Source organism: Ovis canadensis, chromosome 16 (assembly GCF_042477335.2).
Source record: "Ovis canadensis isolate MfBH-ARS-UI-01 breed Bighorn chromosome 16, ARS-UI_OviCan_v2, whole genome shotgun sequence".
Taxonomy (NCBI): Eukaryota; Metazoa; Chordata; class Mammalia; order Artiodactyla; family Bovidae; genus Ovis; species Ovis canadensis.
In genome coordinates this window covers 53030962-53099060 of record NC_091260.1, presented here as the reverse complement: position 1 = coordinate 53099060, position 68099 = coordinate 53030962, and the positions used below count along the sequence as shown (strand labels likewise).

Below are 68099 nucleotides of genomic sequence, written 5' to 3'. Positions count from 1 at the left end.
GTAAGTCATAAAGATAAAAATACCATGTGATATCACTTATATGTGGAATCTAAATATAACACAAATGAACTTCTGTACAGTGGCGGTAGTGGTAAAGAAACCGCCTGCAATGCAGGAGACTAAGAGACACAGTCTGATCCCTGAGTTGGGAAGTTCCCCTGGAGAAGGGCATGGCAATCCGCTCCAGTATGCTTGCCTAGAGAATCCTATGGACAGAGGATTCTGGAGTGGCTACAATCTATGGGGTCACAAAGAGTTGGACATGACTGAAGTGACTTAGCACATGCATGAAATAGAAAGAGACAGAGAACAGACTTGTGGTTTCCAAGGTGAGGACTGGGAGAGGGGTGACTAGGAGTTTGCCCATGGACTCCAGCCACCACACATCACTTTGCTGCACAGCTGAAATTAACACAGTTAACTGAAATTTAAAAAGTTAACTGTACACTTACCAGATGATCCAGCTGTCCCATTATGGTATTTACCCTCAGAAAATGAAAATATATGTCCACATAAATATTTATAGATGAATGATTATAGCAGTTTCATTTGTAATAGCTGAAAACTGGCAACAATCTAAATCTATCAACATTTGAAAGGATTTAAAAATTGTGGTATATCCATACTGGGAATAATAGTCTTAAAAGGGAGCAAGCTACAGTCAGCAACATGGATAAATCCCAAAATACTTAGGCTGAGTGAAAGAAAAGCAGACTAAACAAATAAACATGGATACATACTGTATGGTTTACATAAAATCCTATAAAGGCAAATCAGCTGTAGTGACAGAAAACCAATCGGAATGAGTGACTATGAAAGGAGGATAGATAATGATATTCAAGAGGAAACTTTTGGGCATGATAGGATAAAATTTTATATTTTAAGTATATACAGTTTATTATATGTCAGTTATATCATAAACATCACTTTTCAAACATGTTTTGAAATTAGAAAATAATCCATCTTGATAAATGACATCACTGCCCAGATCGATGAACAGATTTACCTCTGGTCTCTGATGATTATTAGTTTGATTCACAAAAGAGTCAGACACAACTGAGTGAACAACAGCATCCTCTACTCATTAGTCATATCCTGAATGTTCTTCAGGTGAACACTTTACCCTACATGCTGGCTGGATGCGCTGGGCCTATGAAAGGGTTGTATGTCTTTGCTTTACAAATAAATCTGTGTGGCACAATGTGGACTGAGATAAGCTTATTTGACATCTGGTAAAGAGGTGGTGGGGCAGAGACCACAATCATGCCTTACCCACCTCTAACCCTAGGTGACTGTTGATTTTTAGCAAAAGAAAACAAGAAGCTATATAGGAAAAGTCAGCTGAAGTTCATTTATGATGCTGGGAGTGAGAAAAGCATAGGAGCTGATATTTAAAAGCATTCCTCACTGACGTTGTAATTGTTAGACCTATATGTTAATGCCAAAAGCAAGAAAAAGAACAGAAGTGTCCACGCTTGACTGAATAGGAGGCAACTGGGAGAACCTAGGATTGAAGGTTTCCATTCCATCCCAAATTGAGTTACAAGCAAGCCTAGAAGATAGTTAAAATACCTGTGTCATCCTTAAACAAACAAACAATAGGGCTTCCAGGGCAATGATTTTCAGCCTTGGCTGCACAGAAGAATAACCTGGGAAACTTTGCAGAAATAACATCTGGATCTCACTGCAGACCTATTTAATCAGAATTCCTAACGGGAGGAACCCAGGGTTTGGAATGTTTCTAAGCTCCTCAAGAGAGTCTAAGACAACTCAAGAAACAGACACCAATAGGTCATTCTGCCAAAGAAATCTTGTTGTGTTTAATTTTTTCCTCTGACTGGCTTTCATAGCCTTAGAAGGAAAAGACAGTCAGTCCCCATACTGTCCCTCCTTCCTTCCTATCACATCTTTGTTGTCTTGTTATCAGGTTTCTTTGGGGGAAAGAGGGGTTAACAGCCTTTTTAAAAAATGAGCTTCAGAGTAGGAGTTGGGGAAAAGCTACTTCTTTGTTTTAGAATTTGGTTCTCAAATCTTAGCACATCAAAATCATTCAGAGGGCTTTCTGACCCCTGATAGCTGGACCCCATCCCCATGGTTTCTGATTCAGTAGGTATCACATGGGGTCCGAAAATTTGTATGATGCTGCTGCTGGCTGGAATCTCATTTGGAGAACCATTATTTCAGAGGTCACAGGGTGATTAGGTTGAGTGTTTTCTCAACTGTGAAAGAAATGGAATTTCAACAAACTACCAAAGGAAGTGCTCAACTTAGAAGATAGCAAACCTTAGAAACTGCGATAGGAGGAAGGTTGGAGATTTCAGAAGTGTTCAGAACCTGCCTCAATGCAGCATCCCAGAGCAAGATATGACTATAGTGGATGACTCATGGCATTAGGGTCATAACTTTGAGGCATCCAACACAGGGTCCACTTTAAAAATAGTCAAAATCTAAAAGTTGAGAGTTAATATTTTACTCAGTGGGAATTTTTAGAACTTCAAGCCTGGTAGATAGAATCTCAAGTAACCATGAGAGAACCACTCAGAGGAGGGGAGGGGAGGAGCCAGATTATATAGGAGTTTTACAACAAAGGGCAGGTAATCTTAATATCAAAAGACTATTGTTATTTAAAGAAAACCACACTTTCCAAGTTAAGGAATTTAGTGCTGTTCTTTGTATGGAAAGATGCAAAGAGTCTGGGCTCACTGAAATCACTCCTTTCATATGCATCTCTGCTATTTGAAGCCAGCATCCTGTGTTTTTCACATCCTGAACTCCCTTGGGGCTTACCATAGGGAGAAGTTGCAATTCTGATGGCTGCCGGTATTCTCCTTCCTGACTGCCCTTGTTGTTCAGTGGCTCAGTCATGTCCAACTCTTTGGGACCCCATGAACTGCAGCACTCTAGGCTTCTCTGTCCTTCACCATCTCCCAGAGCTTGCTCAAACTCATGTCCATTGAGTCAGTGACACCATCCAACCATCTCATCCTCTGTCGTCCCCTTCTCCTGCCTTCAATCTTCCCCAGCATCAAGGTCTTTTCTAATGAGTCAGCTCTTCACATCAGGTGACCAAAGTATTGAAGCTTCAGCTTCAGCATCAGTCCTTCCAATGAATATTAAAGGGTTGATTTCCTTTAAGAAACTGCCCTTAGGGCTCAGGAATTCATGTAGGAGGGCTGCAAGTACTGATGACTATGACATCCTTGTTTACTGATATAGTAGGAAATACTCCAGGGTTTCCCTGGTGGCTCAGATGGTAAAGAATCTGCCTGCAGTGCAGAAGACCTGGGTTCAATCCCTAGGTCGAGAAGATCCCCTAGAGAAGGGAACGGCTACCCACTCCAGTATTCTTGCTTGGAGAATCCCATGACAGAGGAGCCTGGAGGGCTACTCACTCACTCTTGAGAAATGAGTGGTAATCTATATGGGGGAAAGACCTTAAAGAATAGACATATGGATATGTATAATTGAATCACTCTGCTGTACACTTGGAACTAACACAACATTGTAAATCAACTATGCTCCAATGTGTATATATGTATATAAAGTTATTTCAATGGCAAAGAGTATAGAAAGACTGAGTATCAGAAGCTTAGCTCTGGGGACTTTCCTTGTGATCCAGGGCAGGGGGCCTGGGTTTGATCCCTGGTCAGGGAACTAGATCCCACCTTCCACAACTAAACTTTGAATGTTGCAACTAAAGATATCACGTGCCACAACTGAGACCTGCTGCAACCAAATAAGTAAATAAATAAATATAAAAATTTTTAAAGAAGCCTAGCTCTGACTATTGTACATGTATCTAGAAAAAGTTATCTCAACCTCAGCACTATTGGCATATTCTTTGCTGTGGAGAAGTCTATGCATCATGGACTGGTTAGCAGCATCGTTGGCCTTTACTCATTAAATGCCACAAGAAACTCCTCCCCCTGAAACATAACAGCCAAAAATGTTAAATATTCCCTAGAGGGCAAGATAACTTCCTTGTTAAGAACTGATCAGTTCATACCTACTTAGTGTTGTGTCAATCACTAATCAATTTGTGAGCCTGTGGACTGCAGCCCTCGAGGTTCCTCTGTCCATGAAATTCTCCAGGCAAGAATACTGGAATAAATAATCTAACTCTACATCTAAAGCAACTTTAAAAGGAAGAAATTATGAACCCCAGGGTTAGTAGAAGGAAAGAAATCTTAAAAATTAGGGCAGAAATAAATGCAAAAGAAACTAAAGAGACCATAGCAAAAATCAACAAAGCCAAAAGCTGGTTCTCTGAGAGGATAAATAAAATTGACAAACCATTAGCCAGACTCATCAAGAAACAAAGGGAGAAAAATCAAATCAATAAAATTAGAAATGAAAATGGAGAGATCACAACAGACAACACAGAAATACAAAGGATCATAAGAGACTACTATCAGCAATTATATGCCAATAAAATGGACAATGTGGAAGAAATGGACAAATTCTTAGAAAAGTACAACTTTCCAAAACTGAACCAGGAAGAAATAGAAAATCTTAACAGACCCATCACGAGCACAGAAATTGAAACTGTAATCAGAAAGCTTCCAGCAAACAAAAGCCCAGGTCCAGATGGCTTCACAGCTTAATTCTACCAAAATTTTAGAGAAGAGCTAACACCTATCCTACTCAAACTCTTCCAGAAAATTGCAGAGGAAGATAAACTTCCAAATTCATTCTACGAGGCCACCATCACCCTAATACCAAAACCTGACAAAGATGCCACAAAAAAAGAAAACTACAGGCCAAGATCACTGATGAACATAGATGCAAAAATCCTTAACAAAATTCTAGCAACCAGAATCTAACAACACATTAAAAAGATCATACATCATGACCAAGTGGGCTTTATCCCAGGGATGCAAGGATTCTTCAATATCTGCAAATCAATCAGTGTAATACACCACATTAACAAATTGAAAAATAAAAGCCATATGATTACCTCAATAGATGCAGAGAAAGCCTTTGACAAAATTCAACATCTACTTATGATAAAAACTCTCCAGAAAGCAGGGATAGAAGGATCATACCTCAACATAATAAAATCTATATATGACAAACTCACAGCAAACATTATTCTCAATGGTGAAAAATTGAAAGCATTTCCCCTAAAGTCAGGAACAAGACAAGGGTGCCCACTTTCACCACTACTATTTAACATAGTTTTGGAAGTTTTGGCCACAGCAATCAGAGCATAAAAAGAAATAAAAGGAATCCAAATTGGAAAAGAAGAAGTAAAACTCTCACTGTTTGCAGATGACAAGATCCTGTACATAAAAACCCTAAAGATTCCACCAGAAAATTACTAGAGCTAATCAATGAGTATAGTAAAGTTGCAGGATATAAAATCAACACATGACCCTGTATGCAAGACAGGAAAAAAGACACAGATGTGTATAATGGACTTTTGGACTCAGAGGGAGAGGGAGAGGGAGAGGGTGGGATGATTTGGGAGAATGGCATTCTAACATGTATACTATCATGTAAAAAAAATAAAAATAAAAATAAAAATAAAATCAACACACAGAAATCCCTTGCATTCCTATACACTAATAATGAGAAAACAGAGAAATTAAGGAAACAATTCCATTCACCATTGCAACGAAAAGAATAAAATACTTAGGAATAAATCTACCTAAAGAAACAAAATCTATATATAGAAAACTATAAAACACTGGTGAAAGAAATCAAAGAGGACACTAATAGATGGAGAAATATACCATGTTCATGGAAGAATCAATATAGTGAAAATGAGTACACTATCCAAAACAATCTATAGATTCAATACAATCCATATCAAGCTACCAATGGTATTTTTCAGAGAGCTAGAACAAATAATTTCACAATTTGTATGGTAATACAGAAAACCTCTAATAGCCAAAACAATCTTGAGAAAGAAGAATGGAACTGGAAGAATCAACCTGCCTGACTTCAGGCTATGCTACAAAGCCACAGTCATCAAGACAGTATGGTACTGGCACAAAGACAGAAATATAGATCAATGGAACAAAATAGAAAGCCCAGAGATAAATCCATACACCTATGGACACCTTATCTTCGACAAAGGAGGCAAGAATATACAATGGATTAAAGACAGTCTCTTTAACAAGTGGTGCTGGGAAAACTGGTCAACCACTTGTAAAAGAATGAAACTAGAACACTTTCTAACACTACACACAAAAATAAACTCAAAATGGATTAAAGATCTAAATGTAAGACCAAAAACTGTAAAACTCCTAGAGGAGAACATAAGCAAAACACTCTCCAACATAAATCACAGAAGAATCCTCTATGACCCACCTCCTAGAATACTGGAAATAAAAGCAAAAATAAACAAATGGGACCTAATTAAAATTAAAAGCTTCTGCACAACAAAGACCCACTCCAGTGTTCTTGCCTGGAGAATCCCAGGGACGGGGAAGCCTGGTATGCTGCCGTCTATGGGGTCGTACAGAGTTGGACATGACTGAAGTGACTTAGCAGCAGCAGCAGCAGCACAACAAAGGAAACTATAAGCAAGGTGAAAAGACAGCCTTCTGAATGGGAGAAAATAATAGCAAACGAAGCAACGGACAAACAACTAATCTCAAAAATATACAAGCAACTCCTGCAGCTCAATTCCAGAAAAATAAACGACCCAATCAAAAAATGGGCCAAAGAACTAAACAGACATTTCTCCAAAGAAGACATACAGATGGCTAACAAACACATGAAAAGATGCTCAACATCACTCATTATAAGAGAAATGCAAATCAAAACCACAATGAGGTACCATTTCACGCCAGTCAGAATGGCTGCGATCCAAAAGTCTACAAGCAATAAATGCAGGAGAGGGTGTGGAGAAAAGGGAACCCTCTTACACTGTTGGTGGGAATGCAAACTAGTACAGCCACTATGGAGAACAGTGTGGAGATTCCTTAAACAACTGGAAATAGAACTGCCATATGACCCAGAAATCCCACTGTTGGGCATACACACTGAGGAAACCAGAATTGAAAGAGACACATGTACCCCAATGTTCATCGCAGCACTGTTTATAATAGCCAGGACATGGAAACAACCTAGATGTTGATCAGCAGACAAATGGATAAGAAAGCTGTGGTACATATACACAATGGAGTATTACTCAGCCATTAAAAAGAATACATTTGAATCAATTCTGATGAGGTGGATGCAACTGGAGCCTATTATACAGAGTGAAGTATGCCAGAAAGAAAAACACCAATACAGTATACTAATGCATATATATGGAATTTAGAAAGATGGTAATGATAATCCTGTCTGTGACACAGCAAAGGAGACACAGATGTCTAGAACAGTCTTTTGGACTCTATGGGAGAGGAAGAGGGTGGGATGATTTGGGAGAATGGCATTGAAACATATATAATGTCATATGTGAAATGAATCACCAGTCTAGGTTTGAAGCAAGATACAGGATGCTCAGGGCTGGTGCACTGGAATGACCCAGAGGGATGGTATGGGGAGGGAGTTGGAGGTGGGAGGAGGGTTCAGGATGGGGAACACATGTGCACCCTTGGCGGATTCATGTTGATGTATGGCAAAACCAATACAATATTGTAAAGTAAAATAAATAAATAAATAAATAAATAAATAAATAAAATGATTGCTATAGAAAAAATAAAATAAAAGTTGAAAAAAAATATGGATAGTGTAGTGGGTAGCCACTTTCTTCTCCAGGGCATCCTCCTGACCTGGGGCTCAAACCTGAGTATCCTGTATTGGAAGCCAATTCTTTACCATCTGAGCCACTGGGGAAGCTCCCTACTTAGGATGGCTATAATTTTTTTAAAAAGAAAATACCAAGTGTTGACAAGAATGTTAAGAAATTCGAACTCTCATGCAATATTGGTGGGAATGTGAAATAGTGTAGTAGCCATGATGAGAACAGTTTGACAGTTTCTCAAAAAGTTAAATATAGAATAACTATGTGCTCTGGCAATTCTGCTTTCAGGTATTTATCCAAAATAACTCAAAGCAAGGACTCAAATATTGGTACACAATGTTCCAGAAATATGATTCATAATAGCCAGAGTGCAAACAACATATATGCCCATCAACAGATGAGTAAACAAAATGTGATATACATATGCATGTATGTATATATATATGTGTGTATATATATATGTGTGTATATATATATATGTGTGTATATATATATGTGTGTATATATATGTGTGTGTGTGTGTGTGTGTGTGTGTGTATAGGAAAAGGAGTACATCAATGCTGTATATTGTCACCCTGCTTGTTTAACTTCTATGCAGAGTACATCATGAGAAATGCTGGACTGGAAGAAACACAAGCTGGAATCAAGATTGCCGGGAGAAATATCAATAACCTCAGATATGCAGATGATACCATCCTTATGGCAGAAAGTGAAGAGGAACTAAAAAGCCTCTTGATGAAAGTGAAAGAGGAGAGTGAAAAAGTTAGCTTAAAGCTCAACATTCAGAAAACGAAGATCAGGGCATCCGGTCCCATCACTTCATGGGAAATAGATGGGGAAACAGTGGAAACAGTGTCAGACTTTATTTTGGGGGGCTCCAAAATCATTGCGGATGGTGATTGCAACCATGAAATTAAAAGACGCTTACTCCTTGGAAGAAAAGTTATGACCAACCTAGATAGTATATTCAAAACTAGAGACATTACTTTGCTGACTAAGGTCCATCTAGTCAAGGCTATGGTTCTTCCAGTGGTCATGTATGGATGTGAGAGTTGGACTGTGAAGAAGGCTGAGTGCTGAAGAATTGATGCTTTTGAACTGTGGTGTTGGAGAAGACTCTTGAGAGTCCCTTGGACTGCAAGGAGATCCAACCAGTCCATTCTGAAGGAGATCAGCTCTGGGATTTCTTTGGAAGGAATGATGCTAAAGCTGAAACTCCAGTACTTTGGCCACCTCATGCGAAGAGTTGACTCATTGGAAAAGACTCTGATGCTGGGCAGGATTGGGGGCAGGAGGAGAAGGGGATGACAGAGGTTGAGATGGCTGGATGGCATCACTGACTTGATGGACGTGAGTCTGAGTGGACTCCAGGAGTTGGTGATGGAGAGGGAGGCCTGGCATGCTGTGATTCATGGAGTTGCAAAGAGTCGGACACGACTGAGCAACTGAACTGAACTGAACTGATATATATATAAAGTGGTTTGGTATTTCCTTCTCCAGGGGATCTTCCTGACCCAGGGATTGAACCAGGGTTGAACCCAGGCAGATTCTTTACCACTAGCATCACCTGGGAAAACTTCCAGTGCAGCTGTCCCCAAATGTTAGGTCCCGTCTGGACAGGCTACCACAGCATGTGTGTTGGCATGGCATGAGGACCAAGATTCCCCTTTCTTCTCCAGACTGCATGAACCCTGTGATAGAATCCCCATGAAGAACAAGAAGTCACTAAATTTGACCTGTCTTGATTTCCCTCCAACTTAGTCAGGGGGAAACTTAAGCCATGTTTAAGTTGACTCAGAAAAATATTGAAATGTGACATTTTTTGCCCACAGAATGCTGTGAAGGGATTCAGATTTGTTTTAATATCTTCTGACGAAACAAGTCCCCACTAACCATTTGACTAAGAGCTGTATTGAGATTAGTCGATGTAAACTATTATACACAGGATGGATAAACAACAAGGTCCTACTGTATAGCACAGGGAACTATATTCAATAACCTATGATAAACCATAATGGCAAAGAATTTTTAAAAAGAATGTCTGTATGTGTATAACTGGATCACTTCATTGCACAGCAGGGATTGGCACAACATTGTAAATCAACTGCACTTCAATTTTTTAAAATGGAAAAAAAATGGCATTGTTTCCCTAATTTGAGAAGTCCTTGAGGACAAAGATCAGGGGAAACATCATTTTCTGTGCATAGAGAATGGCAATTGCCAAGTTGTGAGTGTGTAGAACGTGGTGAGAAAGACTGGAGAAGCCTTTGGCATGGACTTTACAGATTGGATAGTCCAACTGGGAGTTGCTTTTTTATTGTTGAATGAAATCTTTGTGATTAGTAAAAGAAATGGGATTAATGACTCACCCATGGGTTCAAACTGCATGCATTTTCCCAGGCACTATGGTACAAAGATGGATTAGATATGGGCTATAGTTCTCAAGAGGCTTTCAGTTTAGAGGGGAACTAGTTTATTTTGTGTCTGAGACAGTAATAAGCACTAAAATCAATGTTTATACAAAGTCCTAGGAGAGCACAGAAAGAGTGACTAATTCTCTCTAGGAAATATCGGGAATAGTAAAATCCTTCAAAGAGGAAATAAGGTGTGAGTTGAACCTTGAAGAACAATTGGTAGGTCAACAGTAAGGCCACAGGGATAAGAGAGAAATGTCCATTTAGACAAAGAGAGCTGTGTGGGCAAAGAAATGGACTAGGAGGTTGCCTACTAAAATATGGCAAATGATCTGTGGGGTAGTAGCAATGCAAATCAGCAAGTGTTAGGGATGTGGTAGCTCATGGGGAAAAGTTGACAAGAAAATAGAAGGTCAAATAGGAGCTGGGGCCATAATGAGAAAACCTCATATTCAAGTGGTATGAGCAAATATAATAGTTACTGCTTTATTATTATTATTATTATTTGGTTATGCCAGGTCTTAGTTGAGGCGTCCAGGATCTAGTTCCTGGACCAGGGAGCAAACCTAGTTCTCCTGATTGGAAGGGGCAGAGTCTTAACCACTGGACCACCAAGGAAGTTTCAACAGTAATGGTTTTTAAGAATGTTTATATTCTTTGATTGTTGTCGTTCAGTTGCTAATTCATGTCTGACTCTTTGTGAGCCCATGGACCACAGTTTGCCAGGTTTCTCTGTCCATGAGATTTCTGAGACAAGAATCCTGGAGTGGGTTGCTGTTTCCTTTCTAGGGGATCTTCCCAGATCAGGGATTGAACCCCTGTCTCCTGCACTGGCAGGCAGATTGAGCCTCCAGGAAAGCCCATATACTTCCATATCTAATGCTTCACCTCTGCCCCAAACCCCTGAGTAACCCCACCTGGGGGTGCTCTGGTCCTCTTTTGAGACCCCTCCACCTGTCTCTCTAGGATCCAGTAACTAGAAGGTTAATCTCTGACATACCATGGGCTTGCCTGTATCTCTGCTCTTATCTTTAACATTTCCATATACTTCTTTCTTTGGATTTAATTTTTTACATCTAGTATCTTGAGTTAAAAGCTTAGATCGTAGATGTTTAACATTGCTTCTTTTTAAAGGTGTGTACTTACACTTGCATTGCATCTCACAAAATTTGATGTGCCCTACTTTATTATGATTAACTTTAAAACATCTTATAACTTATTTTATGTATTAGTTCTTTAGTCATGGGGTTGTTCAAAGTATTGCTTAATTTTGAAACATGTGAGGGCTTCTCCATCTCCCTTCTGATGTCTATGTCAGAAGCTTTCTCTGTCTTTTGTCACTGTAATAAAACTTCTGCCACACAAAAGCTCTGAGTGATCAAGTCTGGTGCCTGATCCCAAAGCTAAATCTTCTTCTTCGGAAATCACAAGTCCAACATTGTTCACCATAAGCTATCATCTTGGGGGCTCGTCCAGGATCTTTACGACAAGGCAAGAACACTTAAAGCTCTAGCCCCTCTGCTTTCTCAGTATACACATTTTCTCCTTTGTTTTACTAATTCTACCTGTGTGTGAGGGTGGTTGAAAGCCTATGGGCAAAGCATGTGGACAAAATTTTCCTTTCTCACTCAGCTTTTCCTGGTCTCTTTAACCATTCCATAACTGCCTGGGGAATTAGAACTAGAAACCTAGTCTTTCAGACCATAGACTTTCAAAGGACTTGCCATTACTGTGTACTTCTATTTAGACTTCCCGTCCACCCCACCCCTCCTCCCCAAGCTTGGGCTTCCCTGGTGACTCAGAGGGGAAAGAAACTGCCTGCAATGCCAGAGACCTTGGTTCAGTCCATGGGTCAGGAAGATACCCTGGAGGAGGAAATGGAAAGCCACTCAAGTATTCTTGCCTAGAGAATCCCATGGACAGAGGAGCCTGGCGGGCTAAAATCCATGGGGTCACAAAGAGTTGGACACAACTGAGCAACTAACAACAGTTATTTCTTCATTGATTGATTTCTAGCTTGATTCCACTATGCTCAAAACACATGTTCTATAGGCAAACTCTCTGATGTAATGGGACCCAATCAGACTTATAAGCTTTTGTTTTATTTATTTGACTTAGTTGTGACATGCAGGATCTTTTTTGCGGCACTTGGGATCTTGCATTGCAGCATATGGACTTTTTAGTTTTGGCTCTCAGGCTAAGTTGCTCCCCAGCATTTGGGATCTTAGTTCCCCCACCAGCAATCGAATCCACATTCCCCACATTGCAAGATGAATTTTTAACCATTGGACCACCAGAAAGTACCCTGGTAATTTCTTACAGAAACAAATTTGTTACCTAGGAAAGTGTGTGTATGTGTTAGTCGCTCAGTCGTGTCTTCACAGCCCCAGAGACTATAGCTAGCCAGGCTCCTCTGTGCATGGGATTCTCCAGGCAAGAATACTGGAGTGGGTTCCCAGGCCCTTAGGAAAATCTTGGAGGAGTCCCAGGCCTCTCTTGATCTGTAAAGGGTCTCAGTAGATGGTATGTTTTCTGTATTTAGTTGAAATAGGTATCATATTATTCAAGGTCTCAAGTCTAGTAAACATACGCTCAACTTCCCTTTTCAAGATTTTCTATTTGTCTCTATCACCTGCATTCAGCTTGGTGGAGACACTTCTAGTTTTCTCCCAAGAAGCAATTTTTCAGAATAGATGATAAAATTAAAAGGCTCATTGTGATAACTTCCTCCCCCAAAAAAGTCATAGAAACCTCATCTTCAGAAACTGATGTTTCCTGAACTACCCATGATGGTTTGGGCTTTCTTTCCTATGCTCTCTCCTTGAGTGATTTCATCTGTTCTTATAACTTTAAAGACCATCCAGCCCTAACTTGCAAGATCCATATAACCATGCTTCCACCTGCCTGTTTGAACTCTCCAACTGCATATCAAAAAAAGGCAATATGTCCATAAGAAATCTGTTTGTCTTTTATCAAAATATTTTGTTTTCTAGCCTTTCCATCACAGCAGATTCCTGTTAACCACACCTAGGATGAGATCATATTGGAAACTACTCCTTGTCTCACCTCAAACATCATGTAATCCATTACCATCACCACACCCTGGTGATTCTATTAGGTTGCTGAAAAAGTAATTGTGGTTTCAAACCATGAATTTTAACTCATGATAACTTGGTTCAAACACATTGTTATTAATCAAAATAGGAACCATTACAATCAACACATTTTTGCCAACAAGAAATAAGTTTGTTTATTCCAGTAGCATAAAAATCCATGCTTCTGTATTCGATGAACTCTTGGAAAGCATTTTCTGCTTCCTGCTTGTTGTGGAAGCATATTCCCTGCAAAATGTTATCAAGATGCTTGAAGAAGTGGTCGTCAGTTGGTGAGAGGTCAGGTGAACATGGCAGATGAGGCAAAACCTCATAGGCCAATTCATTCAACTTTTGAAATGTTGGTTATGAGACGACATATGGTTGGGCATTGTTGCAGAGAAGAATTTGGCCTTTTCTGTTGACCAGTGCCAGCTGCAGGCATTGCCGTTTTGGGTGCATCTCATTGATTTGCTGAGGGTACTTCTCAGATATAACGGGTTTTGGGGGGGATTCAGAAAGCTGTAGTGGATCAGAGGGGCAGCAGACCACCTGCAGTGACCGTGACTTTTCTTTGGTGCAAGTTTGGCTTTGGGAAGTGCTTTGTAGCTTCTTCTTGGTCCAACCATGGACCTATTGATAAAATTCAAATTAGGAATTCTCTCCATCCTCACCATCTCCACCTTTAAAAAAAATTTTTATTTATTTATTTCTGGATGGTCTGTGTCTTCATTTCCAGGAAGGCTTTTCTCTAGTTGCAGCAAGTGGAGGCTACTTTCTAGTTGTGATGTGCTGGCTTCTTATGGCAATTACTTCTCTTGTTGCAGAGCACAGGCTCTAGGGCTCTCAGACGTCAGTAGCCGCAACATGTGGGCTCAATAGTTGTGGCTCTTGGGCTCAGAAGCACAGGCTCAATATTTTGGTGAAGAGGCTTATTTGCTCCTCAGTATGTGAGATTTTCCTGGATCAGGAATCAAACCCTTATCACCTGCATTGGCAGGCAGATTCTTTATGACTGAGCCACAGGGAAGTTCCATCCTCACCTTTAAGCTGTATAATGGACTGAATGTTTATGTCTCACCAAAATTCATAGGTTGTAATCCTAACCCTCACTGCAATAGTATTAGGAGGTGGGACCTCTGAGGCATGATTAGGTCATGAAGGTAGAGCCTTCATGACTGGGGGGTGTCCTTATGAAAGAGACCCCAGAAAATTCTCTTGCCCTTCCTGCCATGAGAAGACTCAGCACAGAAGAATAGAAGATGGCCCTCTATGAACCAGGCTCTCACCAAACACCAAATCTGCCAGTGCCTTAATCTTGGATGTCCCAGCATCTAGAACTATAAGAAATAAATTGTTTCATCCACCCGATCTCCAGTGTTTTTGTTACAGAAGCCTGAATGGACTAAGACAGCCTGCCACCATCTTCCACCCAGACTTCTGCACTAGTCTTTTTCCAGGCTCCCAGTTTGCACCCTTCATGCCTTAGAACTGTTTCATCAATCAGTATGATCTTTATAACATGTGAACTGGACTGCATAATTTCCCTCCTGTCTTGACTTGGACTCCTCCCAAAATAGATCAGGAGCCAGAAGTTCTACTGAAAGTAATTCATTTGTGAGGAGACCCCAGAAAGCACTGGAAGTGAAGTGATAGGGAAGAGAAGAGATGATGTAATAAACATGGTAAACAAGCTACCACTCTGCCAACTGAAGCTTATCTCTGAACTCTGGGGAATAAGTTAAAATGCACACCCAGAATTATCTTCCAAAGGGGCAAGGAAACTGGGGTATTTATACACCATTTCCTGATGGTCATTGGTTGTAGGCTCCTCTCCTCTGGGGTGAGGTGAGGTGGGTGAGGTGAGGTGAAGTCGCTCAGTTGTGTCCGACTCTTTGCGACCCCGTGGACTGTAGCCCACCAGGCTTCTCCCTCCATGGGATTCTCCAGGCAAGAATACTGGAGTGGGTTACCATTGAGATTGAGTCCCTACTACTGTAGGTTGCCCCACAAACAAGCAAAGCAGCTTCAAAGAAAGGCCACTAGGGAAATCACAGGAGCTGATACTTTCAAGTACTTGTCAAGTTGGCAAATAGGGAACTGGTATGTGCCAAGGGGAGATGGGCAGGGCACTGGCAACATCCACTACACCTACGCAAATCCCTCCAGTAACTTCGTGTTGAGTTTGGAATGAAATCTGGACTCTCAGTCATGGTATCTCAGACTGATCTGACTCTTGCCTACCCTGGTCTCAGGTGCCATTCCTGCCAGCATGGTCTCCCACCCAGAGGCAACTTTTGACTTTTTGCTCTTTACCTGCTGGAACAATCTGCCTAAATCTGTTGGCCAACCCTTCTTTAGAGTTGGAGTAAGAGAACTTCCAACCACGGGCAGACATATTATCCTGGTGTTTTCCTTTTAAAGAATATTCTTCTGCTGGAACCCATGTAGACAAACTTGAATCGACATCTGTCTCTGCCTCCAAGGCAGAGGATGTAGGAGAATATTGATGACTTTTGGCATGGGGCTGCATACTTGCCTGACCTGGAACTCAAACAAGCAGAAGGAAGAGATCTCGTGGGCAGTACAGGAGCCGTGACCCCAGCTGCTGACCAAGGGCAACAGGATGAGCCAGTAGGTCACTGAAAATGTGGGCAAGACACAGCAGTGGCTATTGTACTATATGGGAACGGCTGCTGCTTCACTTCAAACTCTTGGAATTCCTGAGAATGCTAATTTCTACAAGATTTCTTTAGGTTGGTAGCACGACTTTGGTTTAGCATTTTGGTAGGTAGAAGCAGTTCTAGTAGCTTTGACTTGGTCTTTCCTACCAAAGTAACAAAGATAATTATTAATTCCATTGGAGACAGAAAGCTATGGAAGGAAAGAATAGCTCTCATATACTCTATGGCTCAGTTGTTAATGTTTGCATGGTCATTGCAGTGTAAATGCTGGGGACGGATCTTTCAAAAGTATAATACAACAAAATTGGAAGGTGTCAGAAGGCTGGCAGAACTACAAGGACAGTGTGTGTCAGAAAAAAAGCTAAACTTTCACTGTCCATGGTAATGAGTAAAAAATGCATGCCTAAAATGAAAAAATAAAGTAGCAATACAAGCATGTCGATCAGAATTATGCAGTACATAGCAAATGAATCAAAAGATTTGAATGTGCTTCTGGGCAGAAGAAATATGGAGGGCCCAGCTGCAAGGGAGCTGCAATTTTTTTATAATAAGCCCTGTAGAACTACAGATCTTGCTCTTAACAAATGATTCCCATTTTATTGGTGTAAGGGCAGCACTCAGCATCAATATTTTGTAATTAATTTTATTTTTTGGCTGCTTTAGGTCTCCAGTGCTGTGTGCAGGCTTTCTCTAGTCGTGGCAAATGGGGCTACTCTCTGCTGTGGTGCAAGGGCTTCCCATTGCATTGGCTTCTCTTGCTGTGCCCCACGGGCTCCAGGCGGAAGGGTTTCAGTAATTGTGGCACGTAGTCTCAGTAGCTGTGAACCTAAGCGTGGGCTTAGTTGCTCCAGGGCATGTGGAATCTTCCCAGACTGGGGACTGAACCCATGTCCCCTGCATTGGCAGGTGGATTCTTAACCACTGGACCACCAGGGAAGTCCTCAGCATCAGTATTTTTAAGTGGCTTTAGTATGCAGGTGGCTTTATAGATGGAGGTATAGCTTAGGCTTCCCCAGTGGCTCAGCAGGTAAAGAATCTGCCTGCAGTGCAGGAGACACAGGAGACATGGGTTCAGTCCCTGAGTTGAGAAGATCCCTCGGAGAAGGAAATGGCAACCTGCTCCAGTATTCTTGCTTGAAAAATTCCATGGATAGAGGAGCCTGATGGGCTACAGTCCATGGGGGGCCGAAAGAGTCGGACACAACTGAGCACACACACATGCACCTCATTGACAACACATTCATTAATACTCTTAAGATAGAGAAAATTTGGGGATATATTCATACTCACATCTCCTCTCCCTGGTGGCTCAGATGGTAAAGCGCCTGTCTACAATGCAGGAGACCCGGGTTCGATCCCTGGGTTGGGAAGATCCCCTGGAGAAGGAAATGGCAATCCACTCCAGTACTATTGCCTGGAAAATCCCATGGACAGGGGAGCCTGGTAGGCTACAGTCCATGGGGTCAGAAAGAGTCAGACACGACTGAGTGACTTCACTTTTCACACTCACATAGCGTAGGAAAAAATGAAACATGTTTTAAATAAATCAATTATCCTGGAGTTAGACTTGGATATTCTATAGGAGTGGATAGTTAAGAAAAACTTCTAAGTTATCTTTTAAAGGCACCGCCTTAGTAGGAAGATTGCATCTGAATGCAGAGTCCAGTCTATAAATGTGTCCTGTGCTCATACCTGTGAAAAGCCTGGGCTCAGCACTAAGGGCAAACAGCAACGATACACATCCTGCTCTGCAAGACTGACACTTGAAATATTCAGAAAGAGTCACAGCACTCCTTGATCGGAGGCATGCCTTAAGAGATGTGCTGATAGAGGGCTCAAAGATACTCGAGAGGGGAAAGGATCAATACCTAGTTTTCAGAGAATTCAGAAAGCTTCCCAAAAAACAGTAATCTTTTACTAGTAATATTAAGCAGTACAAGTAACATCGAAATACGTTGAATTTGGGGAAAAGAGAGAAGAGACTAGAGGAAGAACTTTCATAAGAACATTTTTAAGCAAAGACACTGACTTGTGGATTCATAGCAATAAAACTTAACAATTAGACTCATGGGGCAAGGGAAGGAAGCATAGCTAGTTTATTAAAAACAGACAACTACAAAAGCTTCTCTTTTAATTTTTCCACAGGGTTGATCCTTATAAATCTATGTACACTTTGAAAATTTGTCAGTTTTCCAAATTTTCCATTAGGAATTTTTATGGGAAGATTTTGGTAATATTTTAACAGTAAAACTAAATGATATTTGGCCATAACTGATTTGCCTCTCTCTTTGAACATATTAGATGCTGTCTGAGGAAAACATGGCCCATGATTTTAAGAAATACGGTCTAAAATATCTTAAGGTCATATTGAAAAAGAACTTATTTGAAAAGAGACTGTCTTGCTTCCATAACACAGACTTACTTAAGTGATACTATAAATTCCTGCACACAACCTGTACTTTATTTTCAGAGAACACAGATTTGGAAATGAAGAGCATTTTAGGCTCAGAAGCACTCCAGCAGCGTTCTCTGGGAGTCGCACTTGGGAGTAGCCTCTCCTGGGGCCTCAGTCTGTCTTGCCGGCCAAGTACTTAAGGCCTGGCAGATCTCAGGAGCACCTGGTCCCCCCATCCTACAATGAAGGAAATGTCATTGTTGGGTCTAAATGTGATTATTAAGGAATTCAGCAAGACCTCCTTTTCTTTCTTTGCTTCCAATCCTAGTGTGTGATCAACCAACATTGAAAATTAAGATTTCTTTGGGACTTAAATGTTTTCACATGGAGAGCTTAGAGAATGAATAAAAATTAATCCAAATATTCCCAAATTTGGGGGAAAATCAGTATCAAACCTGGAAGAATGTTTTAACGTATAGACAGTTGGGCCCCTTTCCAACTCCAATTCGGAGAATAAGAATCTCTGTGACCACATGGGGCTGGGAGGAGAGCTGCAACTTATATTTTAGGAAGCTCCCCCTCCCCACCCAACCCCCTCACCCCCGACTCAGATGTCACCTGCTCAGTACTTATCCTCAGAATATTTGAAAACCACAATTCCTCCATGTACACAGGAGGAAACTGAGGCAAAGGGCTCTCAGGGTATACCCTAGGCTTCCTTGTTTTTCAACAGCACCTTGAATTATTTTTAAACTTTTTTAACTAAAGGAGAAAGAAAAATTTGATGGCGAAAAAGCTAGCAAAAATTGGAGTGAGAACTGAGCTTGAACAAGAGGCTACTTACACAGGGATAAAGAGGTGTACACAGAGGCAACTTGTGCGTCTTATTGGTTCAGAGAAGGGCTGAGCTTCTTCAGATTACAGCTTCTCAAAGGAAGTGGTTTGCCTTGGTTCAGTTTTCCCTGGTGGCTCAGTGGTAAAGAATCCGGCCGCAATGTAGGAGCTGCAAGAGATTGAGGTTCGATCCCTGGTTCGAAAAGATCCCCTGGAGAAGGGAATGGCAGCCCTCTCCAGTAGTTTTGGCTGGGAAATCCCCTGGACAGAGGAGCCTGGTGGGCTACAGTCCACGGAGTTGCTACAGTCCATGCAGTTGCTGAGTCAGACACAACCGAACTAACACTTGTTTTTATTAAAACTCTCGCGCCCCCTAGCGGGTAAACGGAGCAATACCGAGACTATAGTGAAGGTGTTCTCTGGAACTGTGTTCTGGTTTTGGAATCAAGATGTTTCCTTTTCTCTCCGTTTGTTTTGCATGAAGTGAAGTGCAAGTCCCTCAGTCGTCTTCGACTCTTTGCGACCCCATGAACCAAACAATCCATGGAATTCTCCAGGCCAGAATGCTGGAGTGGGTAGCCTTTCCCTTCTCCAGGGGAGCTTCCCGACACAGGAATCGAACCGGAATCTCCTGCACTGCAGGCAGATTCATTACCAACTGAGCTATACCATGTTCCCTTTTCAGTATGCTTTTCTGTCTCCTCTGCTTTAAAGTCGCAACCTTTTTATCTCTGTAAGTAAAGTCAGGCGCTCTGCAAGAGTGAGGACAATTACGTTTAATAAACTTTTGTTTCTGTTTAGTCCAGCACAATGAGAAAAACATTTCAAATTTCTTAAGTGTTTCCTAAGAAGCGTACATTTTACACCAGAGCAGTTGATCTGGCACTTAAACTGCAACTTAAGAAGTGACTCAAATGGTTTATATTGATTCCCTTTGCCCAAAGGAACTTAGAAGAGTCCTTCAAATTTACTTCCATTGGTCTGAAGCAAACAAACAAGCAAACAACACCTGGTTAAGAGTTCTGATTATAATAGTAGTATGGGTACTGGTGCCAAAAACAGCCCTATGAAAACCTCTTTTCCAACTGCATCAGAGTAAAGAGAGTGTGGTTGAATGTGAGTAAACAATCTGTTAAAGAGCTGTGGGCTGAGAGCTAAGCATCTAGTGCCTGTGAGGTTAGCGCACCAGTTACATGTTTTGCTTAGCTTCAGTTCTCAGAATACACCAAAGCAGATACCAACACCTGAACCCAGAGTTCTGTTACGTGAAGACGCTTTGAAAATCCTGACAACCACAGACGCCAATTACAGTGGTCATCTATTACTAAGGGGAAGTGGAGCTGGCGTTTGGGTATTCAGTAAGAGCCCACCATCTGATTTAATGTATGGGCATGAAAAGAGACAAATATTGTTGCTTTTAAAAAAGAAAAATGGGCAGAAGACTGTGCATTTGGAAGTGAGAAAGAAAAAAATTCTCCTAATTATGTTGGGGGATGAGGAAGGAAAAGCGATCGCAAATCAAAGCCGACTTTCTCCAGCAACAGAGGGAAATAAAGGGCTTTACGACCTTTTGAAACTGAAAAGGGAGACTGGCCCCGCGGCGCGGCGCGTGCGACGAAGTTCAGCACCTCGGAAAGCGCCCCCTCTCCTGGCGCTGGTGTTACGCATGCTCTTCGGAAGCCCGCAGCCTCGGCTGTGCGGGTGGAAATACAACTCGCGGCAACGCGGCTGGCAACTCACTGCGAGTCGACAGCAGCGGAGAGACGGAGATGCGAGGCAGTGAGGCCGGCATCGAAAGCCCTCCAGAGAGTTTCAGCGAGGTAGACAGAACTCTCTTCAGAAACCTCGTCGGAGCAGCTGCGGAGGAAACCTACAAAGGTATTTGAAAGGGAAAGAGCGGGCCCCCAGGAGCGGTCTGGATCTGCAGGGAGGGAACGCGCTAGTGCCCAAGCGACAGCAGGAAACGCTGGGGTCAAAAAAATCTGAGTCTTTACAGTAGAGACCCGCAGACGCCAGCCTTGGCCGGACAACCTTTCGACGCCGTTCGCTCGCCTTGGGAGCTGTGCGTCTCTACTCTAGAATACCCCTCCAGAACCGACGCTCGGCGCCCATTTTCACGCCCAAGGCCAAGCTCCGCGCGCCGGGGACGCGCCTGGCGCCCTGTTCCTAGGCGCTCTCTTCCACAGCTACTTTGAAAGCCCCCGCGCGCGCCGGAACCCCGGAAGAGCCGGACTCCCCTTAGGAGCTATCTCCCGAAACATGACCTAGAGGCGCCAGCGCGGGCAGGTGGCCGCGGCAGCCGCGCCAGCCACCATGAATAAGGCAACTGGCGGGGACGAGCTCACAGAACTCATCGGTCGGGTCCCGGACCTTCTGCAGGCGGCTAACTTCAGCGGCAACGCGTCGCTGCAGCTCCAGGACTTGTGGTGGGAGCTGGGGCTGGAGTTGCCTGACGGCGCGGCGCCGGGGCACCCCCCGAGCGGCGGCGGGGCAGAAAGCGCGGACCCCGAGGCCCGGGTGCGCATCCTCGTCAGCGTGGTGTACTGGGTGGTTTGCGCACTGGGGCTGACCGGCAACCTGCTGGTGCTCTATCTGATGAAGAGCAAGCAGGGCTGGCGCAAGTCCTCCATCAACCTCTTCGTCACCAACCTGGCGCTGACGGACTTCCAGTTCGTGCTCACTCTGCCCTTCTGGGCCGTGGAAAACGCCCTTGACTTCAAATGGCCCTTCGGCAAGGCCATGTGTAAGATCGTATCCATAGTGACGTCCATGAACATGTATGCCAGCGTTTTCTTTCTCACCTCCATGAGCGTGGCGCGCTACCACTCGGTGGCCTCGGCTCTTAAGAGCCACCAGACCCGAGGGTACGGCCGGGGCGACTGCTGCGGCCGGAGCCTGGGGGACAGCTGCTGCTTCTCCGTCAAAGCACTGTGCGCGATGATCTGGGCCTCCGCCGCGCTGGCCTCGCTGCCCAACGCCGTCTTCTCCACCACGGTCAAGGTGATGGGGGAGGAGCTGTGCCTGGTGCGCTTCCCCGACAGGTTGCTGGGCCGCGACAGGCAGTTCTGGCTGGGCCTCTACCACTTGCAGAAGGTGCTGCTGGGCTTCGTGCTGCCGCTAGGCATCATCAGCCTGTGCTACCTGCTACTGCTGCGCTTCATCTCGGACCACCGCGTGGCAGGGACCGAAGGAGGAGCCTCAGCGGCCGGGGGAGGCCTGGCCGGAGCCAGCGCTCGGAGACGCTCCAAGGTCACCAAATCAGTGACCATCGTGGTCCTGTCCTTCTTCTTGTGTTGGCTGCCCAACCAGGCGCTCACCACCTGGAGCATCCTCATCAAGTTCAACGCGGTGCCCTTCAGCCAAGAGTACTTCCTGTGCCAGGTGTACGCTTTCCCCGTGAGCGTGTGCCTGGCGCACTCGAACAGCTGTCTCAATCCCATCCTCTACTGCCTCGTACGCCGCGAGTTCCGCAAAGCGCTCAAGAACCTACTGTGGCGCATCGCGTCGCCTTCTCTCACCAGCATGCGCCCTTTCACCGCCACCACCAAGCCTGAGCCGGAGGACCAGGGACTGCAGGCCCTGGCGCCTCTCCACCAAGCCGCGGAGCCCGACCTGCTCTACTACCCGCCTGGCGTGGTGGTCTACAGCGGCGGGCGCTACGACCTGCTGCCCAGCAGCTCGGTCTACTGACGCGGGCCGAAGTCCAGGGTGCGCGCAAACTGCAAAGCTGTTTTTCCTGGAGGGAAAAGAGCAGAGCGGGTGAAGGGATGCGAGGGGGACCTCCGGATCGAGAGTTTAGGAGGGAGGAGGATGGAGAGGAGCACAAAGGAGCAGCCTAAGAAGAGGTTGGGGACCTCCTCCGGAGAGGGGAGGCTGCGAACCCAGGTGGAGAGACAAGCTGGCAAAGGGGCCGAGCTCAGCCTTACAGGCCCAAGCCATCAGCCTCCGTTCCCCTTCTCTCTACACGCACTCCCTTCCTCCTCTTAGGCTACGTAGTGTAGGCTGGGCAGTGTAGGGCGCCCAGAAGGAGGAGAAAGGCATCCGGAATGTAGAGTAATTCGGGGGCGAGGAAGTGGCCTCAGCCAAATGGTGCGCACAGTTGAGCACATGTATTACAGAAACTTTTTTTTGGCAGCTCTTGAAAAACTCCTCAAGGTGCACGCAGCCGGGGGAGCCACCCTCAAAACCTTTGCGCCCTGGTTCTGGGACAGCCGGGGCGCGAAGGTCTGATCTGCTGCTTGGCTGCGGGCAGGCCTAAAGTATGGGACCCGGAAACTTCTTCGGAGTTGAAAGAAAGAAGTGACAATCTTGTTCCGCCCGCAGGAGAAATGCACCGAGAAAGAGCCACCTCCCATGAGGCGTATGCTTTATCTTTTGGGTCGGGGAGAGTGCGCACACCCGGAGCCGGACTGGGACTCTGCACCGCTCAAGGGTCGCCGGAACCAAAACGCTCGCGTGTACTAGAACAGCTCTTTGCCGGGAGTGGCTTCCCTGCGAGAGCGAGCGGACTCAGGGAGATTACAGAGGCTGAAGAGAGCGACTTCTTCAGGCTGCTGCTGCTGCTAAGTCGCTTCAGTCGTGTCCGACTCTGCTGCTGCTAAGTCGCTTCAGTCGTGTCCGACTCTAGGCGACCCCATAGCAGGAAGCCCACCAGGCTCCCCCGTCCCTGGGATTCTCAAAGAGAAGTGGGGGCGGGGCACGTGCTCTCTGGGTACTCCAACAGCAAGTGAGTGCGCCCTGCGCTGGAAGCAGCGAGTCTGGATTCCCTTGAGAGCCCTGCGGGTGCCGGGAGACACTGTGTCCGCTCGGGTCCATGCACTGCAGGTGAGCTGTGCCCTGAAGCAATTTGAACAGGTCTAAGGAGACACGCCACGGGGAGTAGAGACTTTTCTGCAGCCTCACCCTCTCACTCTTTGGGAATCGGAATGCGTGTTTGATTGAGGCTCTAGACCAGCAAGCAGAGGAATGACTCAGCCGCGTTTTTTGCAGGCTTAGAAGATTGAGAGATGCTGTAGAAACGTGGTTCCTAAAAACCAAACTCCCTGAAGCTGGAGTCTAATCATTCCAGAGGAGTTGTGGGGTAGGAAGGGGAATGGGAGACTCAAGTAAACTCTGTGCTGAAGGGGAAAGAGTAGGGAGAGTCTGTTCTGGGTGAATTACCAGGATTTCAGGTGTGGGGTTTCTTATTGCTCATAACACTGAGGAGAGAAGGCAAGAATCAGAATTCCCACGGGACTCTACCTTAACCAAGTTCCATTCATTCTAAAGACTGCTCAGCACGTTGACACACATGATGAATTTTTCCGTAACCCCCAGTCTAACAGGACCTTCTGAAGGGTGACATATTTCGCATGACAATTCTGTTCTGGTCACAGCAGTATAGTCCTTTCTTGAGGCTGCTCAGAGGGTGGGATGGAATGATCTACCCATCCAGCTGCCAGTTTTGACAGAGGTGCTGCTGTTTTTCTCTTTGGCAACCTAGTTTGAGATCACAAACAGGCACCTACTGGTGTGCTTATTTTCATAGCATAAATCATCACTATACAAGCGTGTCTGCTTCTATAGCCTCTTGAACCATAAATTACTTTGTGATTTTGTTGGAAATTTCCAGGACTGTCTGAGATTTCAGGTTCAAAATGTGAACGCCACAGCTCCAGCATTCCTGTCTCGCTTTCTGTAATACACACAGTATAAAAATTAAGACCCTGCCACAAACACAAAAGCTGCTTGACCTCCCCATTCCTGAGCAGCCTTGAAGAAGGTAGCTTTTTTTAGAAAACAGAATAATGCTTTTGTTTCAAAGTAGTCAAATTAGCCTCTCTTTGCCATTTAGGGTGAAAACTTATTGATACTGATATTGAGAAGCAATGGGCTAATAAACATTGAACTATAATCCCAAGTCTCCAAAATATAAAGTAAATGAACAGGTAAACACCTACAAAGAACAAATAGTAGCATGGTAGTGTATCTCTGTTACACAGATATTAGACACTTACTGAGATATTCTCTTTATTAAGCAAATTGCTGTTTTGAATTTGACAATAAACAATGTGTGAGTTGCCCAAGGTTTTTAGGAAAGTATGTTGAAGTGTGTACTTCTGTTATAATGGGCACCAGAAAAACAGAAGGGGTGGGGGCAAGGGCTTCAGGAAAGAACGCTATGAAAGGAGTCACCTTGTCCCCCTCACCCACATCTGTGGACTTCTAAGAACATGGCTAGAGGGAGCCAAGACCAAAACTATCTATACAAGGACAAAAGCATCAACAAGGAAACGGTCAAATCCAGTTGAGATCATCAAATTATTATTATTTTTTGAATGCTTGTTGTGTGCCTAGCTCTGTGTTGAGTGTTGGGGTTATGTACACATTCCTGACATTTAGAAGGGGACAGTACCATGTACATGAGGCAAATGAGTCATGGGATAGTGAGTTAAATGCCATGTTGTTGCTGTTCAGTCACTAAGTTGTGTCAGACTTTTTTTGATCCCATGAACTGCAGCACTCCAGGCCTCCGTGACCTTCACTATCTCCCTAAGTTTGCTCAAACTTATGTCCATTGAGTCAGCGATGCCATCCAACCATCTCATCCTCTGTCAACCACTTCTCCTCCTGCCCTCAATCTTTCCCAGCATCAGGGTCTTTTCCAATGAGTCAGCTCTTCACATCAGGTGGCCAAAGTATTGGAGCTTCAGCATCAGTCCTTACAATGGATATGCAAGGTTGATTTCCTTTAGGACTGATTGGTTTGATCTTCTTGTTTTTGAATATCATAGTAAGGGCTAAAAGGAAGTGCTGTTTATAGGAATACAGGGATGGAGAACTTGATTCTGTTGGGGAATCAGAGACTTCCTGGGCAAAGCAGTATTTGAGATGGACCTACGAATATGGGCTTCTCTTGTGGCTCAGCTGGTAAAGAATCTTCCTGCAATGTGGGAGACCTAGGTTTGATCCCTGGGTTGGGAAGATCCCCTGGAGAAGGGAAAGGCTACCCACTCCAGTATTCTAGCCTGGAGAATTCCATGGACTGTATATAGTCCGTGGGGTGGCAAAGACATGACTGAGCAACATTCACTTTCACTTCACTTTCTTAGGAATATGAGTACAATTTAGATGGGCAATCTGGCAATTGAGACAGAGAGTAGGTGCATAGCTAGGGCATTTGAAGCTGGGGAAATTTAGTGATCAAAGGCTTTGAGGTTGGAGGGCAAGGTGCATGGAGGGAGAAGCAAAGCACTGTGGCCTCCCTTTCTCTTACAGGATTTACTGGGATTTCTAGGAAGAATGTAAATGTCCCTGCACTTGCTTTATTTGTCTGGGAACAGGACAGCTTTGTCCCAGAGCGGATATGTCACTGGTATACTAAGAACAAGTACTTAAGTTCCCAAAGGTGGTTAACAGAGTGTGAAAGTCGCTCAGTTGTGTCCAACTCTTTGCGACCCCATGGACTATACAGTCCATGGAATGCTCCAGGACAGAACACTGGAGTGAGAACCTTTCCCTTCTCCAAGAGGTTTCCCAACCCAGGGATCGAACCCGTGTCTCCCACCTTGCAGGTGGATTCTTCACCAGCTGAGCTACAGGGAAGCCCTGGTAGATTAAAAGCCTTTAAGGTGGTTGAGTTCAAGGAGTAAAGTGTTACTTAAGTGTGAGTGTGAGTGTGTGTGTGTGAGAGAGAGAGAGAGTCTGTGTGCTCTAGCTCCCTTTTCCATCCCATAGCCCACCCAGTGTTCCATCTGAAAAGAGCTTCACTTGTAATGAAGACCATGCCCTGTGGTTGGCCACAGATGACTACTCTTGACTTCCTTGGGGGTCCAGGGAAGACGACTCTCAGTTGCAGCTCACCCTTCCAGCCCACCCAGTCATTCATTTCAAAATCTTTAATCAGCAGAGAAGTGCTTGGAGAAATGATCGGAAGATACACATTGAACTCAGCAAATGATTCCATTTCCAAATGTTGCAGAGGTCAAGAACAGGCAGGTGAGGCAGGAGAGATGGCTGGATGCTGATTCTTTCTTAAGGCTGCGTGCTATCATGTGGAAAAAGCTTCCCTGGTGGCTCAGATGGTAAGGCATCTGCCTGCAATATGGGAGGATCAGGTTTGATCCCTGGGTTGGGAAGATCCCCTGGGGAAGGAAATGGCAACCCACTCCAATACGCTTGCCTGGCCAATCCCATGGACAGAGGAGCCTGGTAAGCTACAGCCCACCGGGTCTCAGAGTCGGGCACGACTGAGCGGCTTCACTTTCCTTTCCTTTCCTGTGTCATGTGGGCCCCTGAGAGCACTGGCTCATTCTCGGCCTAGGCCCAGGGCAGGGGTCCTGTGTGGGATTGGGAGCAGGTGTCCTCCCTGGGTCCTCTTCTAAGTCAGTCATGACCTTGCTGCTCTTGGATGGATAACGTGAAGGGGAGAAGGGGGAAGGAAGACTGGGGAAGATGGAATCTTTTTGCTGGTGAATGCAATAATTTCATTTGCGAGTGTATATTCCAATAGTGGGCGTCCGTGGTGGCTCAGATGGTAAAGAGTCTGCCTGCGGTGCTTGAGACCAGGGTTCGATCCCTGGGTCGGGAAGATCCCCTGGGGAAGGAAATGGCAACCAACTCCGGTATTCTTCCCTGGAAAATCTCATGGGCGGAGGAGTCTGGCAAGATACAGTCCGTGGGGTCGCAAAGAATCTGACACCACTGAGCGACTTCACTTTCACTTTTCTTTTCACTTTAATTCCAGTAGGTGGCGCTAGTGGTAAAGAATCCGCCTGCCAATCCGGGAGACGCAAAAGACATGGGGTTCGATCCCTGGGTGCGGAATATCCCCTGGAGCAATGCATGGCAACCACTCCAGTATCCTTGCCTAGAGAATCCCATGGACAGAGGAGCCTGGTGGGCTACAGTCCATGGGGTCACAAACAGTTGGATATGACTGAAGCAACAGCACACACACACACACACACACACACACACACTGATAGAAGGCAGGGGGCCTGGACTGGACAGAAAATAAGTGCCAATGTGCACAGGAGGGAGGCAAGGCTCAGAGGCTGATCAGTGGAGCCACAGTACACTGAGGTCTGAGGAGAAAGCTCAGCTCAGTCTGGAAAAATTAATCTGGAGAAAATGGGATAAACTGTGGGAACCCAGAGAACCTGGTGCTGAATAAGGAAGCTGTGTGTGTTCTGCAGGTGGCAAGTGTGGGCGGCAAAAGGAAGGATTGACCACTTTGGTGTAAGGCTTGCCCTCCTTCCCCTTCTGCCCCACTCTACACAACCAGAAGAGCTCAGATCCACAGGTGTACCCCAGAAATACCACCCCACGCCCTAGCACTGCCCCTGCCACAACCCAAGAGCAGCAGAGATCAGGCTCTTAAAAGGGAGGCAGCCAAGAGAACTGCAGCCTGGAGCCATCAGACCTGGGCAGCCAGGACCCCTACCCCGGGTCTGATACTGGAGAGTGCTGCTCAATCCTCCACTCCCACCTGTACCCCTTCCCACATAGCGAGGAATCCACGGAGCTGCCTGGAGCCTGAGCCCTGCTCCTCCACCCACTAGACTATGCTTCGGTATGCAAGACGTCAAATTCCCCATCTAAATGGCTCTGAGGCTCTAAGGGCTTCGTGGGTCCTTTCCTCTTGAAGGTGGAAGACACCGCTGAGTCTGTGCACCCTTAGGTGTGAAGGGAGGCTGAGGGTGACTGTTTGCAGGTGTGGTAAAGGGCGGGGAGTTGGGAAGGCTATGGACGTGCAGGTGTCAAGGTCCCCACAGGAGCCCTCACAGTGCTGGACTGGGATAAGGGTGGGAAAAGGGGGGATGGGCCTTCATCAGCGGTCTCTCCCCCAGGCCCTGCAAATGCAAACGGTAGGAGTGGACCTGCACCCCTCATTCCCCAAGAGGTTTTGTGAAAGGGAACCCAAAGAACCCCCGAGCACAGTTCTCCTTTGCAGTACCCCTTCCCCAAATGAGCCTACACTGCAGGCTCCTGGCCATGCTACTGAACCTTCCATTCTGCTATGCACCAGGAAGCCAGAAGACAGCCTGAATCCCTGTGTCCTTGTTCTCAAAGCAGCTCATTTCATGTCTCCAAATTCCCTTCCAGCATGGGAGGCCTCCATCATCTAGAAATTCACCTGAGGCAGTGATTACACAACCAGCTCTAAGATAAGGCAGGAGGAGGAACCACATAACATGTTTTAACTTGGAGAAACAAGTGGGCAAATCATTCTGCACCACTCAGGCACATCTGGAATTATATAGAAAACACTCATGAAGGACAGGTGATGGGGAGATCTAGACCTGAGGAAGCAGGATGGTAAGCCTTTAAAAAATAATTAATGATGGCTGTCATGTATCAAGTGCAGACCAGTGGCCAGCCTCCAGGCTGAGTGCTGCTCTTATAGGGAACAACAGAGCCCAAGTGCCTGCATTCAAAGCCCAGCTCTGCCACTTCGGAGCTGTGTAGCTTCAGATGAGAACTGAAATCTCTCTGCCTCTGTTTCCTCATCTAGAAAATGGAGATCAGTAGCAGCAGCTTCTCCTAAGATTGCTGTATTAACATGGGTAAAATGCTGAGAATGGTGGTAAGCACTCTGTAAGGCTTAGGTATTACAAATGGTCACCACTCTCTGGGGTAGGAAGTATTGGGTGGGTCATAAAGTTCCCTTGGCTTTTTCCATAAGATGTTACAGAAATCTTGAATGAACTTTTTGGCTAACTCAATCTTACCCCAAATGTACAGAAGAACAAGTGCAGCTTTTGAGGTTCTGTAGTTTGCTGGGGAGCAGCAAAGCCAGGATCCCAAACCAGCCTGGCTCTAAAGCTCACGGTCTTTCTGTTAAACCATGCTGCCATCATGAACTTCAAGGGGTACAGCTGAGAAATGCTGCTTCACTTGGAGAAGAGAGGATCACAGGAGAAATGGGAGGCAGTTATTTGAAAGGTTTCCAGTGAGACTCCAGGGACTGGAACAAAAGTGCAGGCTAGAGAGAAAGATTTTTACTGCATCAATAAGATGAGCTGTTTCCAAGTGGGAAATCCTCTAGCATGAGATGTTCAAGCAGACTTGTAGGGATAGTATAAATTAACATGAATGAATCATGAGCGAGTTAAATATGAATTGAATATGAATGAATTAATATCTCAAATCACCAGCCTTATTTTGCGTAATGATGCATTGGATGAAAAATGGAACCTTCCTGACTATATACGGACCCCTAGTTAAAAAATAAAAATTAAAAAATCACATCACAGGATAAATTCCAGCATCACAAGTGTGTGTTAGTCAGCGGCTCAGGTTTTATCAAGGCCTAAAATGCCCTGTGGAAAACAGACCCTGCCTCCCTATTCCACTGCAGTGACTCAGGGAGAAAGTTGCAAGGAGGTGCTGTCATCCATACTTGCCCTTTGCCACCAGTGAATGGGGGCATGGCCCAGTCTCTCCTAAGACAAGTCATGCTTGAAATACTGAGACTGATGTGGACAGAGCTGGCTGGGAATAAGGGGTAGCAATGCACAGAGTCGGACACAATTGAAGTGACTTAGCAACAGCGGCAGCAGCAACTGCAGTTGAAATCAAAACACGTGGCATCCAAAGGGCAGACACAAAAAACGCAGAGCTAGATAAAGATTGATTTCGTGCTGCGTGCACCACGGTGTCTGAGGTTAGGGACCGTGTCTCTTTATTGACCTAATCCACATATCTAACAAAGAGAGCCACAAAGCAACAGCCAATCAGTGCCACCGCAGAGGCTGTGATCACCACGACGACGACGCTGCCAGCTGTGTTGACCAGAAGGCCCAGGCCACTTCCGACCAGGATCTGAGCCAGCTGCACCATGCATGTGAGGGCGGCGCAGTCCAGGCCCTGCCCTCTGCTGCTGCCATCCAGGCCCCCACCCAGGGCCCGTTGCTTCTGCAAGACAAGAACAGGGACAGCATTTGATCTATGCCAGCTGTTCCATAGGGCAGAGTCAGCAAGCAAACTTTTTCTTTAGAAAGCCAGATAACAGATACTTGCAGCTGTGGTTCCAAACACACAACTCTGCCGTTGCAGTGCCAAAGTAGTCACGGCACACAAACAAGTTCCAACACAACCTTAAGACACTGCTATTTGATTCAAGCTCCACTCCCTGCCTTTTCCCCCTACCTGCCACAAAATCTTGAATATTAACTATGGGAGTTAAATAATGAAGAACACAAAATTCTCTCTTCCTAAGCATTCAATAAATACAGTGGATTCGAAACAATAAATATCCCTTTTCATCCCTTCCTTAGAGTTGAAAGTTCAAACACTTTCAGGAGGATATTGAATCACAGATATATGTTAGGAGAGGCAACATAAAAAGGCAATTAAACCTTTTAAAATAGGGTTGTTGTTTGGTGAGTAGATTAATGTTTGCTTACTATTTGACATTTGGTCTGAATTGGCTGATAGCATTGTCATTTATCAGGTATCATATACGTGCTAGGGCTTGAGCAAGGCTCTTTCACTTACATTATTTCATTCATGCTTACCACCTTTCCAGAGGCGCATGGAAGGGAAGCCCCAAAGTGTTAGCCCCTCAGTCACATCCGGTTCTTTGTGACCCCATGGACTGCAGCCGTCCAGGCTCCTCTGTCCATGAGGATTCTCCAGGCAAGAATATTGGAGTGGGTAGCCATTCCTTTCTCCAGGGGATCTTCCTGACTCAGGGATTGAACCCCAGTAACCTTCATTGCAGGTAGGCCTTTTTTTTCTTTTACCATCTGAGCCATCAGGGAGGCCTATATTATTATCATTAACCTCATAATAACAATAATACAATACTACTGCCTACCATTTTTTGAGTCTTTGCAAGGTGCCAGGTAGGCATTATGCTAAGCAGATTACCTATACTATCTCATTTCTTTTTTATTTTTACTTTATTTTACTTTACAATACTATATTGGTTTTGCCATACATTGACATGAATCCACCACGGGTGTACATATCTCATTTCATTCAATTTTCCAACAATTCTATAAGGTGGGTGTATCATTCCCATTCGATTAGAAAACTAAAGCTCTATGAGTCTGAAAGATAATTCCTACACTATTAAATTTTAAAAAATCATTGTACAGGAAAATGCATAGTATCCTTTGAATAAGAAAAGGAAAATGAGAAAATGCAATTCGTAATCGCTAGATTTTCATTCAAAAATACTAGAAAGATAGACAAAAATCTAAAGAAAGTTGTTACATGTAGGGGCCTGGGGTAGGAGGAAGGGGGAATAGGGAAAGAGTGAAGGGAGAGGGAGGCAGGTGCCATTTGATTCACACTTGCATATCATTGTGGCTGCTGAACCATGTCATTGTATTTCCCATCTAAAAATGAACTCATTTTGAGTAACATTTAGTAAATAAATGGACAAGATCTCTGGGCTTCCCTGGTGACGAAGACGGCAAAGAATCTGCCTATGATGCAAGAGACCCAGGTTCGATCCCTGAGTCAGGAAGATCCACTGGAAAAGGGAATGGCAACCCACTCCAGTATTCCTGCCTGGAGAATTCCATGGACAGAGAAGCCTGGTGGGCTACAGTTCATGGGGTCACAAAGAATTGGATACAACTGAGTGACTATTTTTTCCACTTTATGATTCCCCAGTGTCCCATAGCTCCCAAATGGGGGAGGCACGATTTGAATCCAGGTTCTTCTGCTTCCATAGCCTCTGTGTTTGGGGCCTAGTATCATACAGCTCTGTCTTGGAGGGGACAGCTGTATCTCTAGCAGCTAAGTGCCTGCCATGCATTGAAACATTAGTGATGATGTCTGCCAGGAGTAAGGACAGCTGCAACTCTTGTTTAAAGGTTTTAAAGCCTAGTGCAACCCTGCCGCACTGAGCTTGCCAGATCAAATGATGAAAAAGAAGGCCAGTGTTCTAGTCACATGGACATGTGTTCAGGGTTTTTGCAGTTTCCTGCTGGGATGGATAAGCTAATAGTTCTCTTTAGCTTTTACAGTTGAGGAAATGTAAGCCTATTTTCAGGGGGAAAGGTGCATATTTTGATAAGAAAAGGTGGTAATTTTAGAGCAGAAATACCCAACCTAATGCTTTTTTTAAAAAACCCAACCCAAACTCCCAGCCACATGGAGTCTTGCCCTCTGGCTTGAATTTCCAGATGGAAATGGAGATGGGCCGGGCCTCCCTTGAGGCGGCTAGAGAGTTAACCAGCTGCCACCAGCTTTCCTCCCTGCACACCGTGCATGACTTACTAAAACCCCATTTCCAAGGAAAATATTGCTCAACCAGTAACTCCCAGAAATGGCACCGGACCTCTGCCGTGGTTGAGGGCCGGGGCCCTCACTGTGGCACCTAGAAATGGCTGCAGGGGCATGGCAGGTGTCATAAGCCTAGAGTTTCCCCTGCTTTGTCTCTGTGTGATTGTGGGCTGGCTTCTCAGCATTACCAACCCTCCCTTTTCCAATGTGACAAATGGGAGTAATGGCGCCTGTCTGACTGCTCCCAAGTACACTGGGCTTCAGAGTAAGGAGGAGAGGGTGGGCTGGGAACGTGGTCATGCCCTGGCCAGGCCATCGTAGCATCTGGCTGGACATTTTAGTGCTGCAGTTTCGAGAACCCCTATTTTCCAGCTCTGCTCTACACTTTCCCACCAAGTCCCTCCGCCTTCAGGTGGCTCCAGACGTCACTCGGCAGTGAGGTTCGATCACGCACCTGCTCCTCACGGTGATACACAGCGATGAGGGTAAAGGGTACCGTGTACAGGGTGCTGGACATCACACCAAATAAGGTGCACATGGCCAGAGTGGAGTAGACATTCGGGAAGAGCCCGATGAATCCTGTGCCCAGGCCAAACAGCAAATACCCCATAAAGTAAAGACCCTTTAATCCGATGCAGGGAACCAAAATTTTCTGAAAGTCTGTGGGGAGAAGAGAGGGAGAAATTATAGCTGGCAGTGCCTCACAACATCTCATAATTTCAGACAACCTTTGCTTTTGAAGATTCACTTTTGTTTTTTTAAATCTTTCCTTTGATATTGAGTCAGGAACAAAAGAACCCCCTTATCTATGCTTGAAGACAGCTGGTTTTGGGAATCAGCTTTGAATCCTTTGCCTAAAGGAGAGCTGGAGATTGCCTTCCTGGGTTGATTTTCTTTCCTGCAGGGAAGGACCAGGGACTGTGTAGTGGGCAGCTGTATATAGCAACAAGACGCAGAAAAGATGACTGAAAAGCCCACCTTTGTTTTGGGACCCTGGGGCTGCAGGACATGCAAGAAAAGTGCAGTTCTTTCTAATTCACAGGGATCTATCCCAGCAGGACCAAAATGACAATCCAGGTCTATCTTGACCCAAAGTCAGGTTGGAGGAAATGAACATAACCAGAGTTTATGGAATAAGCTGAGTCATTCAGTTTTTCCACCCCACCCAAATGCTGTCTCCACAACCTGAGAAGCAGGTAAAGAAGGTACTTCACCTGCAGACACTGGCCCTGACATACCAGCCCTTCCCAGTCGGGTCAGGGGACCCTGCTGTGCCAGGCACCTCCCCATCGCTGGCACCCTCATACTCTGGACAAGCTCTATAACTTCTCCAAAACCTCAGCTTCTTGATCAGAAAAATGGAATTAGTAAAATCCTTGCTGGCGGTTGTTACTAGGATCAAATGAAGTAAAATAGCTGTGAAATCCCCCAGCCGAATGCCAAGCACACGGAAGACATCAAGTTAACACTGGCTATCATAATTCCAAAAACACAGACTTTGCTGAATATGGTTGACTTTCCACTGGGGTCTCCTCGAAGCAGGTAAACTTGGCTTGCTCATAAAAGACTCATGGTAGAGCTCATTCTTTAAAACTGAAAATTTTGCTTTAAAATATTTTCCTATGTTTTTCACCACAGTAGGGAAAATCCCTAAGAGTGTTTTATCTTCCTTTTTTAATCATTTATTTTAATCCATAGTTTTATCTTTCCTCTGCCCCATGCTGCTAGACGTACCCAGGAGATAGATAAATGATAGAAACTAGAAATGTGCCTACTCAAGAGTGAAATTTCCCATATCTTTTCAAATAATTATTGGATTTACACTGCATAGACAAGAAACCTCATCTGTATTCCATTTGTATTATTGTTATATCAATTATGCATTAAATATGTGAAGAGAAAGTCGCTCAGTAATGTCTGACTCTTTGCGACCCCATGGACTATACAGTCCATGGAATTCTCCAGGCCAGAATACTAGAGTGGGTGGCCTTTCCCTTCTCCAGGGGATCTTCCCAATCCAGGAATCAAACCCAGGTCTCCCTCATTGCAGGTGGATTCTTTACCAGCTGAGCCACAACAGATGCCCAAGAATACTTGAGTGGTAGGCCATCCCTTCTCCAGGGGATCTTCCCGACCAAGGAATTGAACCAGGGTCTCCTGCACTGCAGGTGAATTAAATTTGTATCTATTATGTATTACATTGGTATCAATTTGGAATTCTGAAAATGTTAAAGGAACAACATTGCTTCCTCTATTAAATTTATGCCATGCTTGGAGGGGTGTTGTCAAGGCTGAGAATAAAAGCAGTATAAATCTAGTTTGCTTAATCATTGTGCAGAAAATGGAATATAAGTTGTCTTAGTACCTGAAAGATACCATTAATATTCATTAGATAAATGCTCTCACCAAGTAGATGGGCCAACCAGGAAGAAGGCAAAAGATGATAAAAAGATTTTTGGAAACATAACTAACTTCACTACAAAGCCTGAAAATCTGGCAAAGAATGCTTTATTTATGAAGCGAAATTAATAACTGTCAGCCAAGTTGACTTGCCCTGTGCTGTTTCTGATACTAAATAACATCATGCCTCTCCTTAGGGTTGGAGAGAAATGATTGATTTAGGCCCCAGCTTTGAATAGTAGTCTATGCTATGAACAATTGGCTATATTTCAGTACTCAGTGTGGCTATACTCATCGATCTAAGTGTACCTGCTGTGTAAAAGGAGCTTGAAAACAGTCTTTTATCACCATCCCCCATCTCTTACCTCAGCAGTCAGAGTGCCCTACCAAAGTCCCTCTGGATAGACATTCTGGGTCGTCAACCTGGTGTTATGTGATGAGTCCAAAATCCAGGGTTATCTAGTGTACTCTGGAATTGCGGCAAGTGACTGATTCTGCCCAGAGTGGGTTGGAGTGCAGAGGGAAAGACTTGAGAGATGGCACAAACAGGGGCATACTGGAGTTGGGTCTGGCTGGGTAGGGAGGGAGAAACAGCAGCTCAGGCGGAAGAAACCAAATATAAACACACAGACATGAGACCGGCTGGGAAGCGGGTCATTGGGAGAGTTCCTGTTTGGGAGTGACTGAGGTCCAAGGATGAGCCAGGCCAGACTCTGAGTCCTGGAGCACCAAGGTCAGGGCCTCCACTCTATCTTATGGGAGCCCCTGAAGATCTTTAGGCAGTGCTGGTTGGTATTTTATAAAGAACATTTTAGTTCTAACTCACCATCTTAGGAATATCACAGGTTTATACATTAATACAACTTTCAAAAACTATTAAAATAGGAGGGATTCTTGTATAGAGAGATTTTAAGTAGAAAGGTCCTAAAAAATAACATGCTGTTGAATTTTCAAAAGCCATGACATTTATGTAGGAACTCAACCTAGATAATGGAAGGGTCCCTGGGAGGGATTCTTTGAGGAAAACAAGTTAAAATTGACATAAAATTAAAAGGCTAACGACTTTTAGAAAAATATTTTCCTCTTCAAAGAATAAGCATGGTAGTAATTAGCTGCCCTACATCTTGAAAGCACAAAGTGAGATGGATAAGTTATTAAATCCTTTCAGTCTAATGCTCCCTGATTCTAGGTATTTGAAATTGTCCTCCTGCAAGTTTTCTCTTCTTCTTCTTCTTAATCTGTACCCTCTGGAGCCAAGGATCAAACCTGCGTCTCTTACTTTTCCAGCACGCGCAGGTGGGTTCGTTACCGTTAGCGCCATCCGGGAAGCCCAAGGTGGGCAAAGGGCTTCCCTGGCGACTCAGTGGCAAAGAACCTGCCTGACAAGGCCGGAGACGCAGGTTCAATCCCTGGGTTGGGAAGATCCCCCGGAGAAGGAAACGGCAACCCACTCCAGTTTTCTTGGCCTGGGAAATCCCATGGGCAGAGGAACCTGGATGCAGTCCAAGGAGTTGTAGAGTCAGACGTGGCTCAGCAACAAGGGGGGAAAAGGGTTTTGCTAAGGAAATGTAAGCTTCAAGCCACCACTATTTGGTTACCATAAATTTTAAAATAATGAATTCTATGGTTTTATGATTATGGGGTTCATGGATAGGCTTATATTAGGTCCCCTTTCCCCAGTTGTGCTATACTTTAAAGAGATTTTCTTGATCTCAAAACAGGTTTTCAGCTGTGTTTTAGCTGGGCAAAGGGCTAAATGCCAGGCTAGGGGACAATGTGCACATTCACTTTCCTCCCCAACAAGAAGCACACTTCAGTGCATGATGCCCCAGGGGATGGTGCCACGGACTGTCCTCCACTGCCTCCCCTGCTTCTACCTGGGCCTTAACCCTGCTGTCCCCTGGGGCTGTCCAAAGCCTGGACCTCTGCCCTGCGGGTCAGCTATTTTTCCCACAATACGGAAGAAGCTTCCAAATTTCCACTCCAAGCGAGGGACCTGCATACATTTTAAAGGCCTGAGTTTTCATTTAACTCAATGTGTCCAGCACTTGGAGATTTCCATACAAATTAGCTAGCACAAAATGAGCCTGTGTGATGCCCTAAAATTAGAGGACATCCATTTGGACATAGTTAAATCCAATCCCAGAAATCCCTTTGAATACACTCTCCCCATAGATAAATTTAGCCAAGGTTGGAGGTGGGGGGTGAAGTTAATAGATCCCATGGAAAGCTGATGCCTGAGAAGAAAAGCTGTCCTTCTCAATCTAGAACAGGGCTCCTATAACATACCACCCTACTGATCGGACCTAAAGTTATTTTATATGTTACTTTTGTCACTTATCATATTAACCATCCCTCCTATTTTCTGTCTAGATTGATAAGTGTATCTATGAAACCCCATGGTGATCTCACTGCAGCAGAACACAGACCTGCTGTTAATCAGTCATCTTGGCTGTGATGATCCCGCATGCATCCAATATTTTACCATGTTGTTTCCAAGGTTTCCTCTTATTTCCCAAAGTATCTCGATCAGGAGCCCCCTGATCCCAAGTACAAAGTAATTGCTGTGGAGAATGGTACCCAGGATTCATTGGGAAAAGGCTACTTGATGTGGTCTCTTCTAAGGGAAAAGGTTTTTCCTGATCTCCATATATCCACCAAAAATAAAATCCAAGATTCTGCTAGACCAGAACCCTTAGAAGACACCCTCAAGAGGAGGAGGCTTACTTACAAGAATAAAGTGAGGAGAACATAGAGTTGATGCACAAGCCCCAGCATCCAACCTCAACCCCTCTTTGGTAGATGAGGAACTCTGTGGAGTTGTGGGCACCGTAGGGATCCCCGTGGTACACGATCTGCAAGAAAGATTTGGGGCCGCTGAGTTCCCAGTGCGGGTTGGTAAGGACCCCTTCTCATGTGCTCTGTGTCTCTTCCCCTTGCTAGGGGCACAGACCTCATTCCCCCATGACTGTGGCACCCTTTCATCCTTTCACACCTCCACTCAAGGACCCTCAGGAGGACTTAATGCCTACTGCCTCCAATCTAAACAACATCCTTCAAATGTTGAACATCGCTCCTCCTGTCTAACATCTGGCTCCACCCTGTCACCTCTATTCTGATACAGCCAACAGGCTTCAGACTCATCTCCACACATGCCAGTCCTCTCTCCAACTGGAATGTTTCCTCCCCGTCCCCTCCCTCTCCAATTCCTACTCACCCTTCAAGACCCAAATCACACTGCCCCTCCTTTATTAAGCCTGCTGTGACCACTACAGCTCACCTCAAATTGTCCTTATTTGTTGTATTTGATCGAGCACTGGTCCCATAGTGTCCTCTAACTGTGCAGGGTGTAGACACTTCCCTCTGGAACTCGTCTATAAGCCAGCTCCCTGAAAGTACTTTCTCTTCCGCTCTTACTGTGCCCATCCTAGAGGTGCTCAGAAGCTCCACAGGTGCTGATGGAGTGATTAGTGTGTGAGACAAAGAGTTCGTGCAGACATGTCTGTTACCTGGCCCATGAAGTCTGTGAAGAAGAGCATGTTGGACAGGAAGGCAGTCCATCCAATGAGGTGGCTGATGCAAAGACAGCGGTAATGAGGGGGCATGCTCCTCAATGCCCTCAACAGTGACCTCAAGGTCATTGTCCTCTGAGTCTGGAATAAAAACACCAAACAGGTGTGACATTCAGTGTAGAATGCCAGTGTAGCCCACTGTGGGAGCCAGCACACAGCCATGTCACATATCTGTTAGTAGCCTATCACACAAGGTCACACCATCTGGGCACAGCACCATGGTTTCCATGGAGTGTTCTCATAGGAGGTGTTTCGTTATGTATGTGCAGATACTTCAAGTTTCAGGCCAATATCAGGGCTTTGAGGACATAAGGGCGAAGGGACTAGAAATAGACTTGCTTTGAGCTAAGATGTAAGAGCCACCCATCAAATTTCCTATCTTTTCTTTGAATGACAGAACCACTGTATAAGGATGAAGCTCATGGATTTAAGTGATCCCCTAGATGGTTATAATTCTTAGATCTCTTGATTCTTAAAATCTGGTCATCCAAATTCCAATATGGCCTCTATACTCTCTGTCTTCATGATTCTGTTCTATTCCATGGCAAAAAGATTTTGCAGACGTAACTAAGGTTACTAATCAGTTGGCTTCAAGTTAATGAACAGGGAGATTATCTGGGTGACCCTAACGAAATCACATCAACCGTTTAAAAAGCACAGATTTTTCTCTGGCTAGGAGCAGAAGGGGAAGCCAGCAAGTCTCAAAGCACAAGAATTGCTGGGGTTTGAAGGTGAAGTGGGCCACAGGGAAGAACTTGAGTGTGACCTCCAGGAAATGACTGACCCCTGGCCATCAATTAGCAAGAAAACAAGGACCTCGACAACCACAAGAAGCTGGATTCTACCTGCTTGAGCTCAAAGCTGATTCTTCCCCATTCAAACCTCTGGATGAGAAGGCAGCTACACCAACACCTTGATTTCAGCCTTGTGAGACCCTGAGCAGAGCACTTGACTGAGCCCACCCAGACTTCTGACCTACAGAAGTCTGAGGTTATAAATGGGTGTGGCTTTAAGCTGCTAAACCCGTGGTGGTTTGTTATGCTGCAGTAGAAAATTACTACATCGAGCCAATCAGCTCCCTGCTCTGGGTCAGGTACCTCCTCCTGGTTTATTTCTCTGGATCCTGCCATCAGTCAACATGTGTACCTGAGCCCTAAGTCTAGTCAGAAGTGAGAACACTGTAGAACATACGCACACACACGAAACTAGACACGTGTGAAATGAATACATATGCCCCCCCCCAATTCTTTAACCTAGACTTAAATTATGTTAAAACCAGAGGCTATAATTCATTGCTGTCAGTAGCTTTGAGAGAATGAAAAAAACTGAACTATTGGCACAACTGTTTGGAAGTAAAAGAAACAGCCTGTAACAGCTTGTCATATGAGAGAAGAAAAATATCTCGGGAATATTAAGAAATCAGCTGCCCTGAGACACTGAGATGGTAAACATTAACCATGGCAGGGTGATGGGTCTTTCTTTCTGTCTGACTTCTATTTGTTCTGAATCTTGACATAATAAAATTGGATCTTAGCTAGTTTATTTACAAGATATCTCCCAAGATTTTTCCATTTTAACTGTAAGAGAAAATTGTTTTATAACTCTTAATCTTCCATGATAATGCTTTTTACTTCTTTGATGTAGAAAATTATATTCACTCATTGCAGGGTTGTTGTACAAGTTGATTTTTCATTTGGATTTTATAGTATTTAACCTAATGACCATGACTCCACTGACTTTTTATACTTACTCAGTATTAAAAAAAATACATAGACATTACTATGGAGTAAGGAAAAAAATATTTTCTCCATGTAGAACATGGTATTTGTCTAAATAAATGGTGACCATAGCAGAAATCCAATGTAGAACTATTACTTTTTCCCTTGACTACAGGAAGAAACAATTAATGGTATAGACTGAGGAATAACAGCCTGATTTTCATATCTCAGGCCAAGCGATTCATCTTTAATTTCTTTCCCTTCTTTCCAAAAATTCAAAAATTTAAAAAGTGAATCTGACCAGCAAGTATTCAGCTTCATTTCAAATATTAATTTATGCTTTGGCCTTCTATATAAGTTCAGCCTGCTTTCATTGTTAACCTAATTTTTTCCTTTCTCCCCCAAATAAATAAAAGCTTCAAAATTATGCCTTTCTGTAAAAGCTGTGAATATAAATATTCAGTCTTTCTGGATATTTTAACTCAGAATGAAAATTCAGCTAGCATCTTACTCACTGACTCATCAGTTCCCTTAGTAAAGCCCTTGCAATGATTTTGAGCTGTTGGGAGTTGTTTTACTGCATGCAGTCATCAACCGGAGATTGGGTAATGATGGATTTATAAATGAAAAATGAACAGAGCCATGAGGGGGAGACAGAACCACACAAAAGTACCCTCAGAAGGAGACTAAATGTTGAAGGGGGCAACTAATGGTGGGGAAGAAATACAGATGTATTTTTATGGTATCCAATTTGAACAATGAAATAATTCAGGCCTCTTGCCATTAAAAAGAAAATCCCAGTTCTCAAGTTGCACAGCCACCCTCATTTTGGAAAGTAGTGACTTTGACAAACAAGAATAGGTAGGACCTGACTCTGTGGAGATGCCCACTACTCAGCTGGAAGCTCCCCAGATGCACTATTGGAATAGCAGTCGAGTGCTTGACTTTGAGCCTACGATATATTATTCTTTTTTTTTTTCCCTATGTAGTTTTTCTTTTATTTTTTTGTCACATAATAGAAGCATGCAGAGCCTACAGTGTTGCGCCTGTGGCATATGCTGATACAAGATAACTGTATTTGATGCGTTTCTTCTCCTAACCGTGTAGAGGGTTTCATGCCTTTCAAAAGACTTCCACACACTTGATTCATTCAGTCATTACAACAGCCTCGGGGCAGACTGAGACAGCCTCTGTTGGGTGACTCTTTGAGGGCCAGTCTATGCAAAGAGGGCAAAGAGGCAGGCATAATCTATCGTATCTACTTATCTTAATTAGACTGTCTGGTTTTATTCCTTTAACCCTGAGATTATTTTTGCTTTATTTTCAAAGTAATACTTGTCTATTACAGAAATGTTGAATTCACTGAAGGGTTTAGAAAGGAAAACGACGACCACCTGTTAGCCCACCACACAAAGACAATAATTTCAATGAGCATTTTGGGTGTATATCCTTTCTGTTTTTTCCTCTGTGTCTGCGTAGCTTTTCCCATAATCTCCATTGTGGAAAATTCTTCGTGGTTAAACACTTGGTTCTGCAAATGACCTCTGACATCCTTGGCTTCTCCATGACTGAATAAAGAGCATCGTTGACTAATGGTGAGGTAATCTAGTCACAGCACATGTCCTAGAACTGCCCTCTGAACCTGCAACAGTGTGACCACCTCTAGGGCTTCCCCTTCTTCCTGAAGCCTACCAGGGCATCTACCAACCAAACAGATCACTGTATGTGCCATTGATCTGTTTAAATATATGCACATCACCCATAATTACATATTCTTTGTGGGCAGAGAATATATGTGTTTTTTCATTGCAACCCATTGGCCACTGTTTCCTTTAATTCCACCTTAAAATGCTTTGTCACTCAGGGCATGATAAGGATGCTGTCTTTTTGGAATTTCATCGTTAAACAGTTGTTCATCTGTAAATATCCTTTATGGCAAATTTTCAATCCTTTCTTCTCTCAAGGAATGGGAAAAAACATTCATTTTGTATATATATGTGTGTTCTATCTGATATATTACGTCTTAAATAAAGCTTCAAAAACACACACATCTAATGATCAAATGGCTTCCATTGTGTAGCTATTCCATGAATCCCATGCTGCTGCCTTGCAGAACCACACAGCAAGGGGGCTCCATCCTACCCGATACCAGCAGGGAGTATAAATGTTTTCCCACAGGCAGTCTGGAGCCCCAAGGTCTCAGCAGGTCTCTGGAGACCTAGATTCTCCTATTTTCTCTATTCACTGTATGATCAAAATAAAATGAAGGCTCCATCCCAATAGCCTCTTAGTTCCTCCAGTTCCCAACTGGGGATGCTGTTATTTGGAATAACAAATTTATAATCCTAATCTAGCCTGAGAATGGACAATTCCAGCCTTCTCTTATGGCCTAAGATTTTACAGCCAGCTTCGTCTTCCCTGATTTGAGGGTCTGCAAAGAGTCAGAGGCAGAAGGACAAGAGGGAAATGCACACATTTTTCTATTAGGTGTAAAGTTTCAATTCCAAGGGATAATAGCTACTGGGCATTTGCAGATTCAGTTGGTAGATTCACAGAATTTCAATTTGAGGATAACAAAACTCTTTACATCAAATAATCAAGCAAAACAAAGACAAGGATTAATGTTAAAAGCATGAACACAAGGAAAGAACAAGACTATTTTTCCTAAGTAAATAAAAAAGAACTTGCATCTTTACCTGTTCAGCAGGATTTTTGGTTTTTCCTCCCTGCAGCACCAACTCTTGGTTTACATAACCATTTTTCACTTTCTCAATAGACCCATATTCGTACATTTTGTCTGATGACAAGGCAAGGTCCTGGGGGGCTTGCTGTGAGGGAATGTCTTTTGCAACATCTGTAAGTGGGGCTTCAGGGATACTGCACAGATGGATAATGAAACACAAAGTGAGCACCAGCGAGGAGAAGAAGAACATGACCTGGAATTCCGTGCCCAGCAGTCTTCCCAGTTCCAGGTGGGCCCAGTCAATGGCACCCAAAAGGTAACCGAGAGCACCTCCCAAACCTGCAGAGAAAGAAGGAGCTGTATTAGCATTAATTAGAACTGTCTTCTCTCTCATCATGTGCAGGCCCTCTACTTCAGTGGGAAAGTTCCCTGAGGACAGCAGAGGTGGCCTGGTTATAAGGGAGAGGCTAAGACACCTGGGCTGGATGTGTGGGTTCAAGGCCTGGCTCTAGTATACACTTGCTGTGAACTTGAACTTCTTCATTCATGATATGGGGATGATGATTAAAAAAATTATAATAATATGCTAGACACATAGTAAGCACTTAGTAAATATTGCCACCATCTGAAGTCCCATGATTTTCTAAACTGTACTCTCAACATGGCTTAAAAACTAAAACTCCTAAGAGACCTAGTTTCTGATTGCAAAAAAGTATAATTATTGCATTGTCACTGATCCATGAATAAGTTTCTTAGGGTGACACAAGTTTGCAAAGATCAAACAGCCTTGGAATCTTTTTTCTTTCCCCTATGACAAGCGAAAGGTGTGGCTTGAGGGAATAAGTTAGGAGTTTAGGATTAACAGATACACACTACTACATATAAAAGAGATAAACAACAAGGACCTACTATGTAGCACAGGGAACTATATTCAATATCTTGTAATAACCTATAATGAAAAAGAACCTGAAAAAGCACTTGTATAACTGAACCACTTTGCTGTATACCTGAAACATTGTAAATCAACTATACTTCAATAAAATAAAATAGAAAACAAAAGCTAAAGGTACTTGGTACCAGTTGATAGCCACAGAAAAAATAAAAGCAAAAATTTAAATATGAATTTTAAAATATTTATTTGTTTATTTGGCTGTGCTGTGTCTTAGTTTCAGCACCTGGGATCTTCAGTCCTCACTGTGGCATGAGCGTTCTTTAATTGCAGCATTTGAACTCTTTAGCTCTGGCATGTGGGATCTCGTTCCTTCATCCAGGTCCCCTGCATTGGGAGGATGGAGTCTTAGCCACTGTGAAGTGAAGTCGCTCATTCGTGTCAGACTCTTTGTGAGCCCATGGACTGTAGCCTACCGGGCTCCTCTGTCCATGGGATTTTCCAGGCAAGAGTACTAGAGTGGGTTTCCATTTCCTTCTCCAGAGGATCTTCCCGACCCAGGGCTCGAACCTGGGTCTCCCGCACTGTAGGCAGACGCTTTACCGTCTGAGAGCCACAGGCCACTGTACCACCAGGTAAATCCCTAAATATGAATTTTTAAAAATCTTGTAATCCTGTCCCAGGATCCCAACCTGAAGTCTTTCTGGTGCTTGCCTTACCTGCTTACACTTAAAGACAGTGTGATCTGAGGGACATTGAGGAGGGATTTCTCAAAAATGATCCTGCCCTTACAGCACAACATTTGAAATTCTGCCATTAGTGATTCATTCTTCGGGGTTCCTGTTTTAAAAAGCAAGTGCTCCTGGTACAGACAAGTTATTGCAGGCCTCAGTACTGAAGTAGTAAGCGCTTTTCAGATGGTCTGCCTGGCCGTCGGCACCAGTGACATCTGAGAGTGCTGGGTCTCAGTGGGAGCATAGCATGGGGTAGGAGCATGTCCAGGGGAATAAGCAGATGGATGCCAAACACATCTACCTACAACGAAGCGCAGGGCTGATCCTCCTGCTAATACCTTTAAACATCAACCTTCCATCCTGTCTTACCAAAGAGAAATATCTATCTACCTAGTCAGATCAGCTTTGTGTTTGTTTTTTCTTTTTCTTGTGTTAGTGAAGTCTCCATTTTATCTCCCAGGTAAAGACAACATCCTGGGACTTCCCTGGTGGTCCAGTGGCTAAGACTCCACTCTCCCAGTGTAGGGAGCCTGGGTCCAATCCCTGGTCAGGGAACTAGAACCCAAATGCCACAACTAAGAGTTTGCATGTTGCAGCTAAAAGATCCCACATGCTGCAAAGAAGATCGAAGATCCTTCAAGACGCAACTAAAACCTGGTGGAGCCAAATAAATAAATGAAATTAAAAAAAAAAAAAAACACTAAAAAAGACAATATTCTCACAAATCAGAGAATTAAGGAATAAAACAGAGCTTAAGGAAGTCTTTCTCAAACCCTGAACATTTAAACTTACGTAAACCCTGATCCCAGGAACACAAATCTGAATGCCAGATAATATGCCAGGTAATATGAATCCTAATTATCCAGAATGTGGGAAGAATGGATGATTCTAGTCATCTCACATTCTGTCTAATTGCAATTTACCCAGTATTTACAGGTGAACAAATATTTAACCACTGAATTCCAAGCACATCATTGTCATGCCCCGAGTGACAAAACATTTTAAGGCAGAATAATGGGGAACAGTGGCCAATGGGTTACAATGAGAAAAAAAACAACAACATATGTTCTCTGCTAGCAAGGAATATGTAGTCTAGTTATGGGTGAGGTGCATGTGTTTAAATAGATAAATGGTACATAGAGAGACCTGTTTGGATGGTAGGCACCCTGGTAGGCTCCAGGAAGAAAGGGAAGCCTTGGAGGTGGTCACATTGTTGCTGGTTCAGGGGGCAGTTCTGGGACATGTGATGCAGTGGATCACCATTAGACAGTGGTGCTCTTTATTCAATCATGGAGATGCCGAGGACGTCAGAGGCCATGTGCTGAGCCAAGCAGTCAACCAAACAAAATGTAGTAAAAGCCTAGCTCTGTTGGAGGGTCTGTCTAGACCCAGGTTTCTCAGTCTCAGCACGACTGACATTTTGGGGCTGGATAAGTCTTTGTTGGAGGCTGGTCTGTGCATTGTAGGATGTTTTGCAACATGTCTGGCCTCCTCCATGTGATGTCAGTACAACCTCTCCACTGGTCAACAGACACGAATGTCTCCTGACATTGTCTAATGTCCCCCAGGGGGACAAATGGGCACCAACTGAGAACCCTTGATCTTAACTGACCCTAATGCAAAACTTATACATTCTTTTCTCAAAACTACCATTTGTGACTAGATCAGTGGTTGTTATACTGCCATTAAGTTCTCCTATCATGTATGCCTCTTTTCTTCAAATTTACTATTTCACTGAGCAGAGGAAATACAGAGCAGAGGACCCCTGTCCATTTGAAAGAACTGCTGTGTGAAATAAACCTTCCACTGTGCAAATAGAATGTTGGTTTTATTTTATGAATATAAATATATAGATACAATCATAATGGTGGATTATATTAGATATTGACTTGAACACTTGAGTGCTACAATTGGAGGGTTTCCTAGTCTAGTTTTGTGTCTACCCATGTCATGTACTTCAATAAATATTCAAGTATTAAATTTATGTAGAAAACCTCTACTAGCTTCTGGGGATATAAACAGAAATAAGACACAACACCCCCATCCCCTCCTCCCCAGAAGATAGTTCCAAGGAGAAGAAGCAGATAAACAAACAGCTACTTAAAAAAATAAAAACTGTAACAAATAATGCTAGAACTGTGAGCTAGATATTCAAACAGAATAGAGGAGCTTTGATGAGTTTATTATTGCTAATTATTATAGAATTCTTAATTAGCAACGAAGCTCCTAAGAGTTCACTAAATCAAGGAATCCACAGATTTTAGAGGTGGAAGGATGTTTGCAGCTGGTCTAGTTGAATTAGATAAGAGAACTGCAGGCTACGGTGGCTGACAGGAGACCACATGGAAGGGAGGATTGATAATTATGCTGATTCCAGTTCCCACCTGTGTGTTTTCTAACCATGTGACCTTGGGTACTTCTCTGAAAGTAGGTGTAGCGATGCCTCCTTATATGGGTCTCATGAGGGTTAACCTGAAAATACATGTAAAGCAACAGCACAGATAGCAGCAGAAGGAAGGAAGCAGGAAGTGCTCTCAGTCGTGTCCGACTCTTTGCGACCCGGTGGTCGGTAGCTCACCAGACTCCTCTGTCCATGGGATTCTCCAGACAAGAATACTGGAGTGGGTAACCATGCCCTCCTCCAGGGGATCTTCCTGACCCAGGGATTGAACCCAGGTCTCCCGCATTGCAGGTCGATTCTTTACCATCGGAGCCACCAGGAAACCAGGTTTCAAATTGAGTGTGCTAACGACTTCCTCAGTTCAGTTCAGTTCAGTCGCTCAGTCGTGTCCAACTCTTTGCGACCCCATGAATTGCAGCACGCCAGGCCTCCCTCTCCATCACAAACTCCTGGAGTTCACTCAGACTCACGTCCATCGAGTTAGTGATGCCATCCAGCCATCTCATCCTCTGTCGGCCCCTTCTCCTCCTGCCCCCAATCCCTCCCAGCATCAGAGTCTTTTCCAATGCGTCAACTCTTCACATGAGGTGGCCAAAATACTGGAGTTTCAGCTTTAGCATCATTCCTTCCAAAGAAATCCCAGGGCTGATCTCCTTTAGAATGGGCTGGTTGGATCTCCTTGCAGTCCAAGGGACTCTCAAAGAGTCTTCTCCAACACCACAGTTCAAAAGCATCAATTCTTTGTTGCTCAGCCTTCTTCACAGTCCAACTCTCACATCCATACATGACCACTGGAAAAACCATAGCCTTGACTAGATGGACCTTTGTTGACAAAGTAATATCTCTGCTTTTGAATATGCCATCTAGGTTGGTCATAACTTTCCTTCCAAGGAATAAGCGTGTTTTAATTTCATGGCTGCAATCACCATCTACAGTGATTTTGGAGCCCCCCAAAATAAAGTCTGACACTGTTTCCACTGTTTCCCCATCTATTTCCCATGAAGTGATGAGACCAGAGCCATGATCTTAGTTTTCTGAATATTGAGCTTTAAGCCAACTTTTTCACTCTCCTCTTTCACTGACTTCCTACAGAAACCCTAATCCCAAAGCCTCGCCCAGAGGCAGGAGAAGCTGACAGCTGCTTGGAGCTGGCCAAAAGGACTTAGTCAATCTCGGTCCAGTGACTAGAATTGGGAGATCACTCTGAGGACTAAGACTTGGGCTTACCACTGCCCTAATGTGGCCTATGGCAAGTGTTGTGGAAAAAATAAGTATCTCAAATCTGGAAAGAGCAAAAACTATTTAAAGGGCCTTGTTTCTTAAAAATCTCATTATAAAGCAGGGCTTCTTTTTGCTTTTAAGCAGGGCTTCTTAAACGTTAATGTGCACATGAATCACATGATGCCTTGTTACAATACGGGTCGTCTTAGTCTCTTCCAGCTGCTATAACAAATATACCATAAACTTTGTGACTTATAAATACCAGACACTTACTTCTCACAGTTCTGGAGGCTGGGGAGTCCAAGATCAAGGGGCCAGCAGATGTGGTCTGGTGAGGACCTACTTCCTCATTGATAGCCATCTTCTAACTGTCACCTCACTTGGCATAAGTGGCAAAGGAACTGGTTTGGGTGACTTTTCTAAGAGCACTAACTCTGTTCATGAGCCTTCATGACCTAATCATCTTCTAAAGGCTCCATCTTCTAACAGCCTCACATGCAGTTCAGTTCAGTTTAGTCACTCAGTCATGTCTGACTCTTTGCGATCCCATGAAGCACAGCAAGCCAGGCCTCCCTGTCCAACACCAACTCCTGGAGTCCACTCAAACTCATGTCCATTGAGTCAGTGATACCATCCAACCATCTCATCCTCTATCATCCCCTTCTCTTCCCACCCTTAATCTTTCCCAGCATCAGGGTCTTTTCAAATGAGTCAGCTCTTTGCATAAGGTGGCCAAAGTATTAGAGTTTCAGCTGCAACATCAGTCCCTCCAATAAACACCCAGGACTGATCTCCTTTAGGATGGACTGGTTGGATCTCCTTGCAGTCCAAGGGACTCTCAAGAGTCTTCTCCAACACCACAGTTCAAGAGCATCAATTCTTCTATGCTCAGCTTTCTTTATAGTCCATCTCTCACATTCATGCATGACTACTGGAAAAACCATAGCCTTGACTAGACAGACCTTGGTTGACAAAGTAATGTCTCTCCTTTTTAATATGCTGTCTAGGTTGATCATAACTTTCCTTCCATGGAGTAAGCGTCTTTTAATTTCATGGCTGCAGTCACCATCTGCAGTGATTTTGGAGCCCCAAAAAATAAAGTTTGACACTGTTTCCACTGTTTCCGCATCTATTTCCCATGAAGTGATGGGACCAGTTACAATGATCTTAGTTTTCTGAATGTTGAGCTTTAAGCCGACTTTTTCACTCTCCTCATTCACTTTCATTAAGAGGCTCTTTGGTTCCTCTTCACTTTCTGCCATAAGGGTGGTGTCATCTGCATATCTGAGGTTATTGATATTTCTCCTGGCAATCTTGATTCCAGCCTGTGCTTCATCCAGTCCAGCTTTTCTCATGATGTACTCTGCATATAAGTTAGATAAGCAGGATGACAATATACAGCCTTGATGTATTCCTTTTCCTATTTGGAACCAGCTTTATTGATTATGCCAAAGCCTTTGACTGTGTGGATCACAATAAACTGTGGAAAATTCTGAAAGAGATGGAAATACCAGACCACCTGACCTGCCTCTTGAGAAACTTATATGCAGGTCAGGAAGCAACAGTTAAAAGAGGACATGGAACAACAGACTGGTTCCAAATAGGAAAAGGAGTACATCAAGGCTGTATATTGTCACCCTGCTTATTGAACTTCTATGCAGAGTACATCATGAGAAACACTGGACTGGAAGAAGCACAAGCTGGAATCAAGATTGCCGGGAGAAATATCAATAACCTCAGATATGCAGATGATACCACCCTTATGGCAGAGAATGAAGAGGAACTAAAAAGCCTCTTGATGAAAGTGAAAGAGGAGAGTGAAAAAGTTAGCTTAAAGCTCAACATTCAGAAAACTAAGACCATGGCATCTGGTTCCATCACTTCATGGGAAATAGATGCGGAAACAGTGGAAACAGTGTCAGACTTTATTTTGGGGGGCTCCAAAATCACTGCAGGTGGTGACTGCAGCCATGAAATTAAAAGATGCTTACTCCTTGGAAGGAAAGTTATGACCAACCTAGATAGTATATTAAACAGCAGAGACATTTCTTTGCCAACAAAGGTCCATCTAGTCAAGGCTATGGTTTTTCCACTGGTCATGTATGGATGTGAGAGTTGGACTGTGAAGAAAGCTGAGGGCTGAAGAATTGATGCTCTTGAACTGTGGTGTTGGAGAAGACTCTTGAGAGTCCCTTGAACTGCAAGGAGATCCAACCAGTCCATCCTAAAGGAGATCAGTCCTGGGATTTCTTTGGAAGGAATGATGCTAAAGCTGAAACTCCAGTACTTGGCCACCTCATGCGAAGAGCTGACTCATTAGAAAAAACTCTGATGCTGGGAGGGATTGGGGTCAGGAGGAGAAGGGGATGACAGAGGATGAGATGGCTGGATGGCATCACTGACTCGATGGACGTTGAGTCTGAGTGAACTCTGGGAGTTTGTGATGGAGAGGGAGGCCTGGCGTGCTGCAATTCATGGGGTCGCAAAGAGTCGGACATGACTGAGCGACTGAACTGAACTGTGGTTACATGGCCAGTTCTGTTGCTTCCTGACCTGCATACAGGTTTCTCAAGAGGCAGGTCAGGTGGTCTGGTATTCCCATCTCTTTCAGAATTTTCCACAGTTTACTGTGATCCACCCAGTCAAAGTCTTTGGCATAGTCAATAAAGCAGAAATAGGTGTGTTTCTGGAACTCTCTTGCTTTTTCCATGATCCAGCGGATGTTGGCAATTTGATCTCTGGTTCCTCCTTCTTTTCTAAAACCAGCTTGAACATCTGGAAGTTCGTGGTTCATGAACTGCTGAAGCTTGGCTTGGAGAATTTTGAGCATTACTTTACTAGCATGTGAGATGAGTGCAATTGTGTGATAGTTTGAGCATTCTTTGGCATTGCCTTTCTTTGGGATTGGAATGAAAACTGACCTTTTCCAGTCCTGTGGCCACTGCTGAGTTTTCCAAATTTGCTGGCATATTGAGTGCGGCACTTCCACAGCATCATCTTTCAGGATTTGATATAGCTCAACTGGAATTCCATCACTTCCACTAGCTTTGTTTGTAGTGATGCTTCCTAAGGCCCATTTGACTTCACATTCCAGGATGTCTGGCTCTAGGTGAGTGATCACACCATCATGATTATCTGGGTCATGTTGATCTTTTTTGTACAGTTCTTCTGTGTATTCTTGCCCCCTCTCTTAATATCTTCTGCTTCTGTTACAGTCATACCATTTCTGTCCTTTTTTGAGCCCATCTTTGAATGAAATGTTCCCTTGGTATCTCTAATTTTCTTGAAGAGATCTCTAGTCTTTTCCATTCTATTGTTTTCCTCTATTTCTTTGCACTGATTGCTGAGGAAGGCTTTCTTTTCTCTCCTTGCTACTCTTTGGAACTCTGCATCCAAGTGAGTATATCTTTCCTTTTCTCCTTTGCTTTTGGCTTCTCTTCTTTTCACAGCTATTTGTAAGACCTCCTCAGGCAGTCATTTTGCTTTTATGCATTTCCTTTTCTTGGGGATGGTCTTGTTTCCTGTCTCCTGTACAATGTCATGAACCTCCATCCATAGTTCATCAGGCACTCTGTGTTCAACAGCATCACATTAGGCATGGATTTCTGAGGGGGACACAAACATTCAATCTATAGCATGTGAAGTGAAGTGTAGTCGCTCAGTTGTGTCCCGCTCTTTGTGACCCCGTGGACCTACCAGGTTCCTCTGTCCATAGGATTTTCCAGGCAAGAATACTGGAGTGGGTTGCCGTTTCCTTCTCCAGGAGATCTTCCCAACACAGGGATTGAACCAAGGTCTCCCAAATTATAGGCAGACACTTTACCATCTGAGCCACCAGGGAAGTCTATAACATAATTTCTGATTTTAAAGATGGCAGTAGAACCCAAGGCTCTGCATTCCTTTCAAGCTCACCAGTGACAATCCACCCCTGTTAGTCCAAATATCACTTTTTGAGCACTCAGGGGATACAGCAATTTCTAAGCAACCTGCAGCACCCTCATCTGATATTCTTGGGAATGAGACTTTGTTGTCACTGACCAACAAGCTACAACTGATAAAGCACAATGATTATAATCCTGTAAAAATAAGGATAATTTGCAGACTTTAATAAGGTTTGTAACCATATTTTCAAAACCTGGTAGGACTATTACAGAGGAGCTACAATTATATTACCTTGTAGAATGTTAATCAGATTTGTATCTAATCTAGCTTTTTTTTTTCTTTTGCTAAATACACACACACATACATACACACACATACACACACACACAATTTATCCTGAAAGAACTTGGGGAAACTGTTCTTTGTCCTCCCAATCAGTTCCTCCACTAATCAGTTAAGTAAAACATGCTACACGTATCTTAAAAACTTTTCCAATCCTTTCTTTTCTCAGGCAAGGGGAACAAACAAAACAAGCAAAACTAATTCATTTGTCTCAGCACTACTGTGGGACACAGCTAAAAGTTGTAACAGTATGCCTTGATGAATAGTGGGGCCATGCTGAATGCTAAGTTGCTTTAGCAGTGTCCAACTCTTTGCAACCCTATGGACTGTAGCCCACCAGGCTCCTCTATCCATGGGACTCTCCAGGCAAGAATACTGAAGTGGGATGCCATTTCTACTAGGCAGCATCTTAAAACTCTGGATGGAAACATTCATCTATTCACACCTTCAGATCTGATGAGGCCCAGCAGAGGGCTATAGGAATTTACTGAATGCTTTCCTTTTAACATCTTCCACCTAAACTAAGAATTTTACCTTCAAAATAGTCTCCTAAACAAAGCCTAGTTATCAAAGTTTCAACACAGGCTAATATCAACATGTAACTCTTGTTTACATCAAGATTACATTTATCTCTACTGCCAACGTCAGCCTTCCTGGGGCTCTTGGAGTCAGTCCCCAGGCTATTGGCCAGATGATAAGCTGGAACATCTCAAGGGCATCTGCCACCACATTAGATAACCAGCCTCTGCAAAAAGAAGGGTTGAGCTGACTCTTGTCCTAGCCTGACAGAGCGAGGCTGTGATGTCAAACTCACAGCAGAGCCAACTCCCTGGAATGAATGGCTCAGCAGTGTATTTCATAACTAATGATATAGCTTAAACAATGGCTCCTCCTGGAAGAAGTCCAAGCATATGGATATATGTATTATTTCTTTCTGTAGTCTGCAAGTATATTAAGTAAAGGGCATCCCTGGTGGCTCAGATGGTAAAGAATCTGCCTGCAATGCGGGAGGCCCAGGTTCAATCCCTGGTCAGGAAGATCCATGGAGAAGGGAATGGCAACCCATTCCGGTATTCTTGCCTAGAGAATTCCACAGACAGAGAAGCCTGGCAGGCTACAATCAATCCACAATGTCACAGAGAGTCGGATACGACTAGGTGACTAACACAACATGTAATAGGTAAAATGGGAAACTGGGAGAGTTTCAGGACCAAGGGATCTAAAGAGAGTCTGTCTGAGTCAAACTCTGCACCCACCACGCATCTGTAATTGTTTCCCTGCTTCAGCCATGTGGCTAAACAACCTCAACAGCAATGGGGAAAGAGCTCGAGGGGAGAGAGTTATCGGTGTGCTGCCGGCTTCAGTGTCTCAGCAAGGGGACAGATGAAAGATCCTGCATTCCTGGAAGGTTCATGGAAGAGTCCTGATTCTTTTCTGTGTGTTGAGAAAATAGCATTGAAGGTATGATTAGTTCCTACCTACACCAGACACACACACATACACACAAAATCCCAGAGAGTTAATATAAGTACCAGCTACTAGGAGTGTGTGTGTGTGTGTGAGTGTGTATGAGAGATATTTTTTAAATCAATAGAAATGGATGGAACACCCACTCTCACCAAGAACTGCGCTGGGCACTGCAGACACAGCAATGAACCAGGCAGACATGACTTCCCTTTAGAGACTGAGTATCCAAGACCTGACATTTCTTGAGATTTGCGAGGCAACTCATCTCCTAAGAGATGTGAGAAAATATATTTAAAGTGCTGACCATGGCTTCCGTCCACCCACAACTACCCTGGTATTTCCCTGGGCCCTTCCTTCATGTTCAAACTGAGCCAGGCTCATTGCTTTTGGGGAAGAACATGAAAGTAGAAAGCAGAGAAACAAGAACGTGTCTCCTTGCTTCTGAGTTTCAGAAGCCCTTAGGCTCCAAAGGCACTGATGGTAGATTTGTTGCTGGCCAAAACCTTGGCTCTCTTAGCCCACTGGAGCTAAATAAAAAATACAGACACCAAGTATGGCGTAAACAGGGAGGTGGCTTTAATTATCAGCCGGCAGAGAGGGAAAGACAATAGGCCCATGCCTCAAGAAGATTGCTCCCTCTCCATGGGAGTCTAGGGGCTTAGTCAGGAGTCAGGGATGAGGAACAAAGGTGTTAGGATCTTTGCACTGTTTCAAAGACAGTCAGAGTCTGGTGTCAGTAACCCAGTAATTGGGTCTGGCATTTTGGGGGCTCTGATATGTAACTACAAAGGGAAGGGTGTTATAAGGGTAAAAACTAGATGCAGGATGTATTTAGCATAAAGTCAAAGGTAAAATTGGTGTGAAATGTAGCTCCTGCAGAGTTAGGGGGCAGAAAAGCAATCTTAAATTATAGACATGCAGAGTTAGGAACAGTTCGGAATGTTCAGGCCTGCTCACTATTCTCTTTCATCTTCTTCACTGGACTTCCTGGTGGCTCAGACAGTAAAGCATCTGCCTACAATGCAAGAGCCCCGGGTTTGATCCCTAGGTCGGGTAGAAACCCTGAAGAAGGAAATGCAACCCATTCCAGTACTCTTATCTGGAAAATCCCATGGATGGAGTCCATGGGGTTGCAAAGAGTTGGACACGACTGAGCAACTTCACTTTCTCAGGAAAGGAAAAGAGGAAAAACTCACTCCTCTATTCTCCTTTTTACTACAACAGATTCAGTTAAAAAAAAAAAAAAAAGTGATTTAAGAACAAGGCTTCCCAGGGTAGGCAAAGCATTCACGAAGGGTGACTTGGTGTGTCCCTAAAGCTGTAGTGGTTCTGCTCCTCGATCCCTGGACCTTGCTGGGATGGGAGGATGGGGGATGGGGAGCAGAACCTCCCAGATGGCTTGGAGAACCCAAAAGCAGAAGGGATCAACACTTTATTTCCTAGGAAGACCCCAGGGGGACATTCAGACTTCAAGGGAGCAAGGGCTTTGCAGTGGGTGGAGATAGATGAGCCCTAGTGTCAGGCTCTGTTCTAGGTGCTTGGATGTTTACAACTCACTCAGTCCTCACAACAACCCTTTGAAGAAGTTACTACTGCTACATCTGACTATTAGCAGTAGTTACGTTCCAGAAAGTTTCCAAAAACCCTGAATTGGTGAATAGTAAACTTCTGCTCTGAGGGTTAAGTTCCTGTGAGCCTCAAGTCTTCGTTTTCATCAGTGGAACAACACAGAACCTTATTTTACATGCATTTCTGTTTAAAGATATCTCATTGAATCACCTGTGGCTAATGGCACTGTAACTCACACCGGAACAACACTTAGGACACATATTTTCTCCAGAAGTCACATCACAACATTCTTGCACTTATGTACCCAGAGCAGTGCTTTCAGCACCACATTTGGAGCCACTTTATATACCGAAATAACCAAGAAAAAAGAAAAAAAAATGGCACTAAATATATCACAAAAAAGGACATCTGTTTACAGTGTAAGTATCAAAACAAGAAGGCAGAGTGTCACCTTGCTCAACCACAGCTGGGAGCAAGCACACTGGGTGAGTCACATTGGGGTTTTTTTCCTCCTCCACTCTGCAGATGCTTTCAAATGTTGGAGAATGAGCTACAAGTATTGATTTTGGTGGTACCAGTAAGTTTTAGTAAGCAGATGACTTCACAAATATGGAATCCCTGAATAACAAGGCTCAACTAAATTTCCACCTGTCTTTTAGAGACAAGGAAACTAGAGCATGGAGAGTTTGCAGCTCACAGAGCCCACCTCACATCCTCAGGCCTTGGAAGAGCAGGATGCCAATGCGGGTGGTGGGGAGCTGAGAATCCTGGGGATTCTGAAGGGGTCCTGTGGACAAGGATGAGCGAGAATGCGACTGTGACCAGTTCAGCCTCACAACTGGGAAGCGTGGGACCCAGGACAGCCCAGTAAATGCCAATGAGGACACATGATGCTGAAACCCAGATCCTTGCTGCCTGAAACTTTTTCACTCTAAGCTCCCAGTTTTTAGATTCAGACTCAGGGAAAAGTGTAGGAGAGTATTCTGAAGGGACTGACACTAAGTTTTCACCATCCTGGGCCAATGGGGCTCAACACAGACACAATTAAATTACATTTGGGTTGGGGTGGTGGTTTAGTCGCTAAGTTGTATCTGACTCTTTGCAAGCCCATGAACTGATGCCTGCCAGGCTCCACTCTCCATGGGATTCTCCAGGCAAGAATACTGGAGTGGGTTGCCATTTCCTTCTCCAGGTGATCTTCCCTACCCAGGGATCAAACCCGGGTCTCCTGCATTGCAGCCAGATTCTTTACCAACTGAGCTATGAGGGAAGCCCTTGTGTTGGGGATTCACTTGCATTTCAGACATAAAGATTGATTCAATATCTTCCACTAGCTGTATTCCCAGGTGGTGGTAGTGGTAAAGAACATGCCTGCCTAAGCTGGAGACATAAGAGACCCAGGTTCGATCTATGGGTTGGGAAGACGCCCTGGAGAAGTGCATGGCAACCCTCTATAGTATTCTTGCCTGGAAAACCCTATGGACAGAGGAGCCTGGTGGGTTATGGTCCATAGGACCGAAAAGAGTTGGACATGACTGAAGTGACTTAGCACACACATCCAGCTGTGTGACCTTGAGTTAGTCACTTACCTCTCAGCAACACAGCTTCCTCACAGGTAAAAGGAGGATGTTAAAATAGAATATTTGTCTCATCAATATTTTTTCAGCATATTTCCAGAACTATTCTAAGCACTAGTGATTTTGGAACAAACAGGAAATATTCCTGTCTTCAGATAGCTTATATGTTAGCTCTAGAGGCAGACAATAAACAATAAACAAATGAATAAATAATATATTATCAAGAAATCATGAATCACTGAGGAGGGGCTATGTGACCAGAGATTGTAACAAAGAGAGGAAGCAAACCAAGCCAGCCAGTTGGTATCTGGGGAAGAGATTTCTGGTAGACAATTCCCTCGTGGCTCAGATGGTGAAGAATTAACCTGCACTGCAGGAAACCCAGGTTCCATCCCTGGGTTATGAAGATCCCCTGAAGAAGGGAATGGTCACCCACTCCAGTATTCTTGCCAGGAGAATTCCATGGACAGAGGAGCCTGGCAGGCTATGGTCCATGAGGTTGCAAAGAGTCAGACACAGATGAGTGATTAAGCACATACACAAGTATTCAGTAAATGAAAAAATGTCCTCAGGGGCTCCCATCTCTAACCCGTCTTTGAGATTCCTTGAGAGGTAGGTGCTGAATTGGGATTAGAGATGGCAGTTTGTAGACCTTATCTGTTTCACCCAGAGTTATCCATGTCACCCTCAAAGCTGAAATTCCTGTACCCTGGTTTCTGCGCTGGCCACATCCTTTCCTGCCTGAGTGAGGAGACATGAAAGTTCACTGGGGGCAGAAACTTCAAAGGAACCTCAGCTAATGAAAGAAATCCACTCATGCAGCAATGAGTCCTGAAGGAGGAGTTAACACAGCCTTTTTCTACTTGTGTACATTTGGTCAAAGGGACTCATATCTAAACTTCATTTTTAGGGTTCTTTTTTTAGCTCTTAATTATTTCTATTTTGAGTATTTGTTTCACAAGCATTTTTTATGCAAACTTTGAAGTATTAAAGGAACAGAAAAGTCAAAAGAAGCTAAGCCTAACACGTTACCCATTCTTCTTCCAAAGATGCACATGGGGCAAGTTCCTTACCAAGTCATTACAAAGAAACACAAGTTTTGCAAGCCTGGTGGGAATGGAGAATCATAGCAAATATATGCATTTGGTGCTGAATCCTGTTAAAGGGTTCCTTGCTCAGGAACCATTGCTTGGGACCATTTGCCAGAATGGTGGCGGTGGTTGGTGATTCAGTTGCTAAGTTGCATCCAATTCTTGCAACCCCATGGACTATAGCCTGCCAGGCTCTTCTGTCCATGGGATTCTCCAGGCAAGAACACTAGAGTTAGTTGCCATTTTCCTCTCCAGGGGATCCTCCCAACCCAGGGATCAAACCAAGGTCTCCAGCATTGCAGGTAGATTCTTTACTGACTGAGCTATGAGGGAAGCCCCAATATATTGCCAGGATATTAATAACTAACACAGTGGATAGATTCACAACCCTGTGAAGAAACAAAAGTTCAGAAATACTAGGGACTGGGCAGGAGGAGGAGCCAGGATTTGAACTGGGACAACCTTTACTGATCATCAGCCCTCATCCCAGCCTCCTTGGGTGGAACAGAGACCACTGTTCAGGAGAGCAAGGCCTCGGGTTAATTTATTAATAGCAACAGATGCTCAGTTACAAGCATTCTGACTCAAGGAAGGAATTTTCTTTCTTTCTGGTGAGTGAGGGTTCCACAGTCCCAGGCACACCCAGAGATAAAGGCATGAGGTGAAGGGATGAGGCTGTGCTGTGCCTAGTCACTCGGTCGTGTCTGACTCTTTGTGACCCCATGGGCTGTAGCCTGCCAGGCTCCTCTGTCCATGGGGATTCTCTAGGCAAGAATACTGGAGTGGGTTGCCATGCTCTCTGCCAGGGGATCTTCCCAACACAGGGATCGAACCCAAGTGTTACCCATTGCAGGCAGATTCTTTACTGTCTAAGCTACCAGGGAAGCCCAAGAATACTGGAGTGGGTAGCCTATGCCTTCCCCAGGGGATCTTCCTGATCCAGGAAGTGAACCAGGGTCTCTTGCATTGCAGACAGATTCTTTACCAACTGAGCTACCAGGGAATCCAGAAGGGATGAGATGGATCCACTAAAACAGCATGGCTATCACACACACCAGGGGTGGAGGGCCGGTAGGGTTACCTTTAACTATAAGACAGAAGGAGTTGGAGGACTAAAATTCCCAGAAGCCAGTAGAGTCTTTTCTTTAAAAAAAAAAAAAAATTTTTTTTTTTCAGAAACATGCTGGAGAACATTTTGACAGTGAACCCTTTGACACTTATTTGAAAAACATTTGGAATTGCTGGGCCTAGATTTAAATATAACACTTTCCCCTTTGGGCCTCCTCCCTCCCCTGGAGTGAGCAGCATGCATCTGCATTATATTAACATATTCATCAGACCACAGCCATAGAAGTCACAGGGATACTTCCTTGATGGCAGCAACTTTCTCCTGGCACCGGCAAGGGAACTCCTTAGCAGATAACAGTCCTCTCTCAATCCTTTAAGCGGTCACAATGACCCACTACTCACCTTGTATGTACAGACCTGGACTACATAAACTGTCAGCACGTCATTAGATGTATAACACTTTGTCTCATATTTAACTGTGCTTTGACCTCTGATGGGAGGAATAGTTCTGGGAGCTCTCTGAGAGACTGTTTCCCAATTTATAATCTTTAGGTTGACTTGAATAAAATCCTCTCTTTCTTAAATTGACTATTGATTAATTAATTATTTTTTTTTTGTCAACAGGAGCCACTGCGGATCATTGAACATGAAAGTGTCCCGGTCAGAGCTGTCTTTTAGGAATGTGACCCTGGAAGCTGTGTGTTAGCACAACTGGAACAGGAAAAAATTAGAGACTGGAAAATCAGTTAAAGGGTAAGTACGAAAGCTCAGACAAGATACAGTGAAAGCCTGAAATGAGGTCACATGAAAATTGCACATGAATTATATGCTTGCTGAAACCACAATACACTAGTATCAAAAGAAAATCTCAAGACATTTTATCAAACTCAACAGAAATACTACCATGTATTAACCCTGGAAAAGTTCCCAAAATACAGAGCTCAGTCTTTTAATATTAGAAGCAGCAAAGCAAAGGTTGTTAGGCCAAGACTAACACTGATATAAGCTGGGAAGGAGTGACCACATTGCCCAAAGTACTTAGAGCAACAAAACTCTCAACGTGTCAGGTTCAGAAGCCAAAAAGCCTCCCACAATATCATAATTAATTTCAGCAGATTCTGATACAGCAGTAGGAATTATGGGATTTAAGTTAGGAGAATGCAGTTTGAATCTCTATTCTGGGACCTTCCAGCTGATAGACAGTGTTCAGGAGTCCCAGACAGATGGGCTGGTCTCCCGCTCCTCCAGGCCCCTCTCTGCCGGGTAGCCCCATTCGTCCCAGCATTCACCATTCAAATATCTGCACAAACAACAAATTGTTGACCAAATGGCCTCTGTGGGCAGGACTGCTTTTGGCTATGGGGATATAATCTGAACAAAATTCAAGATTCTGTTTCTTGTGGGACATACTTGACCATGGGAGGAGACAAAACATAAAATAAATATACCTTGGCTGGGCCTTGGAGAAAATCAAATAAAGTTCTCACATCTAGACCTAACAATGCTCCCAGGACAGGATCATGCTGTTGTCTTGTGGATGACACCCCAATCCTAGAACAGTCCCAACTGGAAGGACGGCAAGGAGATCAAACCAGTCAGTCCCGAAGGAAATCAATCCTGAATGTTCATTGGAAGGACTGATGCCAATACTTTGGCCATCTGATGTGAAGAGCAGTCTCATTGGAAAAGACCCTGATGCTGGGAAAGACTGAGGGCAGGAGGAGAAGGGGATGACAGAGGATGAGATGGCTGGATGGCATCACTGACGCGATGGACATCAGTTTCAGCAAGCTCCAGGAAATAGTGAAGGACAGGGAAGCCTGACATGCTATAGCCTATGGGGTCAAAAAGAGTCGGACATGACTGAGTGACTGAACAACAACAAACGGAGCTCTAGAAATCCATGTTGAATGTTAGTAGCATTGCTCTACATGAAGGGCCCAACAGCTACCAAAGAAGGCCAGCAATGGCCCCAAGAAGTGTCCTCTTGGCATGGCATTTTCCAAAACAGGAGGTTGAGGATTTGCTAACTCTTTCTATAACTAAGAAATCTCTGGGACTTTCCTGGTGGCCCAATGGCTAAGACTTTGAGCTCCCAATGCAGGAGGCCTGAGGTTTGATCCAGTCAGGAAACTAGATTCCACACGTTACAACTAAAGACCCTGCTTGTTGCAACTAAGACCCAGTGCAGCCAAATTAAAAAAAAAAAAAAGAAGAAGAAGACGTCTCTAAGACTTGGGGCTTTTAATTTGCTTGGTTTGTTCCTGTTTCTGTTTTTAAATGTGGTTCATGTGATTCTTGGGACACTTGCCACAGAATCATCTGGGAAAGTTATTAAAAACGCAAATTTCTGGGCCCCACCCCAAACATGCTGAATTAAAATAACAGGAATAGGGGCCCAAGAAGCTGCAAGCTTCTAAATAATGTTGATGCTACACATTACTGACTAAAAAACAAAATATGAAGTCTACAAGGCCTCTTTTCATTTGTAAATGTCTCCATACACGGCTATTCAGAGAGCTCTCCTACAAACTTCCTTTGCAGAAACTCCACGGCCTGGTCACAAGAGGAATGCCCCGGAAGACAGAGCCCGCGTGATGGGAGCGGTGCATCAACAGATCCATTCATTCAAAAAATCTGAGTGCTGAGACATTGGATGGCTTCAGTGGAAGGGCTTCCCTGCCCGGAGATCTGAATGATAGACTTTCTGGATATTCCCTACCTGTGAAGAGGGCATGGTAGTGGAGGCCCCTCTCCTTATCTCGATGAGTGCAGACATCAAACAAGTAGGCTTTGATGGGCCCATCAACGAAGTCAGCAGCAAAATCAAAGAGAACCACACCTATCATGGTGACACTTATGGCCCAAATCCGCTTCCTCCTTGGGTCAGCAATCAAAGCTAAAAGAGAAACAACCATTGGTCTCCTAAATCCTGGTTTAGAACGAGCCACATTTTTATTTCCACCCAAACTTCCTGTCATCATATTAGCTCCCTATACTTTCGTTGTGTTTGCTCTTCCAAATAAACAATGGCTTCATTATTTTTTCAAGTTTTAAAAATCAGGCAGTGAATGTCCAGAAAAGACAGCTCTCTGGAGACAGAAAGTAGATTGAGCAGTTACCTAGGACTGTGGGGGAGAAGGAAATGGGTAGTGTCTGCTAATGGCTACCAGGTTTCTGCTGGGGGAGGAGAGGAAACTGTTGTGTAATTAGATAGTGGTGGTGGTTATACAACTTTGAGAATATACTGAAAAGCACTGAGCTGTTCACTTTTAGATGGTGACTTTTATGGTATGTGAATCATCTCTCTTTTAAATAAACCGGTTTAAAAAATTATATGTACTGACTGAAAACCACTCCAACAATATAGGAAAGCTGGGGAAATACTTCAAGATCCCAGGCCCAAGAGATGGTCATCCTTCAGACATCCCTTTATGCACAAAAATAGAGAGAGGTGTGCATCTGTGCCCTCATGCAGTGCTTCTCAGACTAACTCCTTAACCATTACCGGGATGACTTGTTAAAACAGATTATTAAGCCTCACTTACCATGAGTCTCCTATGACTCCTCAATAGGTAGAAGGTAGGGCCTGGGAATTTTCATCTCTATCAGCCTCCAGTGAGGCTGATGCCACAGGCTGGAGGGCTTGGCTTAGAGGAGCACTGACTAATGGGACCAGGTTGTAAGTGAGCATCTTTAACCAACTCTCTTAGTATCTTTGCCTTTCAGTAGATGAAGAGCAATGTCACAGTTTTAACACCTAAATGATATTCATCCTATGACCATACCACTGTTCATTCATCCCCTCATAACTACTTCCTGTGCTTTCAGTTTATTTTTTAAACTTAAGAAAATGTGTAATATATGCACCTGATTTTAAAAATTCAGTACAAAAAATAAGTGAAAAACAAGCTTAACTTCCCCCTCTCACCCCCAGGCCTTTAGCACCCTTCCTTGGAGGAAAAATCTCTTTTCAGGTAATTTTTTTAATAAATTCTTCCAGAAATATACTACATTTATAGATTTATATCCACTTTTAAATATATAGAGATGATAACTGATTATTATGGATCATTATCATCCATTCTGCTAGCCTGGGAGTTAATGGTCAGAAAATGTATGCTATTTTTAAGTTTAACAATTCTTTTTTTCAACACAATATATACTACCACCAATTGCTGATTAACTGGCAGCTGTTTAATGGCTAGAAAAAGTGCCCTTCATCAGGTCTATGTCCATGATTTGCAATGAAAAAATGCCCCCTTGAGCTGCCAGGTCGATGCCCTATACCTGTTACAAGACTCCATACAAAGCTGTGAACGTCATTAACTCTTCTTTGGACACACAGGTACATTTATTGGAAAAATTTATGGAGCCATTAGGCAGCTGGTTAATCTGAGAAAGTCCTAAATAAGGTATGGTGGGCACACACATAAAACCCCATAATTGATAAACATGTAACAATACATAATATAAAATAGGTAAAAATATAATCCCATTTTTAAGTTCTCACAACAATTAAAAATAATGTAACTGAAGTTTCTAAAAGTAAAGGCATCTAACTACAGACTCTGGGGCATGCAAAGGTGGAAATTCAATGTAACTTAGGATAGGGAATCAGTTTTAACCATTTTTTGACTGTCACAGAAAGAACTTTGCCTTCTCCTTGTCCTGAGTTGCAAACAGGACCTTCTCCCACCCAGCCTACCTAGCCTATCAGGAGCAGTCCACTGACCTGAAATGATCGCGTCCCCGTTGAGGTACATGGCCATGCCCAGGAGCATTAGGAGGCACAGCGTGAGGATGTAGGGTCTCCGGCGGCCCCACCGGGCCCGGCAGTGGTCGCTGGCCGATCCCACCACGGGCTGCAGCAGGAACCCCAGGACGGGACTCAGGAGCCACACCATGCTGTACAGGCTCTTGGGCAGGCCCACGCTGAGCAGCACTGGAGTCACGTAGGCCGCCTCCACCCCATAGCAGAACTCCCGGCCGAACATGGCCATGCTGTGCATAACCAGGCTCCCGGTGGGTCTTTTGGGCAGCTCCGCAGAGCCGAAGAGGCCCTCCTCATCAAGGGATTTATAGGTGCGTAGGGCAGACTGCTCACTCTTGTCTCCCATGGCCACTGGGCGAGGAACCTGCCTGCAAGCCCACCACCTTCTCCGTGGCCCTGGGGTTCGCGCTCCCAGGTGGATTTGACATGGAGCCTGGCTGCACGGCCCGCAGAGACGGTCAGGCTGGGGGCGGGGCTCAAATTCTTTCATGCCTCTAAGATCACAAGTTATGATGAGAAGGAAGGGGGAGGGGCCAGGAAAGCATGATGGAGATTAGCCCGCTGGGAGCCCTCTGGCTCCTTTGAATGTGTTTCTGAAGGAATCTTCCTTTGTACTGTTCTCTCTCTGACTCTGCCTCTCTCTCTCACACACACACATTTACACACAATCACACATAGCTTTGAGACAATAAAGCCCTATAATGTAGATGTTAAGTGTGAAGGGGGTTAATATTTTTTCTAAACTTTTTCTGGATATAAATATTCTGTCTTCCTTGAACACAGGTTTTCTACATACACACACATTGGGTCAATTAACTAGACTTAAAACAGTGAGAGGCTGCCCCTTCTAAATTACTAACTCTCCCACAGCACTGCAATATTTTTCATCCATACTTGACATAGCTCTGTTTATTCTCCTCCTGCTTTTTTTTAAATTAATTTTTTTATTGAAGGATAATTGCTTTACGGAATTTTGTTGTTTTCTGTCAAACCTCAACACGAATCAGCCATAAGTATACATATATCCCCTCCCTTTTGAACCTCCCTCCCATCTTCCTCCGCATCCCACCCCTCTAGGTTGATACAGAGCCCCTATTTGGGTTTCCAGAGCCATTCGGCAAATTCCTGTTGGCTATCTGTTTTACATATGGTAATATAAGTTTCCATGTGTTTTCATAAGTGTATTCTCTATGTCTGTTTCTCCTTTCAGTTCAGTTCAGTTGCTCAGTCACGTCCGACTCTTTGTGACACCATGAACCGCAGCATACCAGGCCTCCCTGTCCATTACCAACTCCCAGAGTTCACCCAAACCCATGTCCATCGAGTCGGTAATGCCATCCAACCATCTCATCCTCTGTCATCTCCTTCTCCTCCTGCCCTCAACCTTTCCCAGCATCAGGGTCTTTTCAAATGAGTCAGCTCTTCACATCAGCTGGCCAAAGTACTGGAGTTTCAGCTTCAACATCAGTCCTTCCAATGAACATCCAGGACTGATCTCCTTTAGAATGGACTGGCTGGATCTCCTTGTAATCCAAGGGACTCTCAAGAGTCTTCTCTAACACCACAGTTCAAAAGCATCAATTCTTTGGCACTCAGCTTTCTTTATAGTCCAACTCTCACATCCATACATGACCACTGGAAAAACCATAGCCTTGACTAGACAGACCTTTGTTGGCAAGGTAATGTCTCTGCTTTTTAACATGCTGTCTAGGTTGGTCATAACTTTCCTTCCAAGGAGTAAGCATCTTTTAATTTCATGGCGGCAATCACCATCTGCAGTGATTTTGGAGCCCAGAAAAATAAAGTCAGCCACTGTTTCCCCATCTATTTGCCATGTTGCTTCCCTGTAAATAAATTCTTCAGAACCATGTTTCTAGATTCTGTATATGTGCGTTAGAATATGATATTTATCTTTCTCTTTCTGACTCACTTCACTCTGTATAATAGGTTCTAGGTTCATCCACCTCATCAGAACTGACTCAAACGTGTTCTTTTTTATGGCTGAGTAATGTTCCATTATGTATATGTACCACAACTTCTTTATCCATTCATCTGTCGTTTCCTTCTGTTTTAGTCTTTGATCCTCTAATGAGCAGTGACCAGGTCTGTTCTGCTCATTACAGCATCTAGCATGATACCTGGCACCTAGTAGGTCCTCAGTAAATGTTTGCTAAAGGAAGTATAAAGTATATGTGCTACACTTTGCAGTGCTGGTCAACTGCCTGTTGGCTCAGATCCATTCCTTCCCCCTCATCTTATGCTCCATACCTAAGGGACTATGTTTCCCAGGTTCCCTTGCTCTCTGGCTTCCAGGTAGATTTTTCCAGTGGGAGGAACTGGTGGGAAGACTGGAGGCAGGAGAAAGGAAGATATCAGGATACTTCCTCCCCCTCTTTCTGTATCCTGAGACATCTCTGGCAGTGGCTGCATTTCCACTGTGGGTCCAGCTGCCAACCTTAGCTTCTGGGTCCCCATAACACTACCTTTCCCATCGATCCTGCACCTCTGGGCGTGTTCCTGGATTCCTGTGGTCGCTTGTATCTGAGTTGCCTCACTGTTCCCTTGGCTTCTCATCTCTTTTATCACCAATGCAATAATTGGTGATATTAATTTCCTCTGTTTTAAAGACTTCTAGTGGTTTGTATTGGAGACGGCAATGGCACCCCACTCCAGTACTTTTGCCTGGAAAATCCCATGGACGGAGGAGCCTGGAGGGCTGCAGTTCATGGAGTCACTAAGAGTCAGACATGACTGAACGACTTCACTTTCACTTTTCACTTTCATGCACTGGAGAAGGAAATGGCAACCCATTCCAGTGTTCTTGCCTGGAGAATCCCAGGGACGGGGGAGCCTGGTGGGCTGCCGTCTATGGGGTCGCACAGAGTCAGACACGACTGAAGTGACTTAGCAGCAGCAGCTGCGGTGGTTTGTATTTTCCTTGTTGGACACTGAATTCAAATGAAAGTCTGAGTGACAAGGGAAACATGATCTCATAGGAAAGACAGTAAAAATGGTTTAAGAACAAGACTTGGAGTCAAAATGTTAAAGTTTAAATGCTGGTTCTGCCTGTTTCTTCCTGTATCACCCTGGGTAAATCACTTAAACTGGTATTTCTCAAACTGTGTACCAAGGTAACCCAGGGAGCCACAGTGAACTCAAAGGGGTATCTCACGAGATTTAAGATTTTTAAGACAGTAAAACAGTGAAACTCAACATCTTTCAGATTAACACATGAAGTAAGAGTGAAGCAGTTCATACTTGTAACATTAGACTGCACTACAATCCTTTCACTGACTTTAGATTATTGTAAGGCTGGGTTTTCCACAGACATAAGAAGCATTATGAATCTCAATGTGGAACAGAAAACGAA

The 68099-nt window shown here is 44.1% G+C and overlaps 2 protein-coding genes and 1 non-coding gene across 3 annotated transcripts; 2 read left to right on the top strand and 1 right to left on the bottom strand.

Moving 5' to 3' along the window:
* The first annotated feature begins 17187 nt into the window (after window positions 1-17187).
* Window positions 17188-17259, top strand: TRNAC-ACA (transfer RNA cysteine (anticodon ACA)). The gene has a single exon. It is a non-coding gene; the product is annotated as a tRNA-Cys (tRNA).
* Window positions 17260-20157: 2898 nt separating this feature from the next.
* RXFP3 (relaxin family peptide receptor 3) lies at window positions 20158-22820 on the top strand. The gene is made up of 4 exons (XM_069556581.1): window positions 20158-20161; window positions 20703-20996; window positions 21179-21273; window positions 21387-22820. The coding sequence occupies exons 1-4, from the start codon at window positions 20158-20160 to the stop codon at window positions 22806-22808; spliced, it is 1815 nt and encodes a 604-aa protein (XP_069412682.1). The 3' UTR covers window positions 22809-22820.
* A 7911-nt stretch (window positions 22821-30731) lies between these two features.
* SLC45A2 (solute carrier family 45 member 2) lies at window positions 30732-65194 on the bottom strand. Its single transcript, XM_069555947.1, has 7 exons — window positions 64691-65194; window positions 62678-62854; window positions 43728-44053; window positions 39251-39394; window positions 38473-38596; window positions 33796-34001; window positions 30732-31016 (listed from the first exon to the last, which is right to left on the bottom strand). The coding sequence occupies exons 1-7, from the start codon at window positions 65073-65075 to the stop codon at window positions 30792-30794; spliced, it is 1587 nt and encodes a 528-aa protein (XP_069412048.1). The 5' UTR covers window positions 65076-65194; the 3' UTR covers window positions 30732-30791.
* Window positions 65195-68099: the final 2905 nt, after the last annotated feature.

Bases quoted from the DNA above. Each gene is read 5' to 3' on its own strand.
- RXFP3 (XM_069556581.1), top strand. The intron at 20,997-21,178 runs GTATTTGAAAGG...TCGCCTTGGGAG, and splicing joins TGCGGAGGAAACCTACAAAG to CTGTGCGTCTCTACTCTAGA. The intron at 21,274-21,386 runs GCGCCCTGTTCC...AACATGACCTAG, and splicing joins GCGCGCCGGGGACGCGCCTG to AGGCGCCAGCGCGGGCAGGT.
- SLC45A2 (XM_069555947.1), bottom strand. From the start codon at position 65,075: ATGGGAGACAAGAGTGAGCAGTCTGCCCTACGCACCTATAAATCCCTT. The intron at 62,855-64,690 runs GTCAGTGGACTG...TTTCTCTTTTAG, and splicing joins CGGGGACGCGATCATTTCAG to CTTTGATTGCTGACCCAAGG. The intron at 44,054-62,677 runs GTAGGGAATATC...CTTTCTCTGCAG, and splicing joins CTACCATGCCCTCTTCACAG to GTTTGGGAGGTGCTCTCGGT.